Raw genomic sequence first — 72,089 nt, 5'->3', positions numbered from 1 at the left:
TAAACTGACGTTCAGGGTCAGGAAATGAAAGAACAGGAGCAGAAATGAATCGGGACTTTAGGTCATTAAAGGCCTCCTGAGCCTTCAAATTCCACCTAAACGGTACCTTCGTGGAAGTAAGAGCTGTCAAGGGTGCAGCAACCTGACTAAAGTTTCTGATGAAGCGCCTGTAGAAGTTGGCAAATCCCAGAAACCGCTGCAGTGCCTTTCGTGAGTCTGGAGGTGGCCACTCGGCTACGGCCCTTACCTTAGCGGGATCAGCTTTGATTCCCTCCGCCGAAATGATATAGCCCAGGAAGGGAACTGACTTGGAGTGGAAAACGCACTTCTCCGCTTTAACATATAGCTGGTTCTCCAGCAGCCGTTGTAGCACCTGGCGCACGTGTTGGGTGTGTACCTGAAGTGAAGGAGAGAAAATAAGTATGTCATCTAGGTACACAAAGACAAACTTGTTAACCATGTCTCGCAACACGTCATTAACCAGGGCCTGGAAGACAGCTGGGGCATTTGTCAGGCCAAAGGGTAGCACCCGGTACTCATAATGTCCCGAAGGAGTGATGAACGCTGTCTTCCACTCATCCCCCTCTCGAATCCGAACCAGGTGATAAGCATTACGGAGGTCCAACTTACTGAAGACCTTGGCTCCCTGCAAAAGTTCAAAGGCAGATGACATTAAGGGCAGGGGGTACCTATTCTTAATGGTAATGTCATTCAAACCTCTGTAATCAATACAAGGGCGCAAGGAGCCGTCCTTCTTCTTAACAAAGAAAAACCCTGCGCCAGCAGGAGACGAGGAGGGACGGATGAGACCGGCATCAAGGGACTCACGAATATATTTGTCCATAGCCTCTCTTTCTGGACCAGACAGGGAATATAACCGACCCCTGGGCGGAGAAGTGCCTGGGAGGAGGTTGATGGCACAATCATAAGGCCGGTGAGGAGGCAGGGACACAGCCCGGGACTTGCTGAAGACCTGCCGCAGATCGCAGTACTCCTCCGGCACCCCGGACAGATCAGCATCATCCACCTGCACAACAGGAAACACAACACCAGGAAAAGAGGCAGAACCCAAACAAGACTCAAGACAAGACTGTTTCCAAGACAAGACTGAGTTTCTGGCCCAATCCACATGAGGGCCGTGCTGCACCAACCACGGGTGTCCCAAAACCACGGGGGCACTCGGGGAATCAAGAAGGTACAGCTCGGTTATCTCATGGTGATTGCCAGAAACGATAAGACTTACAGGAGGGGTGAGGTGAGTGATGGTAGTGATAGGGGAATCATCCAGAGACCGAACAGAGATAGGAGTAGAGAGGGGAATGGCGGGAATTCCCCACTGCTTGGCCAGTGCCGTGTCCAGGAAACTACCACCAGCCCCAGAATCCACCAGGGCCGAACAGGAGTGACGAGAACCTCCGAACTGGACACCCACAGGAAGTAGTGTGCGGGAGGAGTGGGGGAAATTAAACGGAGATGTGCCCACCAGAATCCCCCTGGCTACTGATGGGCCTTGGCTTTTAGCGGGCATTTTCCGACGAAGTGTCCGGCCCTCCCACAGTAGAGACATAAGCCCCGGGTGAGTCTCTCTTGCTTCTGCTGGGAAGTAAGACGCAGTCGTCCCACCTGCATGGGTTCAGGGTCAGCAGGAGATGGCAGAGGCAGGACCGGGGTGGATTCGCTGGTCATTTCACCCACCCTCCAAGAAGTGCGAGCAGTCAGTTGTTGGTGACGAAGGCGAAGGCGGTTCTCAACACGGAGGGCCAGGTCAACCAGATCATCGAAACTGCGTGGAAGCTCTTGGGTGGCGATCTTGTCTTGGATCTCCTCGTCTAGTCCAGCACGAAACACAGCTCTGCAAGCCCCCTCATTCCAGTCACAGGCCGCTGCTAAGGTCTTGAATTCAATGGCGTACTCGGTCACTGAACGGCCTCCTTGCCGTAGCCGTGCCAGCTGGGCCGCTGCTTCATCACCCCGAGCAGAACGGTCGAATAATTTGACCATCTCCCGTCGAAAGGCCTCAAACGAGGCACAAAAGGGAGCCCGGGCCTCCCACACTGAAGTTCCCCAATCACGGGCTCTGCCTGTGAGGAGGGTTAGAACATAAGCCACCTTAGTCTCTTCCTGGGCATACCGACGGGGCTGGAGGGCGAAGACTAGGGAGCACTGAGACAGGAAGGCTCTGCAGGAGTTAGGGTTCCCATCATAGGGAGGTGGGTTGTTGGCATGTGGCTCAGGATCATGACGGGTAGAGGAAAGGCTAGTGGGGTCCTCCGATCTTGCAGATGTGTGTCTCCGAAGTTCCTGGAGCTGGGCAGTCAGCTCCGACAACTTGGCATTAAGGAACTCAACCTCCCGTGACGTGGATGTTAGCTGGGAGGCATGTTGGCCCAAGAGAATGCCCTGCTGGGTGACGGCTGATCTGAGGGGATCGGCACCTGCTGAGTCCATGGTGGTCAGATCGTTCTGTCAGGAGGCGAGACTGGGACTCAGTTGCAGGTGCTCAAAAGGTCAGTTTATTAGATGGCTTAATTTCAAAAAGACAGAAAAAATTAAAATGAGAATTAACAAAAAACTATCCAGGAACAGGGCAGTCTGGAGCAGATCCAAAAGAGCCTCCTGGACGAATTCCACTTGGAAATCCCCTGATGCAATGCCCGGAAAAACTGACAGGGAGGCGGGGGCGCTGTTGAGGCGGGGAACTGGTGGCGCGCTGTGGCGCGGCGAAGAAGAGGAGTGACAGCGATCGGTGAGCTCTAACACGGAAGGCTGGAGAGTAGCGCTGCCTGAAAGCAGGAGGAAGTGGGAAAAACAAAACTAGAGGATGAAAACAAAACGGGCACGATCTCTGTGTAGACTAGACAAGAGATGTGGATACAGTTGGGACATGGACGAGAACAACTCGACGATCTGACAACAGACAGCACACATGAGGAGACTAAATAGAGAAGGGGTGATTATCATAATGCAGAGCAGGTGATGGTGACCAATAACAAGATAATAATGAAACAAGAGGGCGGAGACGGGCACCCCGGTGACACAGAAGCACATGGTAAGTGTAAACAACACACACACTATGGGGAAAAAACAGACAGATCAGCCCGGGGGCGTGACATAAACTACCTTTCACAATTTGGTGTTAAGATTTTTTTTCTTGTTTTTTAAAGAAAAACTGTAAAATATTAAGAACGTTTTAAACAGCTCTCTTCTATGTGAATCTGTGTTAAAGTGTCATTTATTTCTGTGATGTGCAGCTGTATTTTCAGCATCATTCCTCCAGTCTTCAGTGTCACATGATCTTCAGAAATATATATATATATATATATATATATATATATATATATATATATATATATATATATATATATATATATATATATATACCCTACACTTAAAGAAAAAAAAAGAGGAACAAAGACTAATTATCTGATTATTATAGTGCATATGTTAGTCTACATAAAAAAATGCATAATCTCTTGCATTGCATGCAAAACACCTTACAGTGCAGCATATGCAGTGTTAATGATTTCCACAAGAACATAGCCGAATCTGATACTGGGTTGTTAGACTCACTTACTGTTTTTCTACTGGTGGGAAAGATCAGATATATTTAGCATGGCGTTTATGGGGATTCTGAACACCATGCTATCTCATCCCATCAAAGATTACCTTCACCGAGATCAAGAACCATTTTGGAATCATTTTAACTCTTTACCTAAAATGTCAGTGTAAATATCACCCAGGCCAATCTCTGTTCTCCAGAAGCCTGGACCAGTCGAGCGAGCTCATTTTGTTAATCTAGAGAGAGACTCGTTTTGGTCCGCAGTGCTGTTTTTAGCCCATTTACACAAAAGCACTTCAGGGAATGAGATGTGGATGAGATTTTACATTTCATTTGGCATCTCATAAGTGCATTTGAGCATAATACATGAATTTTCTATCGGTGCAGTCACTGGAAGAGAGTGCATCTTTTTCAGTGACTGACTTATAGATCAGCTTGCTGATGCAATTTCACCTCAAGATTTTATAATGGCCAATTACCTTGCTGATTTCCCAATTTTATTATGAATTTTACATTTTTAACTTGAACTGATTTTTGAGCTTTTTCATAATTTGCCCAAGTGAATAAAAAAAAAAAAGTGCAAATACAAAGTCTGACCATAAGAACACTTTCATCTCTGTTCATATTTTAATAAATGTGTACAATTACACCATATCAGCCCCGAAAGACATCAAGAAGTGTTCACTGATTTTTGTTTGTTATTTTATGGATCAGGAATTGATATGAAAACTCTGTCTCTGTCTCTGTGGGATGGAGAGGTTGCTTGGATGTCAACAGAAGATAATGTTTTGATCACATTTTGATCAAATATTACAAAGATAGAATATTCTTCCCTTAGATTAGAATGCAAAATCAGCATAAATAAAGCGATCATTGTTTTCTTGAAAATAACCAAGTCTTTTTCCATTAAATGGGGGGCTAATTTCAGGCTTCTGATTTCCATTTATTAGCGTTTCCTAACAGGATCACATGTGGCACCAAAAAAAATGACTCCAGACTATGAATTTATTTACTGATAAAATTTATAACATCAGAAATACAATAAGAAATGTAGTACAATGTTCTACAGCGTCTAATACTAGATCCTAGTGAACTGGGAAATTACAGACCCATTTTACATATTACATATTACAGACCCATCAAATCTTCCATTTATACCTAAAATTTGAGAAAAAAATGTGTCTGCTCAACTGTGCTCCTTCCTGCAAAAATTAAAATAAAATACTTTAAAAATACAATTAATTGCTTCTTGTGTCAGACCAAGGCTGCATCTCATTGATAGTTTTACTTGATCTTAGTGCTCCATTCTACTCCATAAATCATGACATACTCGTAGATCAATTACAAAACTATACAGGTATTCAAGGGCAGGGTTTATGATGGTTTAGATCCTTTTTGTCCGATGACTACCAATTTGTTTATTTAAATGGGGAGTCATCTCATTTATCACCAGTAAAATATGGAGTGCAACAAGGATCTGTCCTAGGTCCTCTGCTATTTTCAATATACATGTAGTCCTTCCTAGGTATGTCCTGACCTACATTGTAACGGGTGGAGCAATGGGTTCCTTTAATTGGTGTCTCTCAACTATAATTTTAAGCCCCTACTCTAATACCATGTTTTGGATATATATTAGATTCCTAAACAACTAATATGAAACACGTTTATTTACCAAATAGAATAAAAAAATAAAGAAAAAGAAAAATACAATACAATATAAATTGTATTCAATTAAGCACATCCTTGTGGGGGAAAAAAAGAATACTTATTATATATTTAATAATTTATGAAACTTAATAGCAGAAGTTTGATTTAGCACTCAAGCACATCAAGCAAGCACTAGGCCAAATACTGTATTAGTATCTGCAATACATCTGCATGTAATCCTTTTCAAACACTTTAAAGACAAGCCATTCCTTCTGTAATGGGTGGGTGCCATTGATTTCCAGTTTCAGCGACACTCCTGCATGTTAAGTCTAATGGATCTCACTCTGCAATAATCGCACATGGCAGATCATTCATGCTGGAGCATTTCTCTGCTCTCCTGCTACTGGAGGCCAGGAGATGAGCGAGCGTTAAACGGCAGCAGTGTGAAGCAACGGGAAACACCGAAACTGTTGCTTTTTAACATCCTCTCACAGTTGCTCACACTGATTGGGCGTGAATGCAGGAGCAGAGGAAATAATAGGAACAGAGCCTCTAGTTCACTGAAGCATTAACGCAAGCTGATCATGTATTGTGAAAATAACCATGGCGAACTATTTTTTCTTTAGACATATAATGAGGGAATATTTTAAGCAAGGGACTATGATTCCAGAGTTATTTCAGATACAATAATGGCTGTGCAGACAGCAGTTTTAAGGTTATTTTGTGTGTGTGTGTGTGTGTGTTTTGTTATAATAGGAACAATAAAATAGTGACAGTTCTCACCAACAAAACAATTTGGTAGCTCATTACATTAAAAGCATTAGGGGTACACATTCATGGACTGTTTTGGTCGTGAAAATATGTGGATGGATTTTTATGTAAGATAAACAAACTCAGCCTAGCATGAAAAGTACTGAGTTTCACATTTAAAAATTCAATCTGTACACTGAAATTGTGATTTTGATCTGTTACACCTCAAAGATATTGACCTTCTAGTCTTTATCCAACAATTAAAATTATACAATAATGAAGACAAAGAAAGTGTACTTTCATTCACAAATGGCTAGTATATTTTTTAATTTTAGAAACATTTGCAAAGAAATGTCAAGTTCTGCATTGACTTAAACATGACATTTTAAAGTACTTCAATTCAACCAATTCAACAAAGTCTTTCATCATTGCATTGCACTTACTCGTTCAAATGCTCTGACTTTTCAGCACTATATAAATAGTCAAGCTATTACATTTTATTTTCAAATTCAAAATTTCACTTCGCCAACACTTACTGCACTTCATCCGTTAAACAATATGAGACCAGTACGCCTCACAAGGTCAGTTTCACAGGCACTTATACCAGTTCCTCCATATAAAAACAGAATCTAAAAACAAAAAACAAATTGTTCAGAAATCCTTTTTTTTTTTTAATTTGGAATGATATTCCACATCACTTAAGAAAAATACCATAGATCACATTTCAAAAAGGCATATAAACTGTTTCTTTTGAACAGTTACACTTGGACTCACTATTCGTTTATTTATGTTTGTATTGTTTTTAGTTGTTTATATTTGCTTAGACTGGGCTAACGTTTCATATAAGTGTTTTTGATCTTGTGTTGTAAATTATGTTTTATGTTTTATGTTCTGCAGAACAGGAACCTGTTGGAAACTAGTTTTTAAATTGAGTCAGGCCTGTTTAAATTGCATCTTAATGTTACCTTTTAACCTTTCCTGCATAATAAATTAAATGAAATGAATGAAAGTAAAAAGCCTTAAATGTTATTTTTTAAACTCCAAAAATCTTTGCTTTATTTACTACTTCAGAAATATATTTTACAGTGTAATACTGACATAATCTGTTGAATTGCTATAAACCCTTTGGTATTGTTCATTTAGGGGTGTTATACTTGTGTTGTTTGTTGTCAAATTCGACCATAGATCATAATTATATGATTATTTTCAAAAAAAAAAAAAAAATTCCTCTCTCCATTTAATGTTACTATACAATATTCACATCTAAATTATGGGCCATTTATTTTTATATAAAGTACAAGTATGATTTTTTTATATACTTTATATAAGTTTGCTAGCAAGGTGTCGCTGTGAGGTCGTCTCCATGAGCGTTATCTTTCTGATTATAGCCCTCCAGCTAAGGTGAGCCCTCCATTTCTGCCTGATCTCCATACAGAGATTGAAAAGGAATGGAAGAGGCCGTTTTCTTCTTGCATCCATCGGTTTCAGCATACGAGTTATGCCTTCATCGAGGCAATGTGAAAAAGCGGCTATGAGAGGATGGCCCCTCTAGAAGAGACACTGGCTAGCTATCTCTCTGTGGGGGAGACGTCCTCTCTTAAATCTTCCTCCTTGACATCTAAGCCTATCTAAGGATACAGCAGGTCAGACTGTGGCTTCACTGCACATGATGGCGGTGCTTCAAGTGTATCAGGCTGATCTGCTGAAAGACCTGGATACAGGCGAAGGCCTTTCTCCTGATCAGGTAGCTGAGCTGCGCCATATCCTAAACCTCTCTCCATGCTACCAAGCAGGCCGCCTCTGCCATGGACAGGTCTATGGTGGCCATGGTGGTAATGGAGAGACATCTGTGGGTGAACCTTGCAGATATTGTGAAGAAAGAAAGGGGCTTTCTTCTCGATGCTCCATTTTCAACTTCCAAACTTTTCGGTACCTCCATTGAGACGGTAGTCGAGTAGTTCAGGGAGGTGAAGGCGTGCTAAGCTGCCTTCAAATCCTTCATTCCACGAAGGTCCAGGTCTGAGCCCGAACCACATTGGGTGTCCTGGTCTGTCTTGGTCTGAGGATTAGAAGCCCCTTTCACACTGCCATTCCGGCAAATAAAGGGGTAAAGTGTTCCTGCAATTGTTCCCGGGTCGCTAGATTCTGCACTTTCACACTGCCAGTGATGACCCGGTATATGTGCGTGCTTTCATACACAACCCGTGAAGATCCCATATCAACATGTGACATCAGCGTGTGACGTGTAATGTACGAGTTGAAAACGCTAGGCACGTTATACTTTCACTGAAGCAAACAAACGATCTCGGCGTCAGTTCGGAAAGTGAGGAACTAACTGATCTCTGCTTCATTACAATTTGCACATATGTTTTCGTCGTGAACGTTGATCTTCCTTCAAAACAGCTGGTAAAAGAGTCGCGCCATAATGCGCGTCATCACTTCGACATAGAATTAGATCTGGCTTTTGTTCACACAGCGCTCGTCCCGGGTCGAACCCCGCAATGTTACTAGGTCCCCGACCCGGGTTCAATTCGGTAATTAATTCCGGGACGTGGTTGCTTTCACACAGAAGGCGACCCAGCAATGTTCCGGAAATATTGCGGGTCCGACGTGTAGTGTGTGAAAGAAGTCTTGTGTTGCAACTCGCGATCTTCCCCCAGCTGCGGGTAGAGGTAACAGGAATCGCGGGTCAAAGGAAGGTAGGCAAGACCTAAGGGATGTGATCCAGACAAGGCATCAGCACTTTTTAAAACCCTGTATGGTAAGGGTTACGCACTCAACTTCATTCCCTTTGAGTATTTGGGTGGTTCTCGTAATAGTTTATCAGCACTTCCCTTTATCAAAAAGGGTTGCCTATGACTATGCTACTATCTTCCTGAATTTGGAGTTCTCCTCTCCCGTGAGAGGAGAGATTGTGTGTGTGTGAGAGTGTGTGTGTGTGTGTGTGTGTGTGTGTCAGCTAACAGCCACCCAGAGAGACGTCACTCACCTTCATTTTGTCTCAGCCTCATTCTGGCCCGCGACGTGCAGCACAGGTGTCCCATGTTCTCAGTCCAGCTCAGGCATGAATACGGTTTTCATTCAAGATTTCTCTCTTTTTTATATATATTAAAACACGGTGATATTCATAGACCCAAAACAAACAAAAATAAATAATTGGTTAACACAAGGAGGATACACAATTTGAGCCGAGTGCTTTTCTTCTACCTCTTCACAAACAGGTAGCTTTTTTCTTTGAGACTAAGACCCCGCCTCTTTACACATGCAGTAGCTTCATGAGTGAGTGACATCATCTGGGCTCTTAATTTGTGTTAGTCAGTACTGTCCCTGCTTAAATACCTTTATACCATATATATATATATATATATATATATATATATATATATATATATATATATATATATATATATATATATATATATAAAATTAAACAATTCATATAATTCATGTAAAACAAATGATAATATTTACAGATTAACACAATATTTATTTTGCCATCCTGAGGTTGAGCATCAATATTTCCTAAAGGTGGGACACCTGTTTTTCACCCACCGTGTGTGTCTTTACCGTGATTAAAGCAGTAGGTGGAAAGCAGAACACAACACAGCAGCACAGCAAGAAAAAACTTTCCAGACTGCGTCTGTCTCTCGTCTGCTTTGTGTCTGTTGATGGGGCTTTTTTGTAAAGTTGCTTAGGATGCTGTCCAAGGACCTGAGATGTTTTCTTCTCCTTCAGATCTGTTTGGACAGCTGGCCTTTCAGGCTGCTCTGTTGAGACACTGCTGTCTCTGTTAGGATTGTTCGGTTTCTGTGTGCCCTGAATCACAGACCCCATCAGTATATGTCTGAACTATTTCACTCTACCCATGACGAGCGCATAGGGTCAAACGGCAAGATTTACACGCTTATGCTGACAGATGGTTTTGAACAAATTTATAATGGCTAAATTCTCAAATGTTTTAATTCACATCATCCTAACGTTACTCTTGTGCTACAGTTAATTGTACGGTTGATAAGGTTAATGATATCAGTGTTTGAAAATCTGCTTGTGTTCATGGTAGTAAATCTGTTGGATAAATCTGCAGCTTTAATTTGTATATTTGCACCTTTCCGTGACTCACAGAATTAAACTAAGACACTTTCCTTCATATAACTCTCTGTTGTCATGGCAATGTCAGTCTTCAGCATATGAAAGCCACAAGTAACTTCATAATCTTTCCATTCGCAACCAGAATATGAGTCAGAAGCACTTTGCAAAGATGTATTGACCGTATAAGCTATTATAACATAAGTGCAGTATGAGAAATATTGATAGGAGTAGTAAACATTTTGTCTAATTTTCGATTAAATTCAATAGCGATACATTATTGATTCGATGCTACAGTGACACATTTGGATGTTAATTTAGAGAAAAAGTCTAATTTGTTTCTTTCTACTTGATTTCATTACTTTTTTCTTGCTTTTGTGTCTTTTGGACCAAGCAAAAACTGTTACCTACAAGACCTTGTAATTTTCTTTTTTTCTTATTTTTTTTCTGTAGAACAGCCCCCTCATAAGTCATGCTGGGGGAACAATGTGTTTCTATTCATCGGATGGAAGAAATATATTTCACATTTATTAAGGGCCAGACAGAGAATGAAAACAGTGATGTGAGCCAAGCAGACGCTGTTTGTGTCATTGTGTATGGGTTTCTATAACAGTCGTAGCATTAGTAAGTGCTCTCTAACACAGTCTGTATGAATTACAGACCATTTCTCATCTCTCAACTGTTACTGTCTAGACTTACAGTGTTCTTTGCATATTTCAATATCAAATGGGACAATTCATTCAGAATGAGACACATAAAATGTGCCATTATTTATTAGTAACAGGTTGATCAATGTTAATAGATTCCAGTTTGAAATTCATAGAAAGATTCATGTTTATTCTTCATTGTTTTATTTCTTCAATATTACCAGTCCAAAGTTTGGACACACAGTCTATTTTTTATTATTACAAATTGCACACTTATTATTTGTAGTAGTATTAGTTTTATTTTAAGAAATAATATTGTCAAAAACCTATGACGTAACACAAATGGATGTGTGAGTATTCTGTATTTATCTAAATAAATAATTGACAAATAATTGTATGCATTTAAAAACAAACAAACAATAAATAAGGCAAGTCAAAACTGAAAAATAAAAATGTAATAATAATAATAATAATAGATTTGTTCAGACTTTTTCCTGGTACTGTGTGGGAACATTCAACAGTCACCTCTGCAATGGACTTCTCTGTTTCTACCCACAGTTCTTTGCTGTAAACCACTGAAAACTGGAACATACCATTAAGTGTGTTGTTTTCATACATCCTTTGATACATATAAGACATATTTCTGTATCTATGCATAAAACCTTAATTTATAATTTTTGTTATTAATATTTTTGATGCAAATCAATAGATGATGTTTACTTGAGAACCTGAGTTTTGTGAGATAAGAGAAAATATCTCTGAGATTATATTTTTGTACCTCAAACTGTTTAAATAAATTTTGTGCGGTGAAAGAATGAGGAGCTGAGGGCATCGAAGCCGATCTGACCCTTTCTACAGCAGCCGCTTGATTTATAATGAGCCAGAATTAGTGATTCCAGTCTGTTGCCACCGCAGCTTTAGCAGATTAAAAGAAATAATTTATACACACGCCGTGAGTCAGCTGTATTAATGCAGATGTTCACACTGAGAGCTGCGGCCCACAGAAAGCATTACTGACACAGCAGAGGACAAAAACACAAGCGTATCAATGCTGCGCTGACTGCTCTTTCCGATGCTCTTCACGGAGCCACACGACACACAGGAGAGTAAATTAAACACTGAACAGTCCTGATGTTGCTGGACTGAGTAATGTCTGACTGATAGAACACCTGACCTCTGTCTTCTGATAGACTCGTGACACTGAGGGATTCATCACACAAAGCTGTGAAATCAGAGCCAACGTTTGCATTCAAAGCACATTCCTGCAGCACCTGTTTTCATCTCCGACAGCGCAATGAATCAAAATTCATGTAGATGTGCAGACAGATATGTCCTTGTCTGAGGTGTTGCATACGAACAACCTGGACAGTACTTTAATATGCTTTACTGAAGACTTTGGAAGATGGAAAATTCATTATTTCCTTAAAGGTCATGACTTAGTCCTTTCATCATTGTAACGATTACATATTTAAATTATGTGACGAGTGGGTCACTCACAGGGGCGGGTCTACGTGGTGGCCAGGGGGGGCACCGGCCCCCCCAGAAATTCGATTGGCCACCCCAGGTGCCCCCCCCTATAAGATGTCTTGTGATTGGTTCATTTTATGGCCAATTCATTTTATGGCGATTCAAAGAAGTGCAGCCGCAGGGTCGGTCGTCAGAGAAACAACCGCTTGTCGCGGACTTGGACTTTTACTTTATCAAGTGTGGGAAGTCGAGACACCAGTGATGAGAAGTTCTGATCATTTTACCGACTCGAACTTTTGAGTCGCGTTCAGCAAAATGAACGAATCTTTTTCCGATTCATTTCGTTCATTTTACCAAAATGTAGTTACGTGTTACTTCCCCAACACATCTAGTACTTACGCAAACGTTGATCACACTACAAACAATACAAAAATAAAATGCTATAAAGATACAGAAAAGATTAATGAATTCTTTACCTGGGTCTTCAGTCTGTGACTAACTCACCTCTTGTCTGACAAGTCTTCGGGTTCAAATCATTCCTTAATCACATGACAGCCACATACGCTATTTCTGACATTTCTGTCACTGTGTTTTTGTAACTGTTTCTTGAGGATCTGTGGTGTGTTATTATTGTATAAATAAATAAAACCTTGTTATAAATAAAATATTGAATAATTTGTCTTTTTGACTGTCTATCAGTAAATAAATACTAGGCTATATAATAATCCAAGTATTTATAGCCTAGTTAAATTTTTTATCCAATTCTGAGTTTGCTGGTATAATAATTGCTTAAATTGGTCTTATATATGTATAAGATGCTTGCTAAAAAAGGACATAATGACATAAATTAAAAGCAAATAACATTTTGAATCCTAAACAAGTAACACTACAGTTATATAGTCTAATCTGAAGGGTGAACTCAAAAGACATAAATCATACAACATTACAATCCACTGTAAAAAAAAAAAAAACTTCAAAGTGATGTCGCCGTCATAGAGACGACTCGTCCCTAGTCACATTAAAGATTCGAATCGTTCAAGAACGACACATCACAAAACACCGAACAAAGAGCTGGTAGGTAACCTTTATGTATGGTTTAATATGTTTGTAAGGTTTTCTCAGATCAATATTTTTACACCGTCAGGCTCTGCTCGCGTTGGTCGTGGTTGATTTCAATCGAATGTTCAGTCAAAGTTTAATAAAACACAATAAAAGTAAAATATGCTGCGGGCGCTTTCAAACAATAAACAGTCATGGTGATTTGCATATTTTGTATCAGTTTATTTTGTGACAGTGACCAAATAGCAAGATTACACCGAATGACAATATGCACAGAATGTTCCATAATAATAATTGTGTGGTGACACGTTACTTGTTAATGCATGAGAGTAAGTCAGTTAGAGAGTCAGTTAAATTGTCAGGCCTAACTTAGTCATTTACACGTGAAATGACATGGATGCATTCTGTGCATTTCATTCACAAATAGATTTTTTTTTTTTTTTTTTTTTTTTTGAGATTGAGAATAACAGACACACATAAGTGTTTCTTTTGAAGGCAAGGAAGAGAGCAGTGCCAAGCCATGAAGTAAAGATATAGGGAGTTTCTTTCAAAAAAAATATATATATATATATATATATATTCTCAAATGTAACTTAATAGATATATACAGGGATGACAAAAAAACTAAATTAATAAAAAAAAAGTGGTTTATTACTGCATTTGTTTACAAGTAACTTTATTCAAGTAAAAAAAATTAAATCAATAAAATCAATAGGATTTACGTAATATACTGTAGTATTTAGCTTTTATTTTTTTGGTCACTGGCGGCCACCCCATTCGGAGGTAGTGCCCCAGCATGGCCCCCCCACTGAAAATGCTCTAGACACGCCCCTGGTCACTCACCGGTCTCGAATCCCAAAAGAGGAGCGACGTCAGTGAAGGATGAGAGAGGACCAGGCCTGGGCTTTATTTTGTGTTTGGTTTTTGTTTGTAAGTGGCAGTCGTCTGTGAGGGGCTGTCGTGCTTTTTTAGGTTTATTTTATTATTAAATATTTATTTGAATGTCCGCCGGTTCCCGCCTCCTTCTTCCCTTTTTTTATTTATATGGTTGTTGAATATTACATATGTTTTCTGTGGGAAATAGTATACAGTATGTCAAGCAGATTAAAGTACCACAAGTAATATAAGTCTTATACTGTATTAACATAACATGAACACTCATGGACAAATAAAGCATGAAATACTATAAAACTCAAAAACTTTGGTCATAACAAGGTTAATACATATATATCAGTAATTTTAATAGAGGAACAAACTCATTATAATATCCCAAGACAATCAGGTACTATACTTGAGATCTAAATCAGCAACAGTGTAAACAAAACTGTATTCATTATTTTAATTATTCATCACTAAGTCATTTATTCAACATAGGCTTTATTTGATCTACACTAATGGGATGTAATGTGGGCTGCACTACACAATCAAAGTATATTATTACAACAATGCAATGGTTTTTCACAAATTGCTGCATGTCATGTGCGGTGTCAGTTCAATAACTTGAGATCAGGAGTGTCTCAATATAACAAGGGTGTAGAAGTACTAACACTGACTGAAAGACTAAAACAGATATATCCTGTAAAGTTATATCTAAATTCTGATTGGTTGATTGCAATGTTGTTCCCTTATCAACAAGGATGTTGACCAAGGAACATATTGTACTTGGTGAAATCACACTCGCCCTCAATATACAGACTGGAAAAGGGACAGAAGGCCAGCTATAGCTATAGAGAACATGCTGAGAGGAAGAAGGTTAAAGGGGATATCACTACTGCACTTCCAGGAGATCAAACAATCAAGCCCTCCTATAATGGTTCAATCTCTTACTGTGAGGTCCAGGATTCAGCCGTCCTGCAGTCTGTCTGAGGAGCTCTATACCTGGAGAAATCCATCGTAACATCCTCATTCATCTCAATGACAGGTGCTCAGCAGGAGCAGGACCCCTGGAGAAACAGAGTTCTCAAATAAATAAATAATTAAATAAATAACAACATATCAGGGGTTGTCAAATTTATTTTAAGGTTGTTAGATGTAATAAAAAGAGAGAGAGAGCAAAAAGAGAGTCATCTCCTGCAAGCCAGTTATTAGATGTGTCAAGCTTTGGTGAAGAGGACATGCACAATTATCAATACTAGGCTAAAACGAAAAAGAGAAAGGTTAAAACATTAAACTTTCTAATTTACTGCTAGATTTTAGTATATATATTAATATAATCACATCAAAATATTAATTAATATATCTTAAAATATTTTATATAATTATATAATAATTATATAATATAATATTTTATATGTGATATTTAAAATTTTAAAACAAGTAATAGCAGATTGTAGTACACTTGATCAACTGTTGTGAACAAATTATACTTTTTATTGCTGAATAAATCTATTTAAAAAGCAACAGGATGCATTAAAATTGATCAAAAGTAACAAGATATTTAATGCTATTAAAGACTCATATTTCAAATAAACATTGTTCTTTTGAACTTTCTATTCATCTGTGAATCCTGAAAAATAAAATGCACAAAAATATTGTGCAGCACAACTGTCGTGGAACTAGGCGTAGACAGGCCGCCCCACCTGCCCTGGCCCCCTCAAACCTGACTGTGAGCGGATGAGCGAGAGGTGACCCAGAGAGGTGGGACGCTGCTCTTTGGGTCCTGTTGCGAGCACCAGACTACATCAAAAAGGCTCGCACAGGGCACTGGAAGGAGCAGCATTCATTGCGATTTGGTAGAGGATCCCAGTTCAGTCACCGTCGTGATGCCGAAAGTGATCGACTGAAAGTGCTCTATTTTCACACACTAATTTTGTACTTGATATACTACAAATTATACTTTAGTACTTCTTAAGACAAACTTAAGATCATCTAAAGGTACTCAACTGTGCTATTTTGAGACACCATGAATATAAACTAAAATGTGCTTTTAACATACAATCTTTGTGTTTTACAAATTTATTTAGTCTGGCTACTGTACCACCACTAAGCAGCCGGGTCTCCAGCTCAGCTCCTCAGCAAAAACCTGGTATGCACTGCACCTGCTGCCTTTTTATACTCACACTGTGATCAGCTACATCTGGATGCAAGAATTGCATGCCAATGTGCATGGCTCACTTAGTTTACACTCGAAGTTGATTGGTCTATCAAAGAGATATCCTAATTCGTCAGTCACCGACATGACGTCTTCGTTCCCTCCTTCAGAGAACAAGGGTTACCATACGTAACAGAGACGTTTTCAACATTGATAATAATCATAAATGTTTCAGCATATTGATTTCTGAAGATCATGTGACACTGAAGTCTGGAGGAATGATGCTGAAAATACAGCTTTGCATCACAGAAATAAATGACACTTTAACAGATATTCACATAGATAAAAACTTAAATCAATAATAATAATTTACATTTTTACTGCATTTTTGATCAAGTAAAAGCAGCCTATGTGAGCAGAAGATAAATCTTTCAGAAATATTTTTAAAAATCTTACCGACACCAGACTTTTGTGCTTTTTGTATAACATTCCTGCACTGGACAGTCAGTTATTATATCAAACAGACCTGACTGAAATGACTCCAACCATCACACCATTGCAGTCGACTGAATTAAATATCACACTCTATGTCTAGTTTTGTGAGTCTCTCGAGATCAACATGGAGAAAAAGTCAATGAATGTGCGTCAAATGCAATTGCTCTGTTTCAGAAAGAACAAGCAGTTGCTTCACAATTGTCAGTAAATTATCAGAGCAGCGAGAACCTCACCATCATCCACCTGACATCTGAGCACAGGGACAGTCCTGCATGTCTAAAGGTAGCACACTAATGAGGGATCATTACAGCTGCGGGAAACATCTGCACTGCCATACACTCATCTTTCTGAGTCCCTTTCAGGTGCTTCATGTCAGAATAACAAGTCTTTCCATTTAAGGTGCCATGTTCTGCCACTTTAGATATGTTGAGTAAATTAACCAGAATATTTCTCTTTGACAACAAAGGATACATTTGGCAAATTGAAAATGTGAAGTGGGTTTTTAGGATCTGTTGGGGTCGCTCATTTGTGTCAGGTTTTTCTCAGAAATATTGGTTTTGTGGTGCTTGGCTCTGGGGTTTGTATCAGTTTTCACAGAAATATTGTTGGGCATTCAGAGAGGTTAAAGGGGTGGGGGGGGGGTGAAATGCTATTTCATGCATACTGAGTTTTTTACACTGTTAAAGAGTTGGATTCCCATGCTGAACATGGACAAAGTTTCAAAAATTAAGTTGTACGTTTGAAGGAGTATTTCTGTTCCAAAAATACTCCTTCCGGTTTGTCACAAGTTTGGGAAAGTTTTTTCGAGTATGGCTCTGTGTGACGTTAGATGGAGCGGAATTTCCTTATATGGGTCCTAAGGCACTTCTGCAGGAAGAGCGCGCTCCCGTATAGCAGAGCACTGAGAGCACAACAGACTTCACTGATCAGAGCGAGAGCGTCGACAAATGTCACAAAAGAAGTGTGTTTTTGGTTGCCAGGGCAAGACAACCCTGCACAGATTACCAAAAGAGAAACAGCATTAAGGGACCAGTGGATGGAGTTTATTTTTACAGAGCATCAACGGAGTTGTGCAAGTGTTTGTGTTTGTTCCCTGCATTTCGAAGATGCTTGTTTTACAAACAAGGCCCAGTTTGACAACGGATTTGAACATCGTTTATTTCTTAAGGATGATGCAATCCCAAGGAAAAAGGGTCACGATCGTGTGTTGGAACCGCATGCGGTGAGTAAAACTGCTTCAAATATCTCTGCCTCCCTGTTAGTGCATCCCCTCCCATGCCAGAGACCCGGGTTCGAGCCCCGCTCGGAGCGAGTCGTTGCTGCTGCTGCTCTCGTTCAGTTTCAGCCTCGGGATCTGATTCTGGATCATAAATAAACGGCTGAATCTGACTGTTAGCCATGGTTTGTTTTGGATGTTTTTTTCCTCACGGTAATGTCACAGCTTCCACATGCTCTCAAGGCAAAAGCTTACTCGCGCTCGTGATTCTTTAGCTCCGCCCACACGTCACGCTCCCAGCCGGTCGTGTTTTTCCTGGAAAAATCGGTACAGACTATCTTTCTCTTATGAATATAATAAAACTAAAGACTTTTTGGATTTATGAAGGATACAGTACTACTCTATAGGTACTCAAGATTAACAGGATATTGAGTGAAAACGAGCATTTCACCCCCCCTTTAAGATATTGTTAGTATGTTGATACTTTACTGTCAAACCAGTGGTACAAAAGATGTGTCCACTGTATGTGCAAATATCTAAATATGGATGTGATCAGGCTGGATTAGCAAGCTTTTTAATATTTTTAGTAAACATGATTTAACACATTAAAATAACAGAACACTTTGGAGAGATACCAAACACTAAAGCTGCTTCTATCATTTAATCGTATACTTTATGTTTTAAGCTTTGCATGAATGATACATAAGTAATCAATAATGTGTTGTAAATTTAATTTGTTTCAATGATTTATATGATTAAAAACACATTTCCAGTTGCTCTAAATTTTGCAAAAGGACTTTTGAATGATGTTGGCTTTGGAAAATACACAAATCTTCTCCCAGTGTGAGACAATTTGTCTGTAATATTAAACATATTTGTCACAGGATCTTATTAACATTAATAATTTGTCAAGTACGTTTCCTCTGTAATAAATAATGTTAAATAGCTGTTTTGTACAGCAAACTTTCTGGAAATCTCCACAAAGAAAAATCCATGATTTAATGGGGAAAAAACATGCACAAATGACTTGTATGGCTCGTCTGCTGCTTAAAGTTAATTGCCAGAGCTTCTAACAATTCGTTTCAAAGCAGGAGGGAGAGCAGATCAATAAATTTGACCTTTCAGGCAACTCATCGGTCTGAATGTAAATGATGCACATGTGCCACTTGGAAACAAGACTAATTGAATCTGGGTTTTATTCTAAAAGTAAAATTTGTAAGCTTTGTAAACTGGCATTACAGCAATGAAATATTAACTTCAATAAACAGCTTGTATCCACATTCATAAAGAGTCTAACAATGTTTTTCACATTCATATGCATACATACAGTGAGGTCCAAACATCTATGAGCTCATTAAAACTCTGTATGTGAATTCTATTCATTAAAACCTGGAAATAAGCAGAACATTGTTCTTTGTATTTGAAAAAAAAAAAAAATATATATATATAATAATTATTATGGTATATTTAAGATGTACCATTTTCCATGCCTCTAATAAATAAATAATGAAGAAATGTTTCTAAATATATATATTTTTCCATAATAATTTGGGTAACATGATTGCAATTTTAAATATGAATGCAGCTAAAACACCAATTTAGGTAAAACCAACAAAATAAAATGATCATTAATTGCTAAAAAGTATTATCTTATTTTTCCATAATATAGTATAAAAAGTCCAAATTATGTTTTTTCTCTGGTAACACAATTTAAAATGATTTTCAATCACTCACTCACTCACTAGAAGCTAAATCTAAACTGGATAATGGTTTATCTAGCATATATAATAGTTCTTACAAACAAATAAATAAATAAATATCACATTTTTTTTGTGACTGATGCATTAAAAACAAGCAATGGGACACTAAAGTCTGTTGTATTAATGGAAAGTCAAATAAAACTGAGAAAAGAGAAGAGCCTGTAATTGGGTCCTCAAAAGCATCTGGGTCATTCTGGTCGTTACAAGGCCCAGAGAGAATGAATCAAACACATTTAACACAGGGAGATTTGAGAAGTTATACATTACACATCAATTTGTGACAGCAAAATGAAGATTGCAAAGAAAAATGGGAATAGGAAGGAGACAAAAAAAAAAAAAAATCATTAGTATAATGATTAGAGTGCGGAATGGAACAAATGTAGATTTGCTAATGAAGTGACCTGCTACCCTTTCAGCATCCCTCTGTTAAAACCCTCAGCTACTCCACACAAATGTAATTTTAGCTTGCAAGAAACTACTGTATCTATTTATCATGCAGGCATTACCAACCAGATCATTATGAGTCTGATCTTTGCATGGGATTTGGATTATCGTCTCTATGTCCTGCATACTAAAAATATATGACTGAAAGATTTAATTTAATTTAAATCAATCATCACTTTCGACTTTTTTAATTGTCTTCAACTTTGGATTAGATTTGATAAGGAGCAATTTTGGCATTCAATGTCTGACAGTAATTTGCTCCACAAGGACAACAAAGTTGGATCAATAGCAATTTGATCCGAAAAAACTCAATTGGACTAGAACCCATTATGCAATAATCAAGAACCGTTTCCTTTTTATGGTACAGTACAAATCCACCGCAGCGCAGAAACATTACAGATCAGGCTCAGTTCAGATTCAAGATATTTGTGGATAATTTTATATTCTACATTCATTGCAACTGTAAAGAAATGTGACACATTTGTTCAAATGAAGGAAGATTATGTCCACTTAAAGCAAATTTATATTTTTGTGAACTATTCCTTTATTTGCATACTATCTTAAATTTATTAATTAATTAATTAATACAAAATGTATTTCAATGATCAAACAAACAATCAAACAAATCAAATACCAGTATACCAATCAAATAAATACTTTCTGATTATATAAGAATTGAACTACATAATTCTCAAGACTGTATTTTTAATTGAAATAATGTCCCAATAGCAATAGTTTCAGTTTCTCAGTTAGACTACACAATACGTGTATAATGAATAAAACAGATGTTTAAAATGTTTGGATATCACTGAATGTTTCAATAATAACTCCAAGACTTCTAATAATTATTAAATTCAATATATATATATATATATATATATATATATATATATATATATATATATATATATATATATATATATATATATATATATATATATATAAACATTTGTGTAAGAGCAAGTAATCTAGACTGCGATGTAACCATAATAAGAAGCATCCTTAAAATTAGTATGTGACCGTGAGTCTGCAGTATCTCCTTGTTTACTTGCACGAAATGCTTAGATTACGCATAATGATGTGCCATTGCAACAGCAAACAATTCAGCAATCGTCAACCTCGCAGCGGGGATATTGCGAAGGTCATAATAGATTGTGACAGTTCATTACTTATTACTACCAGCAGGATTAATCCACAGCATGCTGGTTGCAGTGCAGTGGCCCGCTTTGCCCCCGAGCCTCCAGACAATCTATTAAAAAACAAAATAGGTCACTAAAAAGATGAGGCCCACACTTTCCCAGAGAGGAGCATTACGGTGCGGCATAATGATGGCATATTTCTGTTTGTTCTTTACACAGAGGCTCAGCTCTGAGAAGCTGCAGTGTCCACACCGGCTGAATCTTGGCTTTTTTGCTTTTTAATCGAGATTCAGTGCTGCAGAAAATTGACGGTGGGTATCTGACACCAGGGGGCTGATGACTTGTTGTTCATCTCTTGAGGAGGATAAATAATTCATACTGAGAGAAGAGGACAAACAAACAGAAATAAAGAATGAAAGTAAAAAATGAAGCTCCATTCCTTCTTTTAGAGGAATAATATTGAGCTAGTTTGCACCAGAATGGTGTGTACTCTATACAAGTGTAGTATTGAATTTTCAGATCTGAAATCAGCAAGTTGCTTCATTCATGAATGAATCAACCGTTTTGAATGAATTAGTTCAATTAGTTAATCTGAGACTCACTCATTAAGACCTGTCGCCATCTACTGGTGGTTTTAGTTTCATATTTAAAGTATAATTAATAGTTTTATATTCATTGTATTTTATATTTAAAACATATTTAATCTTATTTAATAACATTATTTATGCAATCACAACTGCAGTGTAAATGCATTCATGGCATCTCTGAGCTGCATTGAACAGTACAATCACATTTATGTTTGATCAGTGCTTTGCATCACAGCTTACAAACTTTCTCTCCAAAAGTGTGCACATTATGTATTCACACGTTTACCTCATATTTATTTAAATAGAATATACATCAATTTTTTCTAGGCGCTGTGGCAAATTCTGCACCCCTGCTAGATTATGCACCCCCTCGTCGAACACCGCTCCCTGCAAAGTGTGTGTTCCACTCCCAAGTTTTTGTGTCCAGTATCGCCTGCTCCCGTGAACATTCTAACACTGCATAGAATTTTCATGCATAAGGGAGCTGCTCTCAGTATGTAATTGCATGTGAATAAGGACTAGTTCTTTCTCTTTCTATTTCACTATTTTCATGTTATGTTTTTTAACCGATAGGATTTTTGTGAATGAGATCAAGATCTGTTAAGCATAAAATATTCCAGAATGCTTTTGTCAGTCACCCCCCCACCACCCCCATCAGTCAGTCAATATTGCATGACCATAATTCCCACAACTTCAGCGTTCTGGCTCATACATTTATGCGTCAGTTTATTATATACAATATCTGCATTAGGTTACAGTAGAGTGAGTTTGAGCATAAAAATTGTGTATTAATCTCATTCTGTCACTCTGAAATATACTAATGGTGCGCGCTGACTTTCTGAAAAGCCCTGCATGGATTAAGGCTCGTGAACCAGAATCACAAAACCCAGACGGTCTCTATTAAGTGGGAGTGCTGTCAGTTAAAGTCCATTTCTAATTGTATTGTTGTTTCTATTGTCATGTTGCAGAATTATTTCAATAAAAAAAAAAAATATTTTTATTTTTGGTATTTTATATGCTTGGTGGGGTAGCAGCAACCAGGGAGATTTTCTAGGGAGTAAAGTTCATTACTTTGCGAAAGTATGTTTTTGGCCTCAACATCTTTCAATTTATGTTTGTATCTATTCTAAAATAAATGTCAATGGGGTCCAAAACAGCATCGATTTACACTGTAAATCCTTAATGGACTACCAAAACTTCAAGGCCTCAGCCAATATATATAGTAAGTCTGATTGCATGTTTGAAAGCCTGCAGCATCTCTGTCAAAGCTATTTAGTCAGAATACATTATCACCATGGTAACTATATGGCAATCTTGTTGAGCTCTGTGCTATCGCAGCAGTACCTGTGAGGTCACGCTGTTGTGATGATATAATAACAGCATGATTGCACCATGTTAGAGCTGGAACCTGCTAACAACCACTTTAAGAAAATATAAAATCACTTTCAAGTCAGCATGCAAATTCAAACCCAGTACCTTAGTTACCAAACATCTGACTAGTCCGTTGTTATTGTTGTCAGGATTATTATCATCATCATCATCATCATCAACAACAACTCCAACTACATTATAGACATATGACATTTTTTAAATACACATAATATAACAACTTGCAAATATACAAGTAAAATAAGCATTCTAGTGTAAGTCTGTGGTGGGGAAGGCTTGGTACAGTGAGGTCAGCGATGGGAGAGTGAGGAGATGAGCGGCGGTAAGTGGGTCAAGTGCCACCTGGGTCTCGTTGCAGAGATTGGCGTGAGGAGGCAGTAGAAAAGCCAGTTGGAAACTGTCTTAAGGAGAGAGAGAGCTGAGGACTCGTGGGGAGCGATCTGAAAGCCCAGAGATACGAAGGCTGCAGTATTGTGAAGTAGAATAGTAGTTTGAAGTGTATGTACATGTGGCTCGATTGTTTGTTGTTTTGCAAGTATTATGCAAACTCCGTCAGGAACATCGGGATCGCCATTTGCGGAGATCATCACATCGCTCGCGGGTCTTCACCAAGAAAACCATCAGGCTCTGCTGGACTTGAAGGTAGATCAGGAACAACGGATCCAGGCAATGATGCGGGTTCAGCAGGAGGGCCGCAAGCTGTTCCGGAGCTTACTGGACCGGGAGGTTCGGACGAGGTCAGCTTCCCCCAGTCCCATCCCCGCCGCTCACATGTCTCTCACCAAGATGGGGGCATCGGATGACCAAGAGGCCTTGCTGGATCTGTTTGAGAGGATCTGTCCGATTTGCTAGGCCACCTAGGGCCGCTCCACCACTGGAAGATGGGACCGAGGTAGCAGCTGGGTCCCGAGGCCCCAACTGTGGAGTGTGGTCACCTCAACTGCAGGGGCCTGATGAGGCTCCTACTGCCTCCCCACATCAATCTTTTGACCCACCTCCTGCAACTAGGGCAGCGGGATGGCCTGGGCCGGCCTGTCGGCATTGCGGGGATCCAGGCCATTTCGTGGATAGGTGCCCACTTATGGAGGTGGGGACATTGGTCCGGATCCCGGACGACCCGCAGGCCGCCCCCGATCAAGCCAGGTTATAACAAATATCAGTGAGTATTAAGGGGGGTACCTATCGGGCCATGGTAAATTCAGGTTGTAGCCATACCTCCATCCATCAAAGCCTGATACAATCTGGGGCATTGTATATGGGCCGCATGGTTAAGGTGAGGTGTGTGCACGGGGATATAGTGGAATAGCCAGTAAAAGCCATATACATCAAATTTAGGGATCAAAAGCATTGTGTGGAGGTGGCCGATAGCCCGTGCCTCCGGCATCCGCTAATTTTGGGAACCAATTTGCCAGCTTTTGAACAGTTATTGGGGTGTTTGACTGCGGATGTCTCTGGGAGGAAAAGGCGGGTTAAAGTCAGGTGTGTGCACGGGGATATAGTGGAATACCCCGTAAATATCCATATCCATCAAATTTAGGGGTCAAAATAATTGTGTGGGGGTGGCCGTTATTCCGCGGAGGTCTCTGTGAGGAAAAGGCAGCAGGTGGCGGGGGCGAGCGCTCAGGTTGGAGAAACTGTGCCGGGAACCAGTGGGTTGGATTCAGGGGAACTGAGCAGCTTGGTGAGGCTAAACCTCTCCAGCCACGATGACTTGTAACCCCTTGGAACAGTCGAGATCTGGGCTTCTCTGTTGCAGACTGACGCATCGGACAGTGGGCTGGGTGCTGTCCTGTCCCAGGAGCTGGAGGGGGCCGCCCAGTGCCGTAGATTAGTCGTAACCTCTCAAAGAGAGAGACTAAGTACAGCACCATAGAGAAGGAGTGTTTGGTGGCCGTGGCTTTGGCTGACTTGGAAAAAGGGTGGGTTGCAGGCTGGATGGCCCCCTGGCCTGAGTCGGGTGGTGGGGGTATGTGGTGGGGGAGGCGTGGTACAGCGAGGTCTGCGACGGGAGAGAGAGTGAGGAGATGAGCGGCGGTAAGTGGGACAAGTGCAAAATAACTAACACCTGGGTCTCGTTGCAGTGATTGGCATGAGGAGGCAGTATAAAAGAAAGTTGGAAACTTGCTTAAGGAGAAAGAGCTGAGGACTCGTGGGGAGCGATCTGAAAGCCCAGAGATATGAAGGCTGCAGTATTGTGAAGTAGAAGAGTAGTTTGAAGTGTATGCGCATGTGGCGCGATTGTTTGTTGTTTTTCAAGTAATAAAATACCCACGAGCCTCAGAAAGCCGACGTTGGTCTCCTTCCTTCTCATCCATATGACTAAAAACTGTACTACAAAGTCACAATGTGAAAACACTGCATTTAAATTACAAATAATTATACAATTTGTGATATTATGCATACATTACAATTTTACATTTAAATAATTTGTACAAGGTGTTCATATTTGGATAAAGTTTGCACTCCCTAATAGGTGCCTATCCATCCATCCATTCATCCATTCATAATATTAATTATATATAAAGGCTTGAATTTCAATACAAAATGCAAAATAAAAATACATGCATGCACTTTCTAATCATTCCTGATCTTGTCTACAATCCTTTGCAACAAAACAAATGAACCTTTGTCTCATGTTTATGAAGGTTAGTGAAGTATACTCCAAAGCAATCTAGTTTTTTTATTCTCATCCGCATACATACAAAAGCAAAGTGAGAAATGATCATTTAGTATTCTGCTATTTGTTGGCTATCATGAAATGCCCATGTTGTTCCACATTATGCTAATTTATGTTATAACCGCGATTAATCACGTACAATCAAGGCAGGTACAGGGACAACAGAGATTCAGTAATGAAGCACTTTCCTTAGGGCCCCTTTGCTGAAACGATGACACATGGCAACTGCAGCAAATCAGCCAAAGGATTCATTATGCTGCTAACCGCTCTTATTCATCTCAGCATCTGCGCTCAGGAGCCTTTGTGCTCTCTTAACCAGACGTGTCAAAATAAACGCAGTTCCCTCCCAATCTTCCTCAATGACACTTTGAATATGAATTATGAATGCAGCAACAAAACACTTAGGGGAATATTGCAAGTGGCCACCCTAAATTACAGAGCGTTGCTAGGCCAACCATGAAAACAACTTGAAATCAACAAATAAATAAATAAATAAATAAAGTTATAAAAATCAACCTGAAACCTAAACATTATGTAAATGTAACATACAAAAATAAAAAATAAACATGTAAAATCAACCTAGAACCTAAAACAACAACAACATAAATCAATGTAGAACATAAAAAACAACAACAACAACAACATAAAAATGACAACAAATAAAATCAACATAACATCTCAAAGGTCATATCAGACCCAATTCTGGTAAGTTTTGACAAGTTGCTGTTTTATTTGCAAGGTAGGGTTTCAAATTATTTAATCCTTTTCTTGCATGCATTGTTAAGGTGTAAATTAAAATATTTATTCTCTGTTGGCTTATAATAATGCTGCCTGCCAATTTCTGCCATCTATCAAACTCCTTTCATAATGTGAGAAAGAGAAATGTTCATGTCAAGAGAGAATTCATTAGAAAAAAACAGCTCTTACATCATTTATGCCTAAGTTTTCTAGCTTGATAGATTAGAATATGCCTGGACATTTTTCCATTGCTATTCACATTTCTCTACCTTTATTTTTATTCTTCATATAACCTTGAATTCAAAGCACTTCTCAATTCTGATTGAATGGAACAAATAGCTTTTAAAACAATTATGAAGAATTTCAAAGTTGTGCAAATGGGGTTGTTTTAATGCATTGTTTTGTTAATTAAAAGAATGTAATGTGTTGACTTCCATTTGCCTGAAAAAAAAAAAAAGAAAAAAAAAAAAAAAAAGAACTTAAAAAACACAACAACATTATTTTAAATTACCTAGCCAAAGACTAAAACATAATTATGTCTGAATGCCAAATATTGGATTATGGAAAAATGTAAAAAATAAAAAGCATGCTATAAAAACAATAAACATACACATAATTTATAGTAGCAAGCAATCAAATGGGTTTAAGATGAATTGAATGGCTTGTAAAGTGTTTTTCCTCACAGTGATGTGATTTCTCATATACTGGCTGATTAACACCTGCAGATGCTCTGCACTTTTTCCCAACATATGCTTCCACACTTATGTTCCTCCCTTTATTACTTCAGTTATGTCAAATTCCATTCCAAAGAAAATAAAAGAGTCCATATTGTTTTCTTTTAAACATCTTAATTCACTTGAAGTTTAATTCTGGTCTGAGAAAAACGAACCATGCATGTGTTTTCTATTTATTTATTTATTTTTATTTTTTCTTATTACAGCTTAAGTAAACTTATTACATTGAGATGACGAACAAATTAAATAATGATAAAAAAGAATATTATGTTATGATAACAGGAAAACAAATTTTGTTATGTTGTAATTAAGTCATTTATTACAGTTTATCTCAGTTGCTTTGGTACATTTCTCGAATCATCCTTGAGATTTGCAAAACAGTAAGTGCATTTCTCAAAACAACTCGTGCAAATAGCAAAACAGCGATTTGACTTATCCATATCCATATCCATATCCTTTGTCTTATCCATAAACTATGACACAAGGACTTGTCATTTTGATGGCACTGACATGTTAATTGACACAGATATTTATTTTTTAGAGATGAACTAAGGATTTTGAGCAAGAAATTGGCTTTAGCAGGTAATCCATGGTGTTTTGCTCTTTGTACGAGTTAAATTAAAATTAAATTAAATTTATGCATTTAGCAGACACTTTTATCCAAAGCGACTTACAGTGCATTCAGGCTATCAATTTTTACATATCATGTGTTCCCAGGGAATCAAACCCCCAATCTTGCGCTTGCTTGCTTGCTAGCGCAGTGCTCTACCAGTTGAGCTACAGGAACATTTTTGAGTTGTTTTGAGAAATGCACTTACTGTTTTGGTCAGACCACTAGCAAAAGTGTAACTGGGAATTCTATCCAGTCTCTTTCAATCAATATCCCCAATGTTCAATACATTAACTGTCGTCCAAAATGTTGCCATAGTTTACATCATAACTTTCCTCCAGAGTACACTGTTATGTTGACAACATGACTAAGCAATTTGACTGTCTTATCCATAAACTATGACGGAAAGACTTGTCATTCTGATGGCACTGACATGTTCATTGACAAAGATATTTATTTTTGAGAGATGAACTAAGGATTTTGAGCAAGAGACTGGCTTTTGCAGGTAATCCATGGTGTTTTGCTATTTGTACAAGTTGTTTTGAGAAATGCACTTACTGTTTTGCAAATGTCAAGGATGATTTGAGAAACGTACCAAAGCAACTGAGAAAAACTGTAGAAAGCATATAATGTAATGACAGGGGACAACACAAGAGTTACAAATTCTGAAAATGGACTTATTTTCATCTTTGTGCCCATATTTCTTTTTCCTCTTCTATATCACAATGACATTGTAAAGGTTATTTATTTATTTATTTATTTGGTCAGACCACTAGTAAAAGTGAAACTGGGAATTCTATCTAGTCTCTTTCAATCAACATCCCACATACTTTTGAAATGGATATATGGCATGAATAAGCATACAGAGTACACTGTTATATTGACAAAATGACTAAGCAATTTGACTGTCTTATCCATAAACTAATGATTTTGAGTAAGAAATTGGCTTTTGCAGGTAATCCATGGTGTTTTGTACGAGTTAAATTAAAATTAAATTAAAATTAAATGTATGCATTTAGCAGATGCTTTTATCCAAAGCGACTTACAATGCATTCAGGCTATCAATTTTTACATATCATGTGTTTCCAGGGAATCGAACCCACAATCTTGTGTTTGCGTGCTTGCTAGCACAGTGCTCCACCAGTTTAGCTACAGGAACATTTTTTAGTTGTTTTGAGAAATGCACTTACTGTTTTGCAGATGTCAATAATAAATCACGAAATGTACCAAAGTGACCAAAACTGTAAGCTTCTTCTGGTCTGGCTACCTAAATGGAGGAGGACTGAAGGCCTGGAGTATTACATGCCATGGTGTAGAAGAAGGACATACCCCACTTGAGGGTAAAGAAAAGCTTTGGCCAGGCTAGGCACAAAATCTATAAAGGGCGGGGCCACCGAGAGGGCCTGTAGCTCCCCATCTCTCTTAAGAGAAGCTATAGCCAACAGGAAAACATTCTTTATATAGAGAAGGCGATCAGAGATCTCCTCAATAGGCTCGAAGGGAGGCCTACAGACAGCCTCTAACACCACAGCTAGGTCACTGGGGACACGAGAACGTACCGGAGACCTCAGCCATAGCGCATCACAGAGGAAATATATCTAAGGGGGTGTCTGCCTACTGACTGGCCACCAAGAGTGATGTGGTAGGCTGCAATGGCTACCACGTAGACCTTCAGGGTGGAGTGGGTCAACCCTGTGGAGAAGTGGGCCTGCAGGAACTCCAGCACTGTACCAATCAGGAGCTCTGGATTGGAGGATGGTCTCAACAACCTCGGTTGAGAGACCAGAAACTATGAGTTGTGCCCCCTCAGAGGCCACACCCATAACTTCCATAGCTAGACTATAGAGCTCCCAGGAAGAGCCGTTGAGGGGGGAAAATCAGGTCTGAGAACCATTCTTGGCCCGGCCAGAATGGGGCTACTAGTAGCAGATAGACCCCATCCCGGCACACTCCCTCCAGAACTTACAGGAGTAGAGCAATCGTGGGGAAAAACATACAGACGAAGCCTCACCATGTCTGTACCATGGAGCTGGATGAGTCAGAGAGTACCAGAGGGGACAGTGTGATGTCTCCCAAATCGCAAACAGATACACCTGAGCATGGCCAAAAACTCTCCAAATCTGCCTCACCCCCTCGGTGTGAAGCAGCAATTACCCGGGGCTCGGCCCCTGCCTCTACAGGATGTCTGCTCCCAAGTTGAGATGCCCAGGAATGTGAACTGCTCTCAGCAAGAGGAGTTCATCTTGGAACCACACAAGGATCTGGTATGCTAGTTTGTACAAATGGCGTGAACACAGACCTCCTCGGTAGCTGATGTTGGAGACCACCACTGTGTTATCGGTGCGCGCCACCAACACATGGTGACCTCTTGGGTCTTGGAGAAAATGTTGTAGTGCTTGAAGCACGGCCAGCATTTCCAGGCAGTTTATATGCCATGTCAGATGGTGACCACTTCACAGATCGCGGGCAGGCTGGCCACTCATGACTGCACCCCTGCCCGTGAGGGACGTGTCTATCGCTAATGTAACATGTGACCTTAATCATGCGAAGTGGGTTTCCTCTCAGGGGGAGCCCCTTGGTCTTGAGCCACCACAGTAGGGGTCTCATGTACAGCAGGCCAAGAGGTATAACTTTGGATGCAGCGGCCATCAGACCCAGCAGTATCTGAAACTGCTTGACAGTGAATGACTAGCCTTCTCTCACTCTCGCGACTGCAGTTAGGATCAACTCGATCTGAGCAGGTAACATTCATGCCTGCATCGTGGTCGAATCCCACACCACGCCTAGATAAGTGGTCCTCTGTAATGGAAAAAGCACACTTTTCTTGGCATTTAGTCTTAACCCCAGCTCTCTCATCTGCTCTGATTGAGCTAAAATCAACCAATCGTTGATATAATTCAGTATGTGGATGAACTGGAGTCATAGCGGTGGTAGAGCTGCATCCACACACTTCTTGAAAGTGTGGGATGAGAGTGCAAGGCCAAAGGGAAGAACCCAATATCGGTTTGCCCCCAAAAGCAAACCTCAGGAACTTCCTGTGATTGGGAAGGATGGAGACATGGAAGTGTGTGTCTTTTAGATCTAACGTGACAAACCAGTCCTCGGATCTGATCTGAGACACGACCTGTTTGAGAGTGAGCATCCTGAAATGCAGTCGCTTGCCTGAGCAGTTCAATAAACACAGATCTAAAATGGGACACAACCCTACATCCTTTGGAACTATGGAGCACCGGCTGTAGAACCCAGAATTTATGTCATGAGGAGGGACCACCTCGATTTTCTCCTTCCTCAAGAGAGTGTGCACTTTCTGCTTCATAACCAGATCCTGCTTGGGACCGACCAGCATGGGAGTAACCCCATTGAACCGAGGAGGAGGAGAACCAAACTGGATTCTGTAGCCTCATTCTACAGTGTGCAGGAACCCATTGAGACACATTTGACAGTAGTTTCCATGCTGCTAAATGGTCTACTAAGGGAATCAGTCTTTCAAGACTGATCTCTGGTGTATTCAGAACAGCTAGTTCAGTTCCCTGGAACAGCAGACCAGCAGGAGACAACCAAACTAACCTTTCTAGAGACCTCAGCGAAGGTGGGAAGCCTCTCAGCACCCTGTAACACCGGCAGGGTCGGCATCTCCTGAGGGCATTGAGGAGAGACGGGCACCGTGTAATGCAGTGAACCCTGCTGCGCCCCAGAGGTGACTGCCCTCATAAGCCCTGGGCCATTGGTGTCAGGGCTTTTTGGCTGAGGACATCTTAGCCTTAAGGATGGTCCGCAGATCCGGCTTAGGCTTGGAGGCCCCTGACCCAGATTGCCACCTAGACCCACAGTCCCGAGACGAGGGAGTGCAAGAGGTGATGCTCTGTTTATGTGTCTCCCTGTACGTGGAGCTGGTACTCGGCAGAGGCTGCCCCCACCTAGGGACTCGCCCGTTTCCATTCCCTCCACCAAATCCAACTGATAACTCCACGTGCGCAATCGACCAGCAATGCGGGGAAAGCTAGCAAATGCTCCCTTGGCAAAGAGAGCTTTCCTGGAGGGGAGAACATGCAGGGGAAACAGCTCGTAGTTGGCTCCCTCGAGAGGTGACTCTGCATGCTCCGCTCCAAGGCAGGCAATGCACAAACTGTGTGTATCCCCACCCATAATGTAACATGGACAGGGAGGAACACGCAGATTGAAACACTGCCTGCCCTTTGCCTTTGGTTTGTGCTTGGTCTTTGAGGGTGTTTTTGACATGTTGGGAGTGACAAACAACACTAATTAAGACTCACAAACAAATTGGTACAGACACACACAGTGCGCTTGCTGAAAGACAGAAGGCTAAATGCCGACTTTGCTGCACGTGCTTTTAAGCTTCCTGGTCTCTGACATCACCTGACGTCTCGCCCATGCATTGGTCTGAGAACACACATGATTCAGAGCCGGTCATGCTTGAGGCGTTCCCAAAGCGTTCTCCAACGCAGCTCAAGTTCCTGAAGAAGAATTTTCATTTTATTCTGTGGCAGAAACAGGTTTTCATAGATATCAGTATAAACATTTCCTGTGGCTTAGCATTAGTAATTTATTTTATTTAAGTGTTTAGAGTACAAGTATATAGTACAATTTGCTATTTAGACAAATATAGAGTTAGTTTCAGAAAATCATTAAGTGGTCAGATTGCAGTGTTAACATTGCTGAAAGCATTGACCTTAGTTTGCATAAATGTATTAGACTGGTTGAGAAAAACAGTATTTATGGAATTCAGATGTTTTCTTGAGATTTATTTCCACATCGATTTCAGATATAGGATTGAATGAACCATACCATTTTTTTTTCTCCTGAAGTTCACTAGCATTCAATAGACAACACTCTAAATTTCCTTTGAAAAATCATTTGGATTATGTTTCGCTCTTTGTAAGTTGGCAAAATTGCTCAGTTGGGGTGACACTGTTCTTAAATCCAAGAGTTTATTAGCTCACGCTGGTGGCAGGAATGGCATTGTATTAAAGCATTACATTAACTGCTCTGCTGGGAAGTTGCTCTTCCACCAGAGTTGTGGCATATGCAGACCCACGTGGTGCTCTTAGTTGTGTTGTACAATAAAAGTTCTGATATAGCTGCCTAATATTTTTTTGTGTATAGATGATGCAAAGATATTGTACAACAACAACAACAACAAAAAGGATTCACTGACATTATCAAATTAGCTAATCAGTGACTCTTCATGTAAAAATTACTTAGAACAAAAGAAGAAATGATGATATACTGTTTACAGAATTCCAGCACAAAGCTTCAGTTCTTATGGTTAAAAAGTGAGATTTAAAGTAAGTAAACATTTAACAACTGAATTATGGTAGAAATGTTAAATGGCCAACATTAATGTAAACAACTGTATACAATTACTGAATATTAAAAATAAATGTAATTAAAGCTGCAAGCAGCGATGAACGGGCCCTCGCACCCGGGCTCACCGGCAGCGAGTGGCTTTAGTTAATAGGTGAACGGTGAGAAATATGCGTTTAAACTCATAAATATAAGTAGAATATATCAATGTTTATTCCATATATGTGCCAATCTTCCTGTTGCCAGCAGGTGGCGCTATCATTATAATGGAATATTGGCCTTCAGATGTGTTCAGGGCAGGACTTTTATCGAACATGTGAGGTTTGGGGAGGATTGGACATTTTATGCCTGAGTTACAACAACATCCTATTTCATGGCGAAACAATGAAATTTGTCAGGCCGCCATGGACACGCCCTTTAACGAAACCTCAAGATCTTCGCAATTTAAGATCGCAAAAGGCTTTAGATTACACTGACCAAGTTTGGTGTTGATCTGAATAAATATCTAGGAGGAGTTCGTTAAAGTACAACCCCTGAAAATGGCCAAAACAACACTAATTTTGCAGAGAAAATTCCAAATAACTGACTTCCTGTTGGGATTCGGACTTCGTACCAAGAGACTTTTTCGTAGATATTGGTGTGTTACATGTGTGTACCGATTTTTGTACATGTACGTGAAACATAGCTCAAGGCGCACTCTGTTTAAAGTGTATACGCACTCCGTTGAAAGTGTATAGGTGGCGCTATTGAGCCATTTTGCCACACTCGATGGAATATTGGCCTTCAGATCTGTCCAGGCCAGGACCCTTATCACACATGTGAAGTTTGGGGAAGATCGTACATCTTATGCCTTATGGAAATGACCAAAATTACACAAAATATGCTCATAATATTAAAAATAACCGACTTCCTGTTGGGTTTATAATTTCGCTCCAAGAGTCTTTTTTGTAGGTATTGGTGTGTTACATATGTGTGCCAATTTTCGTGCATGTACGTGAAACATAGCTGGAAGGCTGTTGATTTTCTTGGTATAGGTGGCGCTGTCGAGCCATTTTGCCACACCCTCTTCTGAATCCTATATCAGACGAAAATTTTCACCAGGTTTGACGAGTGTGCAAAGTTTCATGACTTTTTGAGCATGTTAAAGCCCTCAAAAATGCGATTCATTCGGGAGAAGAAGAAGAAGAAGAAGAAGAAGAAGAAGAAGAATAATAAAAAACAAAGCAGATACAAGAGGGTCCTCGCACCTCGTTGCTCGGGCCCTAATAAACTTGGTTAGACTTTAGTGATCCTCAGACCTACACTAGAACACGTGTGGCTTTGGCAAGTGTGTGTTTATAGATTGTGGTTAGCATCGTCATTTAGGCTATTCAAATATTATTTGCAAACAGATCAAATGAATTACTTTACAATATAGTTTTTCATCTCTTAGTAGTTCCTTTTAATTTAATGAGACAACCTCGAGTTTCTGCAACCTATGTTTATTGATTCACTGATATATGAAAATGAAAAAAGCCTGACGGTATTGCTATCTAATTATTTATTTTGAGACATCTTAAAATGCACATTTCAGATCAGGGAAATCAAACTTTTTTCCAGGTGGGCAAATGATCCCAAATAAGCTACATTTTTGGACCTCAGTATTAAAAAAAAATGAATAAATAAATAAATAAAGCAGGTTTGAGTCTCCTGAACTCCTCCTGTAAGTCGTTTTCGATAAAAGGGTCTGCTAAATGAAATTATTAAATGCAAATTAACAAATTTCTTGTCTCTTTTTAATAATTTCATGCCTAATAATTCAATCTTTCCGGTCTGCTTCTAACATAAATATAGTGTATAATGAAATGGTGTAATACTGCAAAATTTCAGAGGAAAGGTGTCATTCTTGTAGGACAGTATCCTGGTTTCTCATTTTCATGCTGTTGCAAAGTAGACCAACTAAAACTTCCTAGCTTCAAAAATGACTCCTAAAACTATCTCAATCCAAGTCATTCGCCAGCTTTGTGTGACGAACAGACCGATTAAGTAAGATTAAGTAAGTTGAAGCTAATCTTGGCCTCTAGTGAGATATTAACCGATGGGATCGGATCATTCAGTCAGTGAGCTGAACTCAAGAACTGGATCAATGTGGTTTTGTGAACTGGCTCAAGTGATTCATTGAAAAGACCCAAATAAGATTTCACCATTTCTCTCATGGATGTGATGAAGAAGAGCTGGGGCGAATGCCAATATTCAGTGACTTAAATTGTTGTCTGTTCCTCACACAGAAATTTCATTTGTCTCGAGATGAAGCACAGAAATCAAGAAGACTACAGCTGTGATACTTTTAATGTATTTTTTGAGCTCGACGGCCCCAGTCCCCTCTCTTTCATTATTTAAAAAGTTTCAAAAACAAAAACATCAAGTCACGCAGGTCAGGAACAACACGAGCTCTTAAACATTGGCAGATTGTTCAACAAATAGAAAGACCAATAACAAAAGCTTCTTGGTAACACTTTACAGTAAGGGTATTTACCCTAAAGTTTACCACAAATTATTATGAATTAATGCATTAATTAATGTGTGAATTATGCATTACTTCATGCATTAATATCTCATGAATTATCAGGAACTAACATGAGCTCATAATCTTTCATTCATGACTTCATGGATGAACAACACCATAATTGAGTCATTGAGTAAGGTGAGTACATCATCGTGATTTATAATTTATTACACATGATCATTATGTTTTTCTTTGTTCACAAAAAAACAATATTTTGCTCTACATTGTGGATAAATCTATGGTACTTTTCTCAAAAAAACATTATTTTGTGCATGCAAGACTACTTGAATTATTAAATTAATATACATGAAACACTGAATCATTGAATTGTGTTGGTAACAGTGGAACTTGCGACCACAGCTAGCTAACAATGCTTTTGGGAAATGCATAGAAACTCCATGGCAACACACTAAAAACCACTCTGCAAAACTTAGCAATGCCTTGACAACCATCCTTAAATACCTGACATCATGGGTGTAAATTTTGTATAGACCACTCACATTTTGTTCAGAAGATGTAAAAATCATACTTCTCTTGAGCATTTGATTGGGGAAATCAAAATGCCTTTAATGTAAACCAGCTGACTATCATTATGCCAAAATTGAAGAGAAGCTACAATAAATGGACAGACATCCATCTACAACATCACCATTTCGATGCATGTATTGATTGTGGAGGATGATTTAATTGTTTGACAAGAAATACACATACTAGTGTGCACATGCAATAAAGGTGTATTTAAACAAACTTTATTTTAATTAACTGGCACAAAAAAAAGTGTGCATGTATGTGTTTGTGTGCATATGCATGTGTTTGCATGTGTGTGTAAGCAACTGCAGGCTTTATTTTTTATTATTTTATTGTTATTGTATGATTATTATAGTTACTTTTTTACTAATAATTTGCTTTATAATGAAAAGTATTTTTAGGAATTTATAGTGAGTTTTTAACACATGCTTCTATTTTTGTCTTTTCCAGTTACCTACGAAGAAGCAAATGGGCCAGCCATCCACATTGAACACAACACCATCTCAGAGGGGCTGTGGTCGCAGACATAGATGTAAAAAAAAGTATATGGGAGGAGTTAACACCTCCAACAAGATGCTCGGAACAAAGTCGGTGCACCGTAACACGGAAGTGGTACAACATTTTCCTGGACATTGCAGTGACCAACTGCTTAATTTTAAACAAAGTGTTGCGTGCCATCCACCATAACAAGCACATGACTCGGCAAAACTTTCAGGAGCAGCTAGATGCTAAGCTCACAGGTGTTCCCCTGGATGGCAGCCCGAGAGAGAGAGATGCAATCATCTGCCTGTTCCCGTGAGTGATTCACAGAGTTGCATACGATGCAAAAGGAGCACCCCATGGAAGTGCCAGGAATGTGATGTAGGACAATGCTTGTAGTTAGAAAGGAACTGCTTCAGAGAGCACCACATTTAAATGACTGGATTGAAGCATCCAAAAACGCCTGGAGAAATTCTTCACGTGTTTTTTTTTTTTTTTTTTTTTTTTGTCTAATTAAATTATATTTACTAAAACACCACATACAATAATGTACAATATCTGTAATTCCCTGAAAGCCAATAATTTTCGAGAAAAATTACACCCTGCACTTGAATAATAATTAAAAAAAAAAAAAAAGTGAAAACGGCCTATTTTAGCTTTAGGTTCTAAAGGGTTCGTGGTATGTATACTGAATTCCTTCTCAGCTCTTCTCATGCATTGCTGTTGATTTAACTGGGTTATACTGTTTAAGAATAAAGCAGAATGTTTTTATCCAAGTCCCTTTGTGTCCACAGTACATGTTCATATTCATGTCATTTCACAAGTATGGCATCATTAATATCACACTGTTTATCAGTATTACAAAGGACCAAGTCACTACTTTAGTTGAAGGGCCACAAACATGATGAAGTCATGAGAAGTTAATGCTTAGTTTATGATGACTACTGTGTTTGGACGTTAACAAAATTCACATGATATATGCTGTGACTGGCCAATGTTAAGGTCCGTCTATTTACCTACTATGAAGATAGCTTGATAACTCATATCATATTTCAGGAAAACATTCGTTCTCACATTAATTGATATACTGTTCTAGCCTGTATGCATGCATGAGGTAATGTGTGTGTGTGTGTGTTTAAGTATATTCATTTAATAATTAAAAACATGTCTTGCATGCACAAAATAATGCTGTACCATAAGCATAGCTTTATCCACAATGTATAGTAAATACCTTGTTTTTTTTTTTTTTTTTGTGAACAGAGAAAACCATGATCATGTGTAATAAATCATAAATCTTGATGATGTACAAACCTTACTTAATGTCTTAATTAAAGTGTTCATCTATGAAGTCATTAGTGAAAGATTATGAGCTTGTGTTAGTTCCTGTTAATTCATGAGATATTAATGCATGAAGTAATGCATAATTCACACATTCATTTATGCATTAATTCATGGTAATTTATTTATACTTACCGTAAAGTGTTACCAGTTTTTTATTTTTATTATTTTCCATTATTTCCAAACACCCCTATGGCAATGCTGGACAACTTATGGACCAAATCTAAGAATTTAAAGGCCTTTTAGTACATAAAGAAAAAGAAAGAAGAACAGTAACTGTAGTTTGCATCACTGGATATTGCTTCTGCTCATTTAACATTATAAAACAGATGTCAAATATTGCATAGCTACTTATTACTTACCTCTACTGAAACTTGTAAGACAAAAGTAAATAGTCAAAATAAAAAAGCAAAAACATAAAAAAAGGAAAAAGATAGATAGATAGATAGATAGATAGATAGATAGATAGATAGATTTACAGATTTACAAACTTACAAACTAACATTTGCTATATATGTCAGAGGTCACACACCTCTGGAGCAATTAGGGGTTGAGTGTCTTGCTCAGGGACACATTGGTGTCTCAAAGTGGATTTGAACCCGGGTATCTCACACCAAAGGCATAGGTCTTATCCACTGCAACAACACCACCACCCATGTATAAGGTGTTTTATTTACCAGTTATTTATTTTGTTGGACATAGATTTTATGCATGCAATATGCATAATTTATTTTTGCAAATAACTGTGTAGGTGTCACGGTTGGTAGAACCATCATATCTGTTGATCACTATGTGGGTGGAGTGTGTCTCTCGTCTGCACTGATCGTTTCATGTGGGTGTCTTCGTTCATTGTTCATCATCTACAGCTGCCACTTATTACCTGCTCCCAATTTATTGCCCTGTCTTTCGTCTCGTATTCGTCAGATCGTTGTTTGAAGCTCCCAATATACATGACTGGTTTTTCGTCCTTGTTTCTGCCTGTTGTTTGCTACACTGGATCGCTGCACTTCTGGAACCCCATTCATTCACCTCTCCACTGGATCGCTCATCTCAGTTCCTGCATCACACTCTCCAGCTGTTCAATTCCACCTCAACTTCCTGTCCACCCGTGACTTTATCTCTCCCCATCCTATTGTTTTGCTGGTTATCCTCTGATCATTTGTTTATCAATTCATAAAATTTTATTACACTTGCATTTGCTTCCTTACCCATGCCTTTCATTACAGAACGATCTGACCAACCATGGAAGCAGCAAGTTCAACCGCTCTATCAGAGTTCATTCACCACAGTGTCTCCCGAATGGATCAACAGCAGGAGAGCATCGTCAACACCAGACTTACAGTTCAAGAGCTGGTGACGCAGGTGTCTAAGCTCACCCAGCAGATCCAACAGCTAACCATTATGTTCCCTGAGCTGCCCCTGAGTCAAGCCATTGGCCGGAGCCCCGAATACCCAGTTATGCCGGTTAGCCAAAATTCTGTAGAGCATTCCTTATTCCTTGAGCGACTGGGGCGGCACACCCATTCTACACATTTCCTTGGCAACACTGGTGCTGGCAGCCAATGCACAGAGAACACGGTCAGCCCCATCATCTTTCATGAGCCCACGCAGGTGGGAAGAGCTCGGCTGTCCCGGGAGGAGAGAGAGAGGCGAAGGTCCCGGGGACTCTGTTTATAGTGCGGTGGCTCTGGACATTTTCTACTCTCTTGCCCGGTAAAAGAGCAAGCCCGGTAAGTAAACTTGGGGCTATTATTGGGTGGGATCTTCGCCGGGAAGTCCTCATCATCCACTCTCTGAGATGGGCCAACAACAATAACAACTATTCCTGTCAAGCACTCCTGGATTCCGGAGCAGAGGGTCATTTAATCGACCCAAATCTTACACAGCAGTTAAAACTCACCATTATATCTCTCTCACACCAGATCTCCGTAAAGGCACTCAACGGTCAATAACTTCCCAACATCAGCTTCACTACTGGACCCATAACCCTGATCACCTCCGTAAATCACATTGAAACTATTCCCTTCCTTCTCCTGGACTCCCCCGTGGCACCCATTGTCCTAGGTCACCCTTGGCTGGCTAAACACAATCCATGAGTAGTGGGGTTCCAACTCTATCATCATGTGGAGCGAACGTTGCCATGAGTCCTGTCTGGTGTCTCCTTGTTCTTCTGTGCCTGGTTCTGTGTTTCAGGAGAAGGCAGAGGTTCTTTCAAACTTGCCCGCAGAGTATCAGGACCTGAAGGATGTGTCTTGCGCTGCTTCTCTTCCTCTGCATCGTCCCTTTGACTGTGCCATAGAGTTATTACCAGGTAAGTCCCCGTCTAAAGGCAAACTTTACTCTCTTTCTATTCCTGAGAGAAAGGCCATGGAGAAATATATTTCTAATTCTCTAGCAAAGGGGTTCATCTGCCCTTCCTCTTCTCCAGCAGGGGCACAATTCTTTTTTGTTGGTAAGAAGGATTGTCCTCTGCAACCTTGTATTGATTACAATCGAGAGCTGAACAACATCATGGTGAAGAATACTTATCCTTTGCTGTTGATGTCTTCAGCCTTCGAGAGGTTTCAGGGAGCATCCATCTTCAAAAAATTGGATTTACAAAATGCTTATCATTTTGTCCGCATCAGGAAGGGGGATGAATGGAAAACCGCTTTCAACACCCCCAGAGGGCACTTTGAATATATGGTTATGCCGTTCGGCCTTTCCAACTCTCCAGCTGTTTTCCAAGCCCTCGTGAATGAGGTGCTGAGAGACATGGTAGACCAATTCATATATGTTTACATGGATGACATTGATTTTTTCTTCATCTCTCCAGAAACACGTTTAGAACATCAGACGAGTACTTCAAAGGTTGCTAGAGAATGGGCTTTTTGTCAAATCTGTTTCTTTAATAGGTTGCATCGTCTCTTCTGAGGGAGTATGTAAGGATCCTGACAAGATTAAGGCGGTGATAGATTGGCCAAGTCCAGATTCCCGTAAGGCCCTACAGCAGTTTCTGGGGTTCTCCAATTTTTATCTGCGTTTTATTCGCAACTTCAGCCAACCAGTCACGCCTCTAACCGATTTGACCTCAAGTCACTCTTGATCTTCATGAGCAAAGTCAAGTCACCAATGATCTTCATGAGCAAGGTCAAGTCACCAATGATCTTCATTAGCAAGGTCAAGTCACCAATGATCTTCATTAGCAAGGTCAAGTCACCAATGATCTTCATTAGCAAGGTCAAGTCACCAATTATCTTCATGAGTAGAGTCAATCACCAATGATCTTCATGAGCAGAGTCAAATCACCAATGATCTTCATGAGTCAAGCATGTTTCAGCGCGTTTAGTGTGGGAAGAGCCAAGAACGCTACACAACAGAAGTTAAACATTCTGGTTAGCATAACTTAGTTCGAGTTCATGTGTGCATTTGGTCTTGTGTACGTATATAAGTTGTAATATTATATTTATGTTGTATAAATATCTGAATATATGATGCAATTTCCTGTGTTAAATAAGAAGGTAGCCAGTGTTACCAGTGTTCATTCAGCTCTTTAGCTTCAGCACATGCAACTTGTGCACAACAGCAATGCACAAAATTAATAACTATAATAAGAATATTTCTGTAATAAAGAAAAAAAAAGTTATGAATTAGTTGGGTTTTTTTGCCATGTTTCAGCGCGTTGTTAAAGGAAAAGACAAGAGCATGTCCACATCACATCTGACTATCCAGGTTGTAATGTGGGTGCATTGCAATATTGTAAATATTTTACTTCTGTTTTAAATGGTGAAGGCGAGCCAGTGGATATCATACAAGCAACGTGCACACTTTGTGTAAGTCAAACTTATGCCGGTGAATGTTTTTCACCATGATAGTGAAAGTAAAAACTTGACGGTGCTTTCGGCATCTGACGACGCACACATTAACAGGGTGTATTCTCTCAGAGACGACGTGAGACAAATATCCTAATATTTTTATATATAACTATTTTTTTTAATGGTTCTCTTGTGGCCCGGACATAGTGAAAACAATGTTGAAAAGGTTGTTTTTGAAAGTTGGTGCATAAAATTGATAAAGTTTTAATGAAGTGTAACAATTTAACTTAGGCCATTGACCTATAATTCATTGTAGGCTATAATAAACCTGTTTTAAAAGACATTTTTAAAACATTTTCATTGAGGAGTAGCCTAAGATAATAAATTTTTTTGTTTTTATTTTTCTCACAGGCTGTGAGTCACAGCGTGTCAGTTTTGCGGTGATGTGCTATGAAATTGTTGCTAAGCAAATTAATTGTAAAATTAATGATAGTGGTGGGCATATATACATTTTTTAAATCTAGATTAATCTCACTGTGATCTTGAAATTAATCTAGATTAATCTAGATTAATCTAGATTAAAATGGCTCATTCGAATTCTGCAGGAGACATTCAGAATATGTGTGTTACCCAAATAAAATTTACAAACAGTAAGTCTTTGAAAAAGGGTTTATCAAGCTAGGTTGTGCATTAGAAATGCAGTTTCCAAAATGCATCACAAGGGCTTGAAAAAGTGGGCCCTGTTTGAAATTGTTTAATTTCTATGATCGTTTATTTTTATTTATTCATGCTATTTACACAATGGTTAAGTTTTTATCAAGTTTGTAGGTGTCAAGGTACAGAAACCAAATAATTAAATGTAAAATAGCACTGGATAGTCTGCAATGTAAAAATGAAATATACAATCAAACCTACATTTATTCAGACACCTTCAACATTTCTCACATTATTACAGTTTTGCTATATATATATATATATATATATATATATATATATATATATATATATATATATATATATATATCTGGTGTCTGAATAATTTTTGGTTTGACTGTTAAAACTACAAAGTATTTCAGTCAACAGCAGTAAGTGATTTTCATTTTCATTTTCTTGGATTAACATTACAGTAGCCAGTAGCTAAATTAACGACGTTAACGCTGACCACCACTAATTAATAATAAAAGTAACCTTATAATAATAGCCAGAAAATAACAGGTCTACATTAATTGGAAATGTCAAATACTCTTAATAATGACAATATTTAATGATTTTGACAATATCTCTGGCTATAGTCTTTACATGCTGGACCTCTATCAACACACTTATATATATATTTTTTACACATAAGTTATGTTGTCCTTATTTCCATTATATAAGCATTATTTTATTTATTTGTAAGGCTGCTTAATGTTTGATTTATGTTGAAGTGCTTAATGCCTTTTAATGGTGAGACTTTTTTGGTAATCAGGCTCTATGTCAATAATTATCGGTTATCGGTATCGGCCAAAATTTTCATATCGGTGCATCCCTACTTGAAATTGCAAGAAAGAAAGTCAGAATTGCAAGTTATATCTCACAATTCTAAAATAAATAAAAAAGTCTGAAAATGGGACAGAAATGTAGGATAACACACAAGCAGAGATAATGAAAATCAGTCATTAAATACATTTTGGTCATTAAGTAATGGTGCAAATCCCAGCAAACTGTCTTCCGCAAACATGAAAGAGCAAAAATAACTGTCCATCTTTTTCATTGTTAAAGTTTCACAGTGTCTTCAGCAAATCCTGACAGTAGTTTTCAAAAGCCCAAAGAGAGTTCGCTCTGGTGCAAGCTAGAAAACTAGTTAATAAATCTGGCCCTGGTGTTTAAAGAAATGGGGTCTGAAATATTTGTTTGCATTGTAAAATCTATACAAGCATAAAATGTTGTATAGTCAAAGTTGCTTAGTTGTTTAACTAGGTACAAATTATACTGCAACAAAAGTGTTCCTAACCAAACCGATGTCATTCATAATTACTCCTAAATGATCATGAGTCTATGTGACAGACATACTGACAGAAAACTGGCAGATCAGATGAAATGCCACACATGTCTGTAGAAGTCGACTGCAGACCCCTTCTGAATTAATGGGAATTAATGAATTAATTGTGCTCACAGTTTGTTTACTTTCCTTTGACTCATTCAAAGCCAGTCTTTTCTCAGCTTCTAGGCTGCATATGCTGCTATATATTTCCCTTCGCTTTTTAATTATAGTTGTGTGTTTTTCTGACTGGGATTTACAGTGTCTGTATTTGCTGGGTGCGATGTGGCATTAGTTATTTGTAGAGCTAACAACACACACTAGTGAAGTCTCCATCAGAGATCTATCATCTGGTGAGGCTGATAGAGGCTCGTCACTCATGTACAGACAGCACAGGAGTCATTCATTATCGGGATAATGCTATGAGATCATGAACCGTGAGGCTTTCACGATGCATTGATATCAAGTGCTCCTCAATGACAGACACACTAAATCGAGGGTTTGAGGAGAACAAGAGCAAGGAAGATTGCCAAGACACAGCAGGGTGATTAGCATTTGTTAATACACAGATTTCAGTCAAACCCTTATGTTTGCATTTAAAATCCCGGTGAGATGCTGGTCTCCAATGCTTGAGAGCTTATGGATCAAAAACATCTGCCATCTTTTGCACTCAGTAGCTCCTCAGTCACTTCATCTGATATGCTGATCTCTCTCTCTCTCTCTCTCTCTCTCTCTCTCTCTCTCTCTCTTACTCTCTTTGCAGTGCATTGAATTATCCGTCATTGACAAATTAAGTTGGAGGACCACGTTTGTTTCACAGACACTGGGGCTAGATTGAATTTAACCAGCAGAATGTTAGTGATTGACATCAAGTGTCATCACAGCCGAGCGACGCTGGTCGGCTCAAATCAATTGTTCTCAGGGGAGATGCGGGATACCAGGCAGGCGGCTGGATTTTCAGCAGCAGCTGCTACTGTTGCTGATTTAATTGCTTTGCTTGTCAGCTTTGCCCCATGCATGCTAAATGAAAGCGATGTATTTAACATTTTACAGAAATTATGGTATTTTGTCCATTCTCGTTGATTTTTATTTGTTGATCTGATGTGGAACTATTAACATGTCTCCTTGATATTCTAATTAAAATTCCTTTTTGTTGATCTCCTTCATCCTTGTACATTGTACCTCAACAGCCCATAACTATATGAAGGTACATTAAAGACTTGAATGCCTTTTATGGTTTAGTAAAGAAAATAAGGAGTAATACTTAATGAATAAGTAAAAACAATATCTCACTATGTTGTCTAAATGGAAATGTATAGCGCACAATTTCTAGCAACACAAAGTTCAACATTACACACATTATTTTGCTACTTTACATTGCTTTTGTTGCAATACTTTTTACATTTCACACACACTATACATGCATATTGCTGTTTTATGTGAATAGTGTTCACCCACCCAAACATTTCTCTCAAAGCTCTGGAATATACAAGGAATTTTCATCGAGTATGTTAATTATTTTTTAACCAGTATTTGTCCAGTATTAACCAGTATTTTTGGTTGCATTATAGATGCAACCAAATTGCATCTATAACCCACTGAACTTAAAAAAGGCGCATGTTTGTTAAGTTCTTCTACAGGTCACTGACAAATGAACTGTACATTCATCCACTAATCTGATCTAAACTGCATGGGGCAGATACTGTCAAGGAAGATGTTCTTGCAAATTATGATTAGTCACTGTTTCAACAAATGTATTACAGGTGCGAGAGAAAGAAAAAAAAAATCAGAAATCAAAGTGTCCTTGGCTTGCCTGAATCACAGGAAATATGTAAACAGCTCCATTAATCATGATGGTCAGTGTCATTATTGCATCTGTCATTTGCTGGTGACAGTGCTGATATTCAGATGTCCTTGAGTTACCGCGAGAAAGATCACAAGAAGCTTTAAGAGAAACAATACAAGGCAAGAAAGCCCATATCATTGACCCGCTGCGCCTTCCCTTCACAAACAATAAATGAGCCTCATCCAGGAGTGTTTCTGATGGGAACTGCAGTGCAGTTTCTAAGAGTCAAAGGAATGACAGAGAAAAAGCCTGTTCTTATCCAAATGAGAAAATAGATCAGTAGGCCATAATGTCAAGGAAAAAAATATGTACCTCTTCGACAATAACACAAGGCTGAAGACTTGCATCACAGTGTATCATTTAATTATTTTATTTTTAATTTTTAAAAAAAATTTTAATAACATTTTTTTAAAATAAAACATAAAAGTGCAATATTTTATTATAAAAGATACTGGTTTTAGTTAGCTTGCATTCTTTTACTATACACATATTAGGGCTGTCAATACCACACGTTAATTTGATGCTATAAATTATGTAAAAAATAATGTGTTAAAGCATGAAGGCATTTAATGCACCATCCCATCCACAGCTGTCCCTCATTTGACATTGATGCAGTCTCTGTTGACCATGACGCAGGACAACTGACTGAATGGAGTCTGTTAGAATGCAGTTACATGAGTCTAAAGCTTCATCCTTTGAAGGGTGAATATGTCACCGCTCTTTATTATGTACATAAGTGTGCTTTTAAAAACCTTCTTTTATTAAAAAAAATTATAATAATATAATTATAAAGAAGAAGAGGAAGAGGAAGACAGATTCATTAATAGATTCATTCATTAATTCATTCATTCATTAAGTTACTTGCCTTTTCCTACTGAGACTTTTAATTTCATATTCAGAGTAATATTTAAGTTGTAAATTTTTTTTCAAAGTTCAAACTTTAATATTGCTTTAAAATATTAATGTCCATTTTAATGTAAATGCATTCATGCCACCTTTGAAAAGTCTGTGCAAATGTACCTAAACCACTTTTTATCCTTAAAAAGTGCAATAATTTCTATGTTGAATCAAAATATTTATTTATGAAGCCACTTTTTTCATGACTACACAATATGTTTCTCATTTAAACAATAATGACTCTATAATTTGGGAGTGTATTTTCTCAGCCCAAACTGATGTGTGACTAATATAAGATTAATTAATTGGGACATCATGTGAATAGATTAACACACACACACACACACACGCACACACACACACAGCATTGCTATATACATTAAATATTACATCTGATAGTAATTTTCAGATCTCAAACATTGGTTTATTGCTGTGAATCTACACTGACACATTAGCTTCATCAGGATTTGCAGTCTTTCTGATTTAGTCTTGCACTGTCACATCTCAATCATGTTTGGCTGTGCAGGTCAAATCAGCTCTTGTCTCGATCTTATCAACAGGCAGCAGTGCTGTATAATCAGCCTGACATGCCATCTGTCTGAACATCACAACCATCTGCAGCGCAATCAGTCCTGCCCCTCATTCTTCAATTCCATAACATTGTGTCACTAATAGCAAGTGTGCGGCTAATTAAATAAATTGTATGAGGGGAATAATCAACAGATGGCACCACAGGATAAAGATGAGCGCTCTAAACTAGACTAATCACACAGGCCAACCCAATTCTGTTGCTCTCTCAGGTCAATGCTTCCTGACACTGAGAGTATCAGTTGAGTTTCTCTACATGAGTTTACAAAGAACTGTAAATATATGTGTGTTTGACTGGTTATGTCTTTGTTTTCATGCCCTGGACAGTTTCTCCCAATAAATGCATGCTTGCTTTTGGCTTTGTGGGTTAAAGTCATGTATAATATCAATAATAATAATAATAATACAAATAATAAAATATATTTTTTTCCATATATAATTGGCACATGGCATTCTAACTACTTTTTGTTTAAATAAATAATTTCATAAATGCATACATACATAAAATGTCATTTTTCTTGCTTAGGACACATTAGAGGAAGTATTTCAAGACTTCCTTAGGGAAGTCGTGGCCTAATGGTTAGAGGGTGGACTCCCAATCGAAGGGTTGTTAGTTCTAGTCTCGGGCCGGACGGAATTGTGGGTGGGGATAGTGCACGAACAGCTCTCTCTCCACCTTCAATACCACGACTTAGGTGCCCTTGAGCAAGGCATCGAACCCCCAACTGCTCCCCGGGCGCCGCAGCATAAATGGCTGCCCACTGCTCCGGGTGTGTGCTCACAGTGTGTGTGTGTGTGTGTGTGTGTTTACTGCTCTGTGTGTGTGCATTTCGGATGAGTTAAATGCAGAGCACAAATTCTGAGTATGGGTCACCATACTTGGCTGAATGTCACTTCACTTTCACTTTCACTTTCACTTTTGATGAATGCATGTAACCCAGGTGCTGTGAAAACCCACCTCAGTTCATTGTTCACTCTTAAACTGAGGCGCATAAGCTCAGATCAACAAAGCCTACAATCGGTCAGATCTAAAATGCAATATAAAACCTGTGCTAATCAAAGAAAAACGAGCTGACAACACTACTCAATCCAATATTTGTTAATAATATTGCATAATGAGACATGTATAAGAACGTTTCTGTAGGCTGGTCATTTTTGACTGAGAACGAGGAAAAACACAATCTCTCAAAATTACAAAATTATAAATTTGCTTTTAATTAAGTTATTACAGTCTGATTCAGGCCAGTACCTTTTAGTACAATTTTGTAACATTATTCCAGGAAACATAATTCCTCGGAGTGACCAGAACACTACATGAGGGTTAAAAACCCCACAAAATGAAATAATTAATTGAATTATTAATTATTAATTGACAAAAATCAGTCATAAAAAAATGTACAGTCATAAAGGCCTGTAAAATCATACAGCGTGCTCCGGTTTTACTACAGTAGATCTGACTCCTCACCCTTCAGAGCAGATTTTACATGTCAGTGGGCATCTCATGGATGTTTCTATTGCTCTATAATAACTTGTTCCAAATTAAGGCATCTTATTAAACTTTTCTATGTTGCGCATTGCCACCTTTTGTATATAGTCAACTAATGACTAACCTTCACTAGTTCAGGGTTTCTGTTGGTTTTATTAAGGCTGAGGCTAAGACCAAATAAAGGGAATTTAAGGAATAATTTTAACAGAGCACAACACATCAATATGCTCTTTAAATACAATGTCTAGAAAACACAGTGTCTTGTATTAGCCACAGATCAACATTTGAAAATACAACTTCCTGATTGGCTGAGACACATTTAGAGAGGTATAGGCACGGGATGCACACAATGTCTGAACAGATATCCTGGACTAATAGAAGCTTTGCTTGCGGTGGTGTTTGACATACTGAGGTCAAACACTGACGAACCTCTTAAACCAGCCATAACTTTGGCAGAGATACAATAGACAGAAACGTGAGTGAGGTGTTTTGGTGGCATTTAAAGTTCAAAGCCCCCATCATGAGGCAGAGCTCTCAGTCTCTCATGCTCAAATGACATTTAAGAATTAATTGAAACAGGGAGAATTGTTTTGGCACACTTGGAGCTCAAAATGACCTTATCCTAAAGTAAAGCCTAAGACATAAAAAATGTTAATAGAATATAAAAACTACAGGCTACACTGGGTCAAATGAATATCGACATCTTCTTTAACACAACACAGCTGAAAACAACTCTAATAACAGCCTCTTGTTGCTTTGCTGGAAACAGAGACAAATAAATGCATGTGTTTGCCCAAAATAAATCTGAGCCTTGCAGGAAAAACAAATCATTGTGATGTGACGTAAGGTGAAAGTTTAGGCGAGGATAACAGCATTGTCTGTGTAGATCTGACATCTACATCCCGTTTCATGCTTCTGAATGAAGCCTACAGGTGTATCTACTCTTGCAGCTGAAAGTTGAGGATTTTCACCTTTGCATCTAAAACACGGTGGGTGAGATGTTCATTTCACATGCACTGGCTAAACCCATCAGCTCAGGGTTGGGGCAGATTAGAGAGAGAGCTTGGAACACAATGGGCCGTGAATTAGAAACAGGTGCATGGAGACTAGCTACAGCAATGAGCCAAGTATGTAATGGCTTTTGTGCTTTTCTTTGGTAGTGCATAATAGGCCTGTAAATTAAGCCCAAAGTTACTTTTTCGCGTGTGCTGGGTTTGGATAATAGTATGTCTGTTTTTAACTCTATACACTCACACATGAGCCCTGAATTTTTGTTCATTTGTTCGGAGGCCGAGATGAAGCAACAGCAGCAACCTTTGACTTGTGTGAAAGGGATTAAGAGAAACAGAAACTCTAAATGATTAGAAAAGCATTTTATCAATTATAAATTGTGGACAGAAATGGTGCAGACACTAGACAAGGTTGAATCTTTCTAGTGTACGTGTGTCAAGCACCTGTGTTCATGCATGCTATCAAATACAGGATACTGGGGATACTATCCAATTGTATAACTTCAATTGAGTTTCAAAATTATATATATATATATATATATATATATATATATATATATATATATATATATATACGACACATCTGCCAAACAGAAAAACTTAACAGCCAACAAAAAATATTTTCCAATAGATCAGCCTTGGTAATCTATCTGGCCACGACTTAAAACAGTCCAAATTTAGGCTGTTATTCAAGGAAAACTTTTACTTCCATCTTGCTCTCTTTGCTTGTTTGCAGACCAATCATGAGTTCTTAAGATTTCATGAAAGAAGCAGCAATGCCTTTGTGTTTGCATTTTTACTACATATCATTATTTAATGTTTTGTTGTTTATTTGATTGGTTGATTCATTGTTGAGAAATGCATTTGCAAACCACACTTCAAACAGAGAGTAAATGACTTCTAAAGCAAGGCGAGATTTCTGTGTGGGAACTGGGATGAGGCTAAGCTGTTATGAGTGTCGTCAGAAGATCAGAAGCACAGAGAAACATGGTGTGTGCAGAGAAGGCCAAAAAAATAAATAAAAAGTAAATCGACTCCAGCATGGTCATAACGGCACAATGCAAAACACACACCAAACTCTGTAGTTTGATGTGTTCGGGGTGAGAATCTCACTTTCAATTTCCTGCTCAAGACACAACAGAATGAAGCAGAAAGTAATCGCTCTGCAGTCGCAAAGTATATATATATATATTTTTTGCAAAACTGTACCACTGTGTGATCAGATAGAACATCTGAAGAATGCTGCATGGGCATAAATATTTTAGTAGAGCTAAGGGATGAAACACAACACCATTTACATCACAACGAGACATCTGCATCACACTGAGGACAAACAAGATGGTGAAAGAAGAAATGTTTACCCAGATTGCACAGTATATATATAGTCTTATTGTTGAAGGGTTCATGCTGTGAACATCATGTGTGACATTACATTACAAAAGGCAAATTTGTAAAGTGTTGATCACGGAGTAAGTCTCTTTTACTAAGTTAACCAAGTCATTGACATTCTTTTTGACCTATATATATAATGATAATTAAAGGGGTCATGATGCAATTTCAATTTTTCCCTTCTCTTTGGAATGTTACACGCTCTTGATGCATAAACAAGATCTGTTAAGTTACAAAGACTAAAGTCTCAAATCCAAAGAGATATTCATTATAAAAGTTAAGACTCATCCACACCTTCCTAAAATGGCTCATTCTAACACGCCCCCACATGTTGAAGTGGTGTCGGTTTGGCCTTCCAAAAGAGGACACGACTTAAAATCATGTTTATATCACGTTTATAATGGGTTTTATATTTATGTCTCATCGTTTCGGCCAGACAGAGCATCACAATGTATTAAGAGGTTATCAGGAGTCTAGTATCAGTCTATTCTGAGATAAAAACAGGCTGGATGTGCATTATTCTGCTTATTACATGGCTACTTGCAACATAAGTGAATAATTAGACACAACATATCGATTTGAGTTAAAATATTTGAACTCAAAGCTTCTGTTAACACAGCAGTTGCGAGGAAGAAGCATGTTCAAACTAGACGGACATTTACGGGAAACCGTGCAGTCAAACAGTCAAATTTCACCACATAAATAAAGAAAATAAATTTTTAATATGTTTTAAAATCTTACCAGTCTGTTAGTAATCTTATAATCCATCACAGCGTACAAAACAATCATAGCAAAATAGCAGCAGCTGCGTTTGTATGAAACAAGAGTGAGCTAACCTACTGAGAGAGGTTAACCGATTACATATACATATAGTATGCCATAAATGGTTGACTATACTGTACATACACATAATCTAAGAGAAACTGTATAATACGTTTACATAAATGCTGTACATGAGATTGTGCTCAAGAGAAATTTCAGGACAAGCAGCACAGACTGCAAGACGATTAGTCCTTCATGACACTTGTAGCTGGAACATCCTACAAGGCAGGGTGATTCTACAATTTTACAGTTCCCATATAACTGTATGCATCTGTAGAATGTGGTAAGGATGGGTGGTGGGAGACTTGCTCTTTTCAGCCAGAGGAGAAAGTGAATGGAAGTGTTGTTAGCCCTACTCAGAGAGTCACATGATGTTGGTGGTCCAAGGTCTGATCTTCTATAATGTGCACTCCCTGGAATTTATTGCTGCTGACTCTCTCCACAGTTGAGCTTTCGATTGTCAGTGAGGGGTGGACAGTACAGTTTCCCCTATATCCATATCAACCTCTTTTGTCTTCCTCACATTGCAGGACAGACTGTTAGCACCAAACCATTCAGCCAGCTGCGCCACTTCCTCTCTGTATGTGTTTCATCGCTGTTGCTGATGAGACCTACCACAGTTGTGTCATCCACAATCTTGATGATGTGGATGGTGCTGAACTTGGAGGTGCAGTCATGGGTAATTAACGTGAAGAGCAGCGGGCTGATCACACAGCCCTGTGGGGCACCTGTGCTCAGTGTGGTAGTGCTTGACATGTTGTGGCTGACATGGTCTGACTGAGGTTTTCTAGTTAAAAGGTCCAGGATCCAATTACACAGGGGCAGGTTGAGACCCACCAAATTTAGTTTGTTTATAATCTGCTGAGGGATTATTTTGTTGAACGCTGAGCTGTCTGTAAACACTGTAGTCAGTGATTTTTCTGAATGCCTTGCCACAGGGTCCGAGTGTCTTTGCTGTCACTGAAATATTTTTTTGAGCATATTGTTGTTTTGCCATATTAATGTCAGGAGACAGATTGGCTCTTGCTGTTTTGAGAGCTGCCTTATCTCCTGTTCTGAATGCCTCATCTCAGATTTTTAGCAGTCCACAAACCTGCAGTCATCCATCGCTTCTGTTTGGCACGTGTGGTGATGGTCTTGTCTCGTTGTAAGTGGCCACCTCTCTGAACATGTTCTGGTTTGTGTGCTGAAAGCAGTCCTGCAGTGCTAAGGTAGCATCATCTGGACATACTGTGATGTGGCAAGTTTAAACAGTGGTTTGTATACTGGAATTAACATAACAGAGATGTGATCTGAGTACACGAGCTGGGGTACAGGCTTGTATGCATTTCTCTCTTTTGTATAAACAAAGTCCAGTGTGTAGGTTCCTCTTGTTTAAAAAGTTCTCAAGTTGGCATATGATGAAAAAGCTGTCAGGGTTGTTTGTTTGTTGGTCACTTATAGAGCTGTACAGTTTAAGAAGCATGTCCTATAGCTGTGCACATGGGGGGAATGTACACAGCAACAATAACAATGGCTGTGAACTCACTCGGCAGAAAAAAACGGTTGACACTTCACAAACATAAACTCCACCAAAGACGGACAGTGTTTTGCTATTAACGCAGCATTTTTGTTATTATACACACAAGCCAGTGAAAGTTGATGTTTTTATGCATAGCCGATTTCCAAAAGGTGATTGTAGTGGTTTCCTGATGATTTTTCAGAAAAGACTATTTGGAAATGAAAAGATAAGATCAAAAGACATAAAAGTCTTTTAGGGACCCAGAGTAGTCAGTAGATTGGTATTTGACTGGTAATATTTTATCAGTTTATGAAATATACATGTACTTTCAATTTAAATTCAATCTGTAAAACCTAAAATACTGCCACCACATTTTTTTTTTCTTTTTTTGGTGACAACTGTTCCTAGTATTTAACGATAAATTTATCTGATGTAAAATATATATATATATATATATATATATATATATATATTTTGAAAAATTAATACAAGACGTAGTCAGCCAGATGATGAACACTATTAACAGCAATTATTATATGATGCAATGACACTTGTAGCAGAATGAGGTAGTTCTGTATGTAATGAGCCACGGTTATAACTTTATATCAGGCACATTCCTATTAGAGACCTGCATGATCGCGGGACCCATCGCAGCATAGTGAGGCCACAACACTTGATGGGCAGTCCAAAGGTTATTGTGTCATTATGTTCATGTGTGTCTGTTACGATCGGAAACCCAGTGAAACGCAGGAGACGAGAGATCCAATCGCAGTATGGGTTTAATGGGTAATCCAAAGAGAAATCAACAAGCAGGGGTCAAAAACATAAATCCATCCAACAAATAACAAACAGGGAAGGAACAGGAATGGGAACAGGAACTCGGAAGACGAGGAACTCGGAAGGCGAGGAAACTGGGTGACAGAAAGAAAGGACTCCATAAAGACAAACAGAAAAGACTGGTTAATTTAGGCAGGGTAATGACTATCAAGTGAAGACACCTGAGTGCAATTAACAGGAGTGTTAGATTCGGAGCATCTGTGACAGATGATTTGTCTGCATGTGCATTCAGAGCCAGTGAGCAACGAATGATAAAATAATTGTTGATGTAAATCAATTAATGTGGTAACGCGATAATAACGAGTTAACTTGCCCAATCCTAATATATATATATATATATATATATATATATATATATATATATATATATATATATATATATATATACATATATATATGTGTGTGTGTGTGTGTGTGTGTGTGTGTGTGTGTGTGTGTGTGTGTGTTTGTGAGAACCTGGACCACAAAACCAGTCTTAAGTCGGTGGGGTATATTTGTAGCAACAGGCAAAAAATACATTGTATGGGTCAAAATGATTTACTATTAGATTACATTTCAGCATTTAGCAGACACTTTTATCCAAAGCAACTTACGTTGCATTCAGGCTAAAATTGTTCCTAACATGTGTTCCCCAGGGTTCGAACCCCAAACCTTGCACTTGCTAACACAGTGCTCTACTGCTTGAGCTACAGAAACACTACTTTTGTTTACTTTTATTTTATGCCAAATATCATTAGGATATTAAGTAAAGATCGTTTACTGTGAATATATTTAGTAATTTTCCTACTGTAAATATATTAAAACTTAATTTTTGATTAGTTATATGCATTGATAAGAACTTCATCTGGTCAACTTTAAAGGTGATTTTCTCAATAATTAGATTTTCTTGCACCAGATTTCCAGATTTTCAAATATATGTATCTCAGCCAAATATTGTCCTTTTTAAACAGTGTATACAATATTTTATTTTGATCAAACTATCAATGAACAATGATCAAATAAATTCAGTTATTAAGTTTATGAAAACAATTTAAGGCATCAGTGAACTATCAGAGAAAGTTTCTTAATACACATTTGAGTGATTCTGAGAATGTAATATTGATGAATCATTATGGAAATCAAACTATCTCTAAACATTCATGTCAAAAAAATTTCAACCCCTAAACGTCAAATTTGGTGCACAATTTTGACTTTTTTTTTTAAACAACCTGCAGTTGTGGCTCATTCCTCACCTGAAAACGCTTTCAGATCACTTATAATCTTTGGTTTGCACATTGCCACTGCTTTCTTCAAATTCAACCAAATATTTTCATTGAGAGTTAAAACTGGAGACTGAACAGGCCACTCAAGAGAGATCCCTGAACCAAGCCTGAATAGATTTGGATGTATACCTTGGGATGGCTGTCCTGCAGGAAACTCCATTGATCATCAGCTTCTGTCATTGCACCAATGGCATCACAATTCTTGCCAAAATGGCCTGCTTCTTCAAAAAATCCATGATGTCCTTCATACAGTCATGATTTCCATTTCCTGCAACCATAAAACACCCCTATAACAGGACTGCTCCACCTCCAAGTTTGACCATGGAGATGGTGTTTATAAGCTTTGTCTTGTTTTGCACTAGACATACCGCTGATCCATGGGTCCAAAAGTTCAAGTTTGCTCCATGAAACATTCTTCCAGAACTCCAAACGTCTACCCAAATGAATTTTAACATGTTCACGTCAGCCTTTTCTGTTCTTCTTTGTCAAGAGTGGCATTCAGCAGGATGCCCCAACACGAAGGCCATACTTGTCTAGTGTTGTCCTTATACTCAGCATTTAATATTTTTCCTCCTTTCATCGGGTCATCTTGCAAGTATTTGGCTGTATATTGCAGGTTCTTCCCAGTTGCTTCGATCAAATCTATAATGTTATGTTATTTATTATTTATCATTGTGCTTTTTCTTCAACACCCTCAAAGGTTTTCTGGCACAACACATTTTAAGCTAAGCAATAAGGCTGCCAGCTGTGTCTCTACTTCATGTAGCTTAGACTTTCTAATGCAATAAAGCTAATTCTTCTACAACTTTTGAGAGAGTTCTCATGAATTTGCAATTTTTGCGGCTCACCACAGCACATGCATTTTGGTTAAGTTTATGTATGTGTCACATCTCTCTTTTTTTTTTTTTTTTTCTTTTTTTTTTTTTTACAGAGTTTCTAAAGGCTCAATTGGGTTATAAGGCAATTTTATTCCCCACCATACAAAAAAGTATATATATCCAACCATGATTCCACATAATCCCTGCAAAGTAAAAAACAGGTACAGAACAAGTAAAATACTGTTTCGAAGAAAAGAGTAGAGATAATCTGAAAGAGCCAGTGAACACTGTAAATATCCACAGTGATATGCAATAAAGAGCATTTTCAAAGCCAGACTCATCCGAGCCACAAATGCCCATGTCTGATGGCCGAGCGATGCTGAGCCGAATTGATCTGAGCTGTCGAAAAACAATTTGTGACTGATACAGTGCGTATTACACTGGCTTCTGCCTTGTAGCCATGCTCTTCCATTAAAAAGACGTGCAAAATTCCAAATTTCCATGCAGCTCCTTGTCTCCAAAAGGAAGCAGAAAACCAACTGTGTCTAATAAAAATGAATATGTTATCAACAGCTCCTAAACCTGGCCTTTGCTACAGGCATTGTGTAAAAACACACCCAATCACAGGCGATTAATTTCTTTAGAACATGCAGTTGGTACAGTGATTGATTTGATCTGATCGTTCGCAGAGAACAAAAGGAAAACCAATTTAGTTTTGATTTACAAGACATATTGATTATAGTCCGCATGAGCAGCCCGCCTTAATATAATGTCAGATCTCCTCAAAATTAATTATCCTCTCTGAGATTTGACACGTGCAGCAGTGTTCCTTTTTATGTTGAACATCTTAAATGCAATAACACAAAATTTATTGAAAGACACAAAGGCCTGATCCTCTCATTTGCGGTCATGTGATCCTGTGGGAGTGGAGCAAAAGCGTCCAATAAATGAGCTTTATCCGAGTCTGGTTTAATGACATGGTTTATAGACATGCAGCAAATGTAATGGACGGGATTGAGCTTTGCTTAATTAGAGATGGTGTCTGCCACTGCCAAGATTAAAAGCAATGGGAGCTCTTGATTATTTAGCATAAGTATTGCTGGTTTGCTCAAGCTTGTTACTCAATCAAAAAGTGCATGATGCAATATCAAAAGTTTAATACTGCTAAAGTATAGACAATAAATAAATAAATATATTTTAATTAAGCATTTTTTATGAAATTAACACTTTTATTCATACAGGATGCATTTAAGTGATTATAATTGGCAATAAGGACATTTATAGGCCTGGTTTCACAGACAGGGTTTAGGTTAATCTAGGTTAAGGTTCATATCTCAGTAAGGACTTTTAAGTATCTTTTATAAATGTGCCTTAGAAAATAAAATTACTGGTGTCTAATGCAAGTTTCTTACAGGTTAAACAGCCCAGACATGCATTTTAGTCTAGGACTAGGCTTAAACCTTGTCTGTGAACCTGAGGAATATTAGGTCACAAGCCTATGGATCAACTAGGGGTTAAGTGTCTTGCTCAGGGACACATTGGTGTCCCACAGTGGATTTGAACCCAGGTCTCGCACACCAAAGGCATGTGTCTTATCCGCTGCGCCAACATCACCCAATTGAAAAGTCTAATAAATTATCCTCTTTTGAACTTTCTATTCATCTTTGAATAGATGAAAAATAAAATGCATCACAGTTTCCACAAATATATGTTTAACAGTGATAATCATCATATTATTCTGATTTCTGAAAATCATGTGACACTGAAGACTGGAGGAATGATGCTGAAAATACAGCTGTGCATCACAGAAATACATTACACTTTAACAAAGATTCACATGTCACATTAATTTTAATAATATTTCACAAGTTTTACAAACAAAGCTACTGTCAGAAAAGTGGCATGGCAGGTGGTGCATATGCTTTGACACACATGACTGCACTTATGCCACGTTTACTGAAATTGCCTGGAACAATTGAACCAGGAACTCTTGGTCTTTATGAATTGAATAAAGACCGAAGATCAGCTGTTAGATTTACCCAAAATGAATTATATTTTAGGTTTAACCACTAAAGAGACATCAGAGTCAGTGGCAAATGTCAGAAAGACTAGCCGAGTTAACACTGCTCTCGGCGGATACATGAGCACTGAGCTCCCGCTGATCGCTTGGAGCTGATCGTCTCCGAAATCGGCGATACACATTTTTAAATAGGCACTCTCTTTATAAACTGCATATAGAGTTTTAAACAACTGCATTCTCACCTGAAATACTTTTAAAACTACAATTCATGACAAATTAACAGTTATATTTTTTTAATTATCCGAATAAATGGTGGTTTAAATAACAATGCTGCGTTAACTCAGCATGCTCAATGCCCAAGCCCCACTCCCAATGGTTCCGGAGTATCGAAGTTACAACCTCGCGAGCACGGACTTTCTGAGGGGGATTTTTTTACCCGGAACTTTATATAGATCCTGGTTCCTGAGGTGGAAACACACTGAGTACCAGCCCAAAGTCACTAGTTCCTGGGTAAAGTTCCAGCAGTGGAAACGCTGAGCAATCTCTTCTGCTGTAAAAAAAAAAAAAAAATTCTTACAACTTACAGGTTAGTGAACTAAACTAAACTAAACTAACTAAATAAATAAATTATATATATATATATATATATATATATGTATATATATATATATATATATATATATATATAAGTGTATACATTCAGTACTTCATATTTTGTAGGGGAGCACTAAAGTAAGTTCTCTCAGTGCTCTAATATCAACACAGGTCAAGTGATCATTTGTTTTTTGTTCCAGATGGGCTCATAATGGGATGCATGTTTTCAGGCATTCTTCAGCTAGTGTCGGACAGACGGCTTTCAGGGTCCTGGAAAGAACTGCTTGTCTTTGTTAAGTGGCCTGCGTTATCCACTAGACAAATGATGATCTTACAGCCGGAGGGTATTTATCTTGGCCTGAGGGAGAGCCGTCAGCTCACACTTATGCCCTCTATTCATTAAACAGCTGCTGCTTTATGAAAGCTATGACTGACTCCAGCCATATTCTGAGTTAAACACACTATTGCTTTATTGTTCAACCACAGAACCTGGTAAATAAAATCTGCACATAGACTATGAGGAAGAGCAGGGCTGGACTGGGGTTTAAGTTCAGCCCTTTGTCAAATCCAATCCGGCCCTGTGTTACTTGTTAATAAATTAAAAAAATAAAACAGGTCAGAAACAAATAATAATAGATATTACTGAATTCACGGAAAATGTAAAAAAAAAAAAAAAAAAAAAATTGCATTTTCATCACATAGAAATGCACTTAACAGTAAAGCATTGATTTTGAGTTAATATAGAGGAAATTCACTAAAATTCACGAAAATTCCATTATCATTTGAATGACATTATTGTGAGTAATTGATGAAAGTTTACATTTTTGGATGAACAATACCATTAAGAACTTTAACATTTGTAAATAGTATACACCTAATTTATTAACGACACTGATATTTATCTTTAATCGGGCTCTTGTTGAATCACCATTTTACTTTATTTTAAATTAATTATAACTAAACATTTAAAGAGAAAGACTCTGTTAAATATATTCTGTTAAATTATCCTTTGTCTTAATGAAATATATTAGCATTCTTGCATAGAATCCTGAGTTTAACTCACTAGTATTAGTGAGATGGTGATCACACATAAAACCATGGTCCTGATTATCATGGTTATATGATTTTTTTTTTTTTTTATAAACAATAAATAAAAAATATGGAATCTGTAATGAAAAATGTATAATAATAATAATAAACATGTATAATAAACATTTATGCTAAAACACCATTGGCTATTTGTACAGTGTTTATAACTGCAAGTTAAATTACTATGGGACTGAATTAATAACCTTGTATGTATGAATTGGCATTTTCCAATTTCCCTCATCATGCAGTATACATTGCCATGGATGATAGAAAATTATTGGTCATCAAATATTTTACATTTTTAACACTCTCTGTTAGCTTAGATAATTTTGAAGTTTCATTTGGTCTCATTGAGATATATAGTTGAGTATCATCAGCATAACAGTGGAAACTAATCCTGCTTTTCCTAATAGTATTACTAAGGGGCAACATGTATATTGAAAATAGCAGAGGACCTAGGACAAATCTTTGTGTCACTCCATATTTTACTGGTAATAAATGAGATGACTCCCCATTTCAATAAACAAAGTGGTAGCAATCGACAGGTAGGATCTAAACCATCTTAGAGCCTGCCCTTGAATACCTGTATAGTTTTGTAATTGACCAATGAGTATGGCATGATCTATGGTGTCGAACGCAGCACCAAGACTCAGACACTACTTTTTCTAAAATTTTAGACAAATGGAAGATTTGAAATGGGCCTATAATTTGCCAGTTTACTGCATTCTAGTTGTGGTATCTTAATAACAGGCTTAATAACCACCAACTTGAATGGTTTTGGGACCTACCTAAAGATAACGACGAGATAATAATGTTGAGAAGTGGTTCTTCTGGTAATTTAGTGGGTAGAGGATCTAATAAACATATTGTTGGTTTAGATGCAGTTATACGTTTATTAAGATCTTCCTGTCCTAAAGTTGTAAAGCACTGCATTTTATCTTTGAGTGCGATGGATGAAACTGAAGTATTAGACACTGTAGAATCTACATTTGTTATTGTATTTTTGATGTTATCTATTTTATCAATGAAGAAATCCATAAAGTCCTTACTATTAAATGTTGATGGAATATTTGAATCAGGTGGCATCTGGTTATTTGTTAATCTAGCCACTGTACTAAATAAAAACCTTGGATTGTTTTGGTTATTTTCAATGTGTTTGTGGGTATGCCTGTCTATAGCTGGAAACACATGACTGCTTGAATGCAGCTCAAAAGTGTCCTCACCTGCACTCAAAGGTAGACATACATTCGCCATTAAAGCAGGTAACAGTGAGTAAAGCCATTATTATGAGTGTGAATAGAGTATTAGCAATACAAGCAAGATTACCAGTGACCACACTAGCGATGCTAATGGGCTATAAGCTAAATAGCAGACTCGGGAAATCAAAATAAAACTAGTGGTAACAAGGCGCTCTGATTGTTTTTGTTGTAGAATACGACAAAAAATATATTCACACGTTATAGAAACGAAAATGGTGTATAAAATAGATTTTTAAGATTAAAATATTTCGATAAAGAATTAACGTGACGGAGCTCAAACTCAATAAATATGTTTTCACGTTCATAAGCCATATATAGTATGCAATCATTAAAGCTCATCTGAGATGAATATATGATCAGGCTGACATAATAAACGTCATAAAAGTCAGAAATAATATGAATGATGGATGAAATCTCATTAAAACTAAATAATGATGACAAAATAATATAAAAATAAATACATTTCACAGGAAAACAGATCAAATCAGGGCAGATACAGTGACACTCAATTCAATATGTTGAAAATATGCAGGGACATATTTTGTATGACATTATGAAAGTGCCCAATATAAGTGCTCAAAAAAAGCAACATAATAAGCAGGCGTTTCATACTCATTCATGCACACACCTTGACAGTCAAAAATGTGTCATTCCTTAATATGTACTATACCATAAAGTTAAAAACAATATTAATGCACTTTTCTTCATCTTCATCACACTTTAATTTCTGACAGAAATAGAGGATGTCTTTTGTGTACATAATGTACAGTAGAACATAATACTGAACTTTGCACAGTCAAAAGTAATGACCAGCAGCTTTCAATGACATACCAGTCTGAACCATTTAAAAGATGCAAAGTCCCAGATATTCGGTTACGATTTTGATTAATTTGTTGTAATGAGCTGTGATTTCAGAGTTGTGATGATGCTATCGCATTCCTGTCATCTCCTCCACAGGTGTAATTTGAGTCACTCTACCACTCTAACTTATATAGTGTAACTTTTATTTAGGACCCCCTGCGTTGTGATCAGTGGGACAATCAGTTATACATTCAAAATCTGATGCCTTATTACGTTGAGAACCCGTCACTCATGGATCATCACGTCTTTCTGTTGATCCCTAATGATTGACCAAAAGTGCGGCCGAGTCGTCAGCATCAGCACCAGCCAACTCTGCAGTGTGTGTGTGTGTGTGTGTTCAGTGACATCATAATGACTGATTAGATGAGGACTTGTTCACCCCCCCAACCCATTTTCTACCATCACAATCAAATTTAAAGAATTCACTTTATATCACAAATCTTTATTAATGAATTTTTAATCATGTGACACAAATGGGCTTCCATAGGTGTTCCTATATATATATATATACTTGACGGCTAACGCCTCCCTTTCGATGGTCGCGTACCGTCACTCTGCTGTGGTCAGCATTTTCAGCTGATATATATCACCGGGTGTTCCTCACCATCGTGGATCTGAGACCCGGTGTCAGATGCGTCTGTCTGCAGTAGGAAGTGGCGGTTGAAGTCGGGGTCTCTGAGCACTGGCTCTGACGTGAGGGCTGTCTTTATCCACTGAAATGCTGCCGAAGGGAAGGACCCGGTATTGCCAATGGCCGTTTGGGGTTGAGAAGGCGGTCTTCGGTTTGGCCTGCTCCATTAAGGGGACCTGCCAGTAGCCCTTGATGAGGTCCAGGGTTGAGATAAACCGGGCCCTTCCGAGACGATCCAGCAGCTCGTTGTGGGACGATGACTCCAGGTGGGGTGCAGATGACGTGCTCGAGGACGCGGGTCCACCCAAGCTGGGGAGAACACATCAGAAAACTGACTGACCAGATGTTGCAGCTCCGACTTTTGGGCGGCCGAGGTAGCTTCAAGAGGTAGTCACCTGAAATGGTCTTCAACAGTCTTGAAGGAGTTCCCCCGAGAGATGCTTAGCACTTGTTGGCCCTTTTGCCTTCTGTCTGCAGTCCAGCTCACCCCTAAACCATCTGGATTGGGTTCAGGTCCGGTGACTGTGGAGGCCAGGTCATCTGGCGCAACACCCCATCACTCTCCTTCTTGCTCAAATAGCCCTTGATGTCTTCAGTGTGACTCTACAATTTCATAGTCATGAACATAAAAAGAAAACTCTTTGAATAAGAAGGTGTTTCCAAACGTTTGGTCTGTACTGTATATATATATATATATATATATATACATATATATATATATATATATATATATATATATATATATATATATATATATATATATATATATATATATATATATATATATATATATATGCATATGTGTAGGCTCATGTAGAAACTATGAATAGCCCCTACAGCCTATGCATACAGTATATTACATGTTGCTGAAGGATTACCACGGCATATTTGGGATTATATGCATCATGCACATGAATCATGCGCAGTAAGACTAGGAACATGAATTAAGAAAGTAAATCAGTGCAGTTGCTGCAGTCCTAACTTCTTTTTTGTGTCTCTGTGTGAAGTTACCCATTAATGAAAATGTTCATAAACAAGCTAATAACATCATATGATGAAAATGAGCCAGCTGTTAATTATAGTAGCTGCTAAATTCAGCATATTGAAGATGATTATGAAAGCTTGCTTTTAATATTGTTTATATACATTACAGGTTTCGTGCATCAAAAAAAAAAAAAAAAGGTAAAGTTTGTGTACCCATACACTGTATAGAGATGTCTAATGTGTTTGAGGCATTAAAGGTAAGGTAAGGTAAAGGAAATAGATGCGTGGTGGACATCTTAGTCACATATAATCGAGGCACCAACGCTTATCTATGACAGCACAGCGTCTGTGGAGTGTCTTGTTTTTCTTCACTTCTTCTCTAGTTACAAGGTCAGCAGTCTTTTGACAGGGCAGCAGTGTAAACACATTTTATATGTGGCCTTGTAAACTTAACTGAAGTGGCATTCAAGTGTTCTACACAAAAAGAAAACGAACCGAACTGGGCCTCATTCTGTCATAGCACTGAGAAATTTTTTAATTGAATATTCCATCTCCACAGGAAATGTTCGGTTTCAACTTTAAGATAAAATCAGATGCAGTCGTACTTATTTTTCTGTGAAATGAGTATGCAGTCTTTTACATAATTATAGCGTCATATGGTATGTAAAACTATGTCTGGTGTGTTTGTGTGCATCTTTCTGGATGGGGGAGTTGATGAAAGGCCCACTTTGCAGATTATCCACAGTACAAAGAAAGCAAAAAAAAAAAAAAAAGACTACTTATCTTTTCAGTTAGATTTCAATTTATGAAAGGCTTAACCTCGCTCCCAGATATGCCATGCCTTTCATCAAGACTGCCTCTATTTGCTTGGGTTTATCTGTCGCCAGACATTCACAGTGTGACAGAAATACATTTTACAACTGTAACTCCAGCCAAGCTAAATCCACCCCGAGCAACGCTGAGCTCCAAATGACGGGTGGATAGTCAAAGTTTCGCATTAGTCAAAGTGTGTTTGTGTTTCATAAATGTCTTTTAAGTGCTATGGGGAAATGCATGCAGTCCTCAAAAGATGTTTGGACTGCCCCCCTCAGCAAATTTCTGCACATTTTCCTGCATAATCTCTGACGGCTGGACATCATACATCTAGTAAACCCTTTTGTGTTTGCTACAAATATTTGCACCAGTCTGCCAACGGAGAACGGATTTGCATGGCTTCCCAAAAGTATACGGTGGATCCATCATATCTGTCATATGCGGCAAACTCCAGTATATCTGCTTATTTTCACATACACACTGCAGAAATTAGTATTTAACCATTTCAGAAAACCCTTTAAAGTGACAATTCTCAAAAATGACAATTTTGTTGTCGTTTAAAGTGAAAGCAACACACACACAGTTTCAGCCTAACTCATGTTAATACTTAGAAGTAATAGAATAGTACTGCATCCTTATTATTTCTGAAGAGTTTTTCATTTTATCAGATTTTTAAAGACTGATACAGCTTTTCACCTCCCTCCGAAAACAGTCGAGCTCCTGGGGTCCTACTGTGGGTGGAGCAAAAGAGTTGCGAGCACCAACAAGCCTTGACATTGACATTAATTAAACAGGAACAAAAACTTTACTGACTACTAACTATGGCTAAAAATGAGAATCCAGCCATACACATTTGTTCCAGATTGGATCCCATCAACTTCCGTATCTTGAATGAAGCACGTTGATGGGCTGCTCCTGTTCTCGCTCTGATGTATGTTTCCCAAAAGCATCGTTAGCCAACTATGGTCGCAAGTTCCACTGTTACCAACATAGTTCAACGATTCTGTGTTTCCCAAAAACATAGTGCAAACAGCCTCGCAAACTTATGTGATTGGAACTTCAGCCCTCAAGCTGTGGTTAGAAGCAGAGTTCCTTAAGACATTTGGGCTAAAATAAACTAAGCTCTTTGCCACACTAAGCAAGCTAACGTGCAGTGAATTCTATATCGTCCATTCTATTAAACAAAACAAAACACAAAAATCAATTAATTAGCAGAAGTTATTACTCCACCACATGAGTGTGACATCATTAACAATGGCCCTATGCTGTTGAACTAATGTGGTTCAAATGATGGAGATGCAACCGTGTTCGGGAAACAGTCGTGTCTCACTAGTTAATTTCCACAACAATGCATTGTACTGCATTGTATGGTGGTTAATCAGTGAGTTACGTCGTTGTAATGGAAACACGCCCCTGATTGATATGTGTGTGTGTGTGAGAGTGTGTGTGTGTGCACGCTCTTCTGTGAGAAGTGCCCATACAAGGAATTCCACCATTTATGACATCATGCAGGGCTATACATGAAAAAGACTTAAACAAACTCTGAAGGAGTGTTAGAAATACTCTGTCATACGTCCAACTTGTGTGTTTTTTTCTTCTTTTTTTTACTCTTTATATGTGAATAAGTCAGAAAGATTGAAGTATCATTAAACATCCCCTTTAACTTCACGTTCTTCCAAACTTGTATGACAAAGAAATAAATGTTTTTAAGAAATGGAATTAATTTGATTCTGATTTTAATTCATTTTAACTGATTTATTATTCCTTTGGGTATATTTCAGATTCTGCAATTCTGTAATTATACTGGAGAAAGTTTCAGATTGATTAAACCAGTATCTCTTTGTTTTGGGGTATTAAAAAGAACTGGCTCATTATAGTTGATTGTTTGTGAGTCAGACTGCATTGGTTGTTAGGGTTGGGTATTGTTTAGAATTTTAGCATCAGTTAGTTCTGTTTATTGATTCCGATTCTTAAATAGCCCCAGTTTTGATTACAATAAGGTATTTAAAAAATGAAGTCATGAATTCAATGAATTCTGTCTATTTTTGCAAACATTCTGTTGCAGCAGAATAGAATGAAAAAAAAAAAAAAAAACAGCAGACTACAGAACACTTACTGTACACAATAACTTTTTTGCCAAAAATACCACAGTTAAAATAACTAGACTACCTAATATTGATTTCATACTTTATTAAAGCAAGTAAACAGTCAGAAATAATAATAACAACAACAACAATAATAATAATACAATAATAATAATAATAAATAACAAATACATGAATTAGCAATAACGCAGATAACATTAATGGCACGGACAGCTGCAGGAATAATAGGCTGCTGTCACTTTAAGACCTAATGCACAGAAACAATATACTAAAACATTTGAATGTTCTTTCTCAAATGTGTACATTCACAATGTGTACCTGTTTTTATCTGTTCAAGTACACGATGATGCAAAAAAGAACCCACTTTAGTAATTGTGCAAGCAGCTGTTTCTCAGTACACAACATTACTGTTGTTGTATGCTGTTTTTGGCTGCAAGCTGTGAAAACAACTCAATCAACTGATGTTTCCTGCCATTATTTTGCAGTATGTTATTTTGAATTCTTGCAAACTACAAACTTACATTCACATATAAGAGGAAATTATTTTTTTAGTTTAGGACAACACTGATACAGTAAATCTAACTTGGAACAGTAAGATAATTTTTAATTTTAAAATTTAACTAAATGCAAAGCATGAAGTAAAATACTGATCTTGGATATTTTAAGAATCGATATTGGGATTGTTCAAATTACCATACTGGAGCTCAGAATAAAGAAAGCCAGGTCAGTTTGGAGTGACATGAAGAGTAAATACTGACTTTTTAGATATTCCTTGAAGCTGCAATGCTTTCTTTATAAAATGTAAGGTAAAGTGGGCAGCTACAGATCCAGCACCCGGGGGGCAACTGGGGGTTCGGTGGGGCACTTCAGACATGAGTATCGAGGATGGAAGAGAGTGAGAGTGAGTGGGAGAAGAGAACTGGAGAAAAAGGGAAGAAGAGGGTGTTCGTGTAACCGTAAACCTCTCACTCTCTCAGACTCACAAATCAGTTTCCCTCGTACCCTTTCCTTACACGGAGAACACACCCATCTCCATCCTATTCATTTCATTTTGCTCTTAAGGGGCCGGTGTCTTTGGGTCTCGGGAAAACCTACTCTTCACATTGCGGGCCGTTCTCTTTCCACCCACTCTCTCTACTGTATGGTGGGCTTCAGTGACCTTTTCAGATATTACACATACCAAATGAGATTTAATCCATCCGGAATAAAACATTTGGATGAGATTCCATAACTTGACAATGAGTTCAGGAAGTGTGTAGAATTCCAAATGTCTGCTGATTCTCTAGGCAGTGTTGTCTCTTTAAAGATTTTTAAAGCACTTTTCCACTGTTTTGACAGTCACTGTTCTGGTATATAGTGATATTCATTTTTTTTTATTAGTAATATTGCGAGGCTCATGTATGTTCCAGTAATATGAACACCTTAAATGTTGGATTTGTTTCATCTTTTGTCTTCTCCAGATGTTCACTGATGCACTGGAGCGCTGTGGATTATTGTGAGGTTTTTATCAGCTGTCTGGACTCTCATTCTGACGGCACCCATTCACTGTAGCGCGTCCATTGATGAGACACTGATGCAATGCTACATTTCTACAAATTTGATGAAAACGCAAAGACATATTCCTACTGGATGACCAGAGGGTTAACACATTTTTGTTTTCCTATTCAGTACATTGTCAGGAATGTATTTATTTAGAATGAAAAGGTTTTTGTTCAAGGCTTTGTCATAATAGCTCTTAAGTTGTCTTTATCATATTCCGTTTAAAGCTCATTGTGGTGATGTCAATGAAATGTCAATGATTCCATTTTTGAGCACAACCCAACTGAAATGTGTAGCTCTTTCTCTCTGAAAAATAACCCCAATCCTCAATCAATATAGAGACTCATCCTGGGTTTATTTCTCCCTAACGCCTCTTATATTCGTGTCTCTCTCCACAACACTTGTGTCATTTGGCAGAATCACTGTTTGGATATAACCAATGGTATTTACACAGTTCAAATTCACACAGGATCATAAATAAATGTGTTAATTTTGTGGCCCTGCTGTTTGCGGTGATAAATTACCTGCCTACGAAATGTTGTCAACAGATGGCAAAAATCACTCAAGCACATTACACCGTTCTATGGGGATATGTAATGTAATGTTCTCCCCTCATTACAATGCTGACTAATGTGCTGTTTTTCTAGGTTGTTTACAGAACAGGTTCTGTCTCATTTCAGTGGCTTTTTACTGACACAACCAGTGTCCAATCATCGGAGCAGTCCAGGTGCATGATGTACGTTAAACATTTTTCTTCTTGGTTTAACATTCAATTAAAATAGTTTCTAACTTTGCCATATTAAATGTAACATTAATGCATGCTTTTTTATTTTGTACAGTATATAGAACAATTGTTTCTAACTCTGTCATGCTGAATGTAAAACAATGTATTTTCATTTGTTTATTGATTTTTATATCTAAAATGCTTTTTTTTTAAATTAAAAACATATTTAGGAAAATAAAGTTTATAACAGAGAAACATCCTTACTAACTTAACATTCTTTCTTTCTTTCTTTCTTTCTTTATATATATATATATTTTTAAATAAATAGTTCACCCCCCCAATATATATATATATATATATATATATATATATATATATATATATATATATATATATATATATATATATATATATATATATATATATATATATATTCGTCATCATTTGCTCACCCTCATGTTGTTCCAAACCTAAAGTTTCTTTTTTTGTTCTGTCGAACACAAATTTTGAGGAATCATGATAAACAAATCACTGACTTCCACTGTGTTTTATGTATTGACTTTGTTTACTAACATTCATATCTTTGTTTGTGTTCAACAGTGGAAAGAAACAAGTAAATGCAAAGGTAAGTAAATCATGACAGACGTTTTTTTTTTTTTTTTTTTTGGGTGAACTATCCCTTTAAAATTATAATTTCTAATCTCTTTACTGTAATCGATGTTCCATGGTTGCGTATTTTATGATAGCACTTGATGATTCAGAAATGTTGAGAAATGGTTGCCTATGTTTATTTTGTTATTCTCAAGTGAATGGCCCACTTCCTGTTAAACACACACACAAATCCATCAATGGCATTGTTGCATCCTGCAAAATGCTGCAAATTTGATTAAATGTGATTGATTGAAGCAGCCCATGGTAATGCCTCCCTATGAATTACAAAAACCAGACAAGCTGTCAGTTGGCATAAAGACTTTACTGTCGCATCTTCTTTTTTTCCCCCAACATTTTGCCTTAAAAAGCCTTGACACACTCTAACATTATTCAGTCGTGTCAGACTGACTCAAAGAGACAGCTCACAACATGTGGGACAAAAAGAACAAAGTAGTCCACCTTTGTCGCGACTGCTTTTCTTTCACCCTCTTCTTGCCCTGCCGCTCTATACAGTCCATCAGTTTGAGCATTTTCTGCTCTAGATGTAATTCCCACCCATTTTCACTGCATTCAGTCCATATATTAGTGCTATACAATGGAAGTTGTCTTGGTAAAGGCATGATGTGAAGTAATCATGCCAAAGAAATGATGAAGAAAGATTTACCTGCAGTCTAAATGCGTCTCTTGACACCTTTGGCTCCAATTGTGTTGACAAAACAACAGTTACCATTTCTCATGTCTGTCTATGTATTGCATGTCAAGACAGTCTTTCATTATCCACATGCTGCGTGAATTGAATTTAGCTGTAGATAGACAAATGGATATAAGTAAAAATCTTCTGTACAGAATTTCCCAAAAATAAAATAAATAAAAACCCATGTGTTAAGAAGAAACACAACACACTAACACATGTAACATGATCATCTGACATGAAACTGCATCAAAACTGTAACGCTATGGAATAAAATGTCGACCAATGAAGAGGTAATAATTACAGTCAAGCTTTGGGGTGTTTTAAATTATACTGTTAATGTTGCCATGAAAATAGCCATTTTTGCTGATATGGCGTTAGAACATAAGTTATGTGTTGTAAATATATGTAAGGCTATACTGTGTATCAGATACGATGCTAGTGCTATTTTAGTTGATACTTTTTGGTCCTGACAGCTCCAGTAACAATGCTGTTTAGATGAGCTTAATAGCAAGCAATCCACTTGCTGGTTTGAGAAAAGCAGCTACTTCAATTGTAAAATAACTTAAAAGCATCTTTGCAATGCTTGCCTGGAAAACCCAGCCCTTTTGGTTTAGCAGTTACTATGTAATTGTATAACCTAATGTTTTCAAAGATAACTAATGCTAAAATTATAAGGGAATACCAAGTACAAAGAGGAGTGAAATATATATATATATATATATATATATATATATATATATATATATATATACACACACACACACACACACACACACACACAGGTCCTTCTAAAAAAAATTAGCATATTGTGAAAAAGTTCATTATTTTCCATAATGTAATGATAAAAATTAAACTTTCATATATTTTAGATTCATTGCACACCAACTGAAATATTTCAGGTCTTTTATTGTTTTAATACTGATGATTTTGGCATACAGCTCATGAAAACCCAAAATTCCTATCTCAAAAAATTTGCATATCATGAAAAAGTTCTCTAAACGAGGATGATGGCCTTCTGGACAGCAGTCAGGTCGGCAGTCTTACCCATGATTGCGGTTTTGAGTAATGATCCAGGCTGGGAGTTTTTAAAAGCCTCAGGAATCTTTTGCAGGTGTTTAGAGTTAATTAGTTGATTCAGATGATTAGGTTAATAGCTCGTTTAGAGAACCTTTTCATGATATGCTAATTTTTTGAGATAGGAATTTTGAGCTGTATGCCAAAATCATCAATATTAAAACAATAAAAGACCTGAAATATTTCAGTTGGTGTGCAATGAATCTAAAATATATGAAAGTTTAATTTTTATCATTACATTATGGAATTATACTTATACTGACAAAGGGATTATTAGTGAATTAGTGAATAACCCAGCATTATAGCAATTTAATAATGCATTCTCTTTGTTTAATGATTTGTTGCCAGCTGACGTTGTTGAATATACTTAAATGCCTTAATTATAGACCCTGGTTATTGTAACCCCAAAAATTCACATAAATTGCATACCAATCATGTACAGTACAGAAAACAAATGTAGCTGATGTTTTTTTTTTTTTTTCATTATTATTATTATTATTATTATTATTATTATTATTATTATTATTATT

This window comes from Carassius auratus, chromosome 49 (assembly GCF_003368295.1).
Source record: "Carassius auratus strain Wakin chromosome 49, ASM336829v1, whole genome shotgun sequence".
NCBI classification, from domain to species: Eukaryota; Metazoa; Chordata; class Actinopteri; order Cypriniformes; family Cyprinidae; genus Carassius; species Carassius auratus.
Note: the sequence above shows the minus strand (reverse complement) of the source record.